The 70,004-nt window shown below is 41.4% G+C and overlaps 3 protein-coding genes across 3 annotated transcripts; all 3 read left to right on the plus strand.

Moving 5' to 3' along the window:
• The first annotated feature begins 5,540 nt into the window (after positions 1 to 5,540).
• Positions 5,541 to 27,181, plus strand: LOC306964740 (ras-related protein Rap-1b). Its single transcript, XM_079558859.1, has 9 exons — positions 5,541 to 5,610; positions 6,965 to 7,068; positions 9,124 to 9,211; positions 10,223 to 10,291; positions 10,371 to 10,427; positions 13,634 to 13,774; positions 22,388 to 22,531; positions 22,622 to 22,730; positions 26,436 to 27,181. The coding sequence occupies exons 3-8, from the start codon at positions 9,155 to 9,157 to the stop codon at positions 22,706 to 22,708; spliced, it is 555 nt and encodes a 184-aa protein (XP_079414985.1). The 5' UTR covers positions 5,541 to 5,610; positions 6,965 to 7,068; positions 9,124 to 9,154; the 3' UTR covers positions 22,709 to 22,730; positions 26,436 to 27,181.
• Positions 27,182 to 28,530: 1,349 nt separating this feature from the next.
• Positions 28,531 to 40,547, plus strand: xkr7a (XK related 7a). The gene is made up of 3 exons (XM_079559242.1): positions 28,531 to 29,151; positions 36,551 to 36,750; positions 39,184 to 40,547. Exons 1-3 carry the CDS (start codon positions 28,613 to 28,615, stop codon positions 40,131 to 40,133), a joined length of 1,689 nt encoding a protein of 562 aa, XP_079415368.1. The 5' UTR covers positions 28,531 to 28,612; the 3' UTR covers positions 40,134 to 40,547.
• A 6,982-nt stretch (positions 40,548 to 47,529) lies between these two features.
• On the plus strand, positions 47,530 to 62,837 carry cables2a (Cdk5 and Abl enzyme substrate 2a; the record flags this gene model as incomplete). Its single annotated transcript, XM_079558361.1, has 9 exons — positions 47,530 to 48,053; positions 49,444 to 49,536; positions 52,464 to 52,541; positions 52,703 to 52,802; positions 56,281 to 56,443; positions 56,526 to 56,620; positions 58,720 to 58,826; positions 58,920 to 59,124; positions 62,694 to 62,837. The coding sequence occupies exons 1-9, from the start codon at positions 47,545 to 47,547 to the stop codon at positions 62,835 to 62,837; spliced, it is 1,494 nt and encodes a 497-aa protein (XP_079414487.1). The 5' UTR covers positions 47,530 to 47,544.
• Between the last annotated feature and the right edge of the window lie 7,167 nt (positions 62,838 to 70,004).

Raw genomic sequence — 70,004 nt, forward strand, 5'->3', positions numbered from 1 at the left:
TTAACCCCTTAACTCCCACCTGAACCGAGCACATTTTCTCCAGTTTGGCTTTACCCCAGTCCAAAATAGCAACAAAACTGGAACAATGATGGAAATGTGACAGAAAAGTGACGGAAAATTGATGAAAAAGTGGCAAAAAAATTACAAAAATGTGATGAAAAATTGACGAAAAAAATACAAAAAATGTGACAAAAATGTGACAAAAAATGACAAAAATGTGACAAAAAATTGACAAAAATGTGACATAAATGTGACAAAAAATTGACAAAAATGTGACATAAATGTGACAAAAATGTGATAAAAAAAATTGACGAAAAAAATACAAAAATGTGACAAAAAATGACAAAAATGTGATAAAAAATTGACGAAAAAATGACTAAAAAATGTGACCAAAAAATTAAGAAAAATGACAAAAATGTGACAAAAAAATGACAAAAAATTGATGAAAAAATAACAAAACGATGACAAAAATGTGATCAAAAATTGACGAAAAAAATACAAAAAATGTGACAAAAAATGACAAAAAATTGAGAAAAAAAATTGACAAAAATGTGACATAAATGTGACAAAAAATTGACAAAATTGTGACATAAATGTGACAAAAATTTGATGAAAAAATGACAAAAAATGACAAAAATGTGATAAAAAATTGACGAAAAAATGACAAAAATGAGTCGAATACCCCCCCAAAAAATTATGAAAAAAAAATCTGATGACGTGAGGAAAAAGATCCTCTTCAGGCGGGAGTTAAGAGGTTAATCTGTCAAAAGTCAGCCCGAATACATGTGTTTGTAACTGAGATTGAAAACATTTAGCCCAGAAACAGATTTCAGCTGAACTGGAAGTGAGTTCCACAACTTGGGCCCTTTTGCAAGATTAATTTATTTACAATAGACCCTTTAAATCTACATTCCTATCTATTTCCACTGTAGCCGTTGTCATAGTAACGATAAACAAATGTCTAAATGTTGTTGGAAATATCAGATAAACCTTTATCGTCTCAAATGTCTTTCCTCTTGTTTTTGCGCCTTAAGCCACAACAGGACCACACTTTTTAGTTGTAGTTTTACACTTATAATCGCAACTGTTAGTGTAATCTTATTTCTCTTGATCACTTCCTGCCTCCAGATGATGTCACTGATGATGTAAGCAGCAAAAGGGTTAGATCCAAATTATGTAAATTGTATTTAAGTGACAAAAAGTTTTTTTATTTTTTTGTTTTTCAATGTAACTCATGGATCGTATTGTGTCTCAGGACTCTTTGTGTTGGCTTAAGGGCTGTGGACCCAAAAAGAGACTCAAAACTGGAGGACAAAAGGTAGGGGATTTATTTAAGTTATTATGCAAAATGGACTTTTTCAAGCTTTCCTTCATGTTATTATGTCATTCCCTCATTAAAAACATGCCTGAAGTGTTGCCTTGGCACATTCCCGTATTTTTGAGTAATCTGTACAAACTCTGATGGCGGCCATTTTAGGGATAGGTTTGCCTGAGTCCTCCTAGGAACGCCCCCACCTCCTGGAGACGCCTCCGAGCTTTCGTCACCAGCCGAGTAACCAACCACTGCTCCTCAGCAGAACCCCCTCCCCACTGATGCCACAGACAGCGTGTGGAGGGGGCGTGTCTGAAAGGCTCAGAGGTTCTTAAAGAGACAGAGGCCTATTTCAAGACATTCACTACAGACATTTTGAGAGAGACATTTTATACAAGGCAGTTATTCTAATTTACTGCATTTACAGACCAACAGAAGGTTTGGTCATCATTGTAGTGTGATATAGACTGGTGCTATGTGACTGAAAAAAGCAGAATACCCCCTCTTTAACAGGGCTGTGGTGTTGGACTTGGTCTGGAGGAGGCGCATGAGACCGGTTTGTTGTTGCAGATCTTCATATGACAGAGAAGGAAAAGCCTGGAGTCTTGGACCGGAGCCACACAGTAAATATGACCTCCTAATACTAAAGCTCCGTCAGCAACTTGTGATGTTTTAGCAGCAGGTTGATATACTATATAACAGACCAGTAGGGAGGGGTGTCCTTTGTTATTGGCCTACTTACCTCACGCATTTACTCTAAAAAATGTCTAATTTTCTGCTCCTAGTGCCAATCCAAATCGCATGGTTTGCCTACCCCACCATATAGGGCTGTGCAATTAATCAAAATTCGATTACGATTTCGATTACAACAGTAAACGATTACAAGATTAGCATAATCGCAAAAAATCGCTTATAATTTCTTTTTTTTCTTTTTTTTTTTCCCCCAAACATTTTTTTAGAATTGTTTTTTTTTTTTTTTGCTAAGCAGACTTGCGTTATTTCAGGCCGCTGGGATTATTTATTATTATTATTTTCCCTTCGCTTTTCACGTGCCATGGCTCATGCTTTTGTCTGACATAAAAACAAACGGCGCTGTGTGATGATGTCATCAGGCCGCGCTGCTCAGTTTGCTTGCGCAGGTGTGAGGGCTGGCCAGCAGGGGGCAGGTGTGAGGGCTGGCCAGCAGGGGGGAAGGTGTGAAACAGGGACCTCTCTTTAATCAAGGCGTACTTGAAATCATTTGTATTTTTATGACTGTCCAGAAAACATAAAGTGTAGTGTAGTGTTTTGATTAATAAATAAATAAAATAAAGATATACTTTTTTTTTTAAAGGCAACAAATAATCGTTTGAATAATCGTGATTTCAATTATGACAAAAATAATCGCGATTATTATTTTTTCAATAATCGAGCAGCCCTACCACCATACTTATCATGGCAAGTGTGCTTTTCATAGTTCTTGTAATAGTCATCACACACAGTTAATACAGTTGTAGTATGTGATATGTGAATTCTCGAGTCACTTTTAGCTCCTGTAGTGACAAAAATACGAGTCTGAGCAACACGTCGCTGGGCGGTGGTGTCACATGGAGACGAGGTGAGAAGGTTTGACTCATATTTTGACATATTTTTAGCACATGATAGAAGAGACTAAACACTGTCCTACTTCCTCAACACCACAGTGAGTTCACATTTTGTTTTCAGGGGTTTTCACTCATTTAGACTTTGTTCCAGGTCGGAGCAAGATTACTTTGCTAAATTGAAAGTAAGAAAGTAATTCTGCAAATGGAGCAAGTGTAACTTTCTTAACACATTGGCAAATACATTTATCAGAAATAATGATAAAATGTATTGAAATGTATTGAAACGAGTCAAAAACATCTCAGAACAAGTGAAATAATTAGCTCGTCTTCATGGAGATTTTGATTAAAGGCAGCCAAACATGCCATTTTAAGGAGCATTATGTAACTTTTAATCCGTAGAAATAAAGGTTGATATTAGTGCCTGTTTGACCTTTCAGTGACCTTTAGATATAACATACAAGAGATCGATGATGAGCCATTCAGCCTCATTCATGTAAAACCTGTGTTTTTACATACTGAGATATGTTCTTACCTGAGCTTAGACGAGTTGATGCGTTCCTGTCTGGTCTTTGTGCGTGCCCTCAGACACGCAAAATGACCAAAGGTGTTGTTAGCATTTGGCCTCTCCCAGCATATTCCTATAGCTCCAAACGGGGTGATGTTGGAAGCGACCAAGCTCTTTTATGGGCACAAAGACCAGACATGAACCCATCAACTCGTCTAAGCTCAGGTAAGAACATATCTATGTATGTAATCATAATTTTAGTTTGTATTGCTTAGTTGTATTTAATTTTTTAAACATTTGCCTTCTATATTCCCTTGATTAAGTTAAAAGACCATGTACATTTCATAGAATGTGGTGTGTGTGTGTGTGTGTGTGTGTGTGCGTATGTGTGTGTGTGTGTGTGTGTGTGTGTTTGTGTCTGTCTGTCTGTCTGTCTGTCTGTCTGTCTGTCTGTCTGTCTGTCTGTCTGTTTTGTTTTTATGCTTTGTCGATATCAATTGTCCTGTCCTGTCATGTATGGTTTTAAGTTGAAATTTAAAAAATAAAGATAAAAAAAAGAACATATCTCAGTATAGAAAAACGGTGGCCTGTTCCTTTAACATGGCTCCTTCGAAGCCTTAAAAGGGCAAAAAGGCTGGAAGTCCCGCCCTCTTGAATGAACCGGCTGCGAGCCTCCACAGAGCTCCAGAGCCTGTCAATCATAGATTCAGGCTTCAACTTTTTTACTGCTGATGTACAAAAAAAACAATGTGCTTAAAAATATGATACCAAGCCCATCGGCGTCACATGGGCTGTAGAATTTTTTAGCAAAAAAGAAATTCTTTGGAGCCATGCTTTTAAAGGGACTAGATGCAAGTTGGCCATTTTATACTCACTACTGCCACCTCAGGTCATACATGTAACTGCACCTTCGATTTTAAGCTCTTGCATGACGGCAATTCTGACCCGAAGTAACAACTTTTTGACAGTGCAGGATTTTAGAGACAGTTGTGGTGAACAGGTCTGGGCTCATTCAACATGAAGGGGGAGGAAAATACTTAGTTTTAACATTTTTGAACTCAATATAGTCCCTTTAAAGGAGGGGTTTTATGCTAAATCGACTTTTTCAAGCTTTACATCATGTTATTATGTCATTCCCTCATTAAAAACATGCCTGAAGTGTTGCCTTGGCACATTCACGTATTTTTGAGTGATCTGTAAAAACTCTGATGGCGGCCATTTTAGGGATAGGTTTGCCTGAGTCCTCCTAGGAACACCCCCACCTCCTGGAGACGCCTCCGAGCTTTCATCACCAGCCGAGTAACCGACCACTGCTCCTCAGCAGAACCCCCTCCCCACTGATGCCACAGACAGCGTGTGGAGGGGGCGTGTCGGAAAGGCTCAGAGGTTCTTAAAGAGACAGAGGCCTATTTCAAGACATTCACTACAGCCATTTTGAGAGAGACATTTTATACAAGGCAGTTATTCTAATTTACTGCATTTACAGACCAACAGAAGGTTTGTCATCATTGTAGTGTGATATAGACTGGTGCTGTGTGATGGTGCTAAGCATAATACCCCCCCTTTAAGCAGTGCAAACGAGGTCCAAACTACATAGGAACCCTGTTTAGCAAGTGTCTTTTGGAGTCTCCCCTGACCACCAGGGGGTGGCATCACGGCAATGTTAGATCCCTGCGCTTTCCTCGCCCATTGCCCAGCGGCTGTATGACTGGTTACATGCAGTGTTTACTTTCCATCACAGAGCTCTTTACGACTCGGACACTCTCGAATCAATTTTTTAAAGGGTTTTTGTCTGGACAGCCACTGGGCCACGGAAAGGTCAAATACACATAACCTTTCCCCCCGCATAGACAGTTACATAATGTACCTTTAAATTAGGAGCTCATCAAAACCCATTCTGTCATTACTCACTGCAAAAAAAATAAAAAATAAAAAAGTATGTGAGGATGTTCTATTGGCAACAGCACAATCCAAAATGTTACGCAGTGTGCCTTTAAAGATAAACCCAAAGTCTATTCATCCATCAGTGGTTTGTTTTCTAACAATCTGCGTTTTCTCCTGTTGCACGTGATGCCTTAAATGTAAAAGTTAGTCCTGCCAGCCCCGCGAGTGCGCGTGAGTGCCCGGCGCGCGGTGGGCGGTGATAGGCTGAGGCCGGTCCAATCACCTACAGCTGTGGCACATCCTCACAGAGCCCACAGCGGAACACGGTGAGTGCCTCCTCTGCTCTACCTGCTCTCAAATTAGCTCGAAAGACACTCGATTAGACATCCAACCCTGCCCTCACTGTCGACGACGTGGCCTCCATATAATGTATCTTAATGAGACGTTGAAATTAGATCTATTTTAATTGTTTTGGAGGCTTCACTCCGCAAGCTAACCCCCCGTACAGCCTGGGATTGCGCAGCTAACAGCTAACTAATAACTGTCCTAGGGCATCACACACCGGTTTACATGAGCTTTAGGGTTATGCTTTGTGTCCTTTAGTAAGAGGGTGGATCGTAAATACACGCTTGCTACAGGTGATTAAAGTTATCGCCCTGTGTGTCCTTTTAAACAGACCGTAACGCTGTGGATGTTTTAGTTTGGCCAAAGCTAGCGGCTAACGTTAGCTTCAACGGTAATGCTAGCTACACAGTGAGCCGCTTTAACTTGTCTCCCGCACTATTAACATTAATTTCTGCTTATTCTGTCACGGATAAAATGTGAAGTCGTTCTGGAAACCTGTTTTTAAAGGATATTTCACAACACGATCACTTAAGGCTCAACTCTTCCCTTGATGCTAACTGTGTGCTAAACATTTGGCTCAATCGTAAACACGCTAACTACTATCATATGCGCGTAACTTGTTAATCTTTGTATTTTATCCAAACGATTGCGCGTGTCACACTACTCGGACATTGTTGCCTGTGTTTTTTTCTTTCTTTAAAACACTGTGGTTAAAGTGAACTCCTGCAGCATTAGGAAACTAATAGCCACACCCTTCCTTTCGAAATCAACCCAACATTAGCCGCAAGTTCATAAATGTCTCTCAAAGTTTGCCTCTGTTCACGCGCTGGTTCGTTGTCAGTAAATACACTCGCATTATCGTGTGTTGTGACAAGTTTCTAGTTTCAACAAAATAATAATTTAGATTTCAGCCTAAAAAGTTACAGATGTCTTTGCCCCCTTCTGGCCCTGTGAAATATTGGCACATCCTCTCTCAACTTTCTGAACTCTAGGCTGGCCCCCATCTGCTTTCCCTATCTCAAAATACAACTCCTTTTTTTTTTTTTTTTTTTTTTTTTTTTATAGTTTGTGTTCAACTCTCTGCGTTACGTCATGGTGTTTAGTAGCAACAAGGTGTTTGGGAAAAAAAAGTTTTATTTGTTTTGGGACATGTGACAGCTTGCCTCCTGACTCTCACAGTGGATGAGCTGGCAAAAGGAAAATGTCGCTAAACCGATAACAGATACATGTTAGCAACCCAATACGTGGTTTTATATGAGAATATGTTGAGCGTTTTATTGTTATAGCTTATTCATAGGTTGTTATGCTCATTTTTTAATCTTTATCTTGCTGCAGATCATTGACCACTTCCCTCAGCGTTTACCTGTTTGCTGGCTTCAGTCGAGCTGAGGATCCAGATGTAGAGGGATTTGTCTTCTGAGGCGCTGTGTACATAAAAGGTAGGTTGTAATGTGTTGTACACTCTATTCGTTGTTGTCATTTTTAAAAATTTAATTGTATGTTTAGTTTTCTGGTTTTGTTGGTAGTACATTTTTTGTAGATGGTCCATTATCAATTAAGTAGTTCTCATTATTCTCTCACTTGGGCTGCACCATGTGCCACCGCACAAGTGACGCAATGTCCGTAATATTTTTTTATTTTATTTATCTTTTATTTATACAGGTTCTTCTCTTAAGACTTAATATCTCATTTATAAGAGAGACCTGTTTTAAACATATAAATTATAAGCGATATAAAAGGTATCGCAATATAAAAATATATAAATATATCGCAATGTCACTGAGGTTTTCCATCTGACGTTTCCATTTTTTTGTTTAGTTACATAAAATGTGCTTAAAGGGACTATACGGAGGTTAAAAATGTTAAAATTATGTGTTTTCTTCCCCTACATGTTCCAGTAATGTCCTAACGTGTAGAATGAGCTCAGAACTGCCTCTAAAATCCTGCACTGTCACGTTGTTACTTCGGGTGGAAGTGCTGTCATACACGAGCTTAATATAGAAGTTGCAGTTACAAGTATGACCTGAGGTGACAGTAGTGAGTGTAAAATGGCTAACTTGCATCTAGCCCCTTTAAGTCCAGTTTTAGTCATGATTTGTGCAGGCCACACCCTATTTAAGGATGGCTTCTCATTCACAAAAAACATTTTGCATGACGAAGGCCACTGGCCGAAACGTTGCATTAATAAAAGAACACTGGTGTTGCAAGTATACAGTGTGCGAGAGATTTTTCCTTTTCTATATTTGGCCTTCATGCCTTCTCTTACGCACCTGTTTAAAACAAAGGAGATGTGCGAAGTAAACCTTCTTTAGTCATGATTTTCCCCCAATTATTTTTTTTCCAAAGACAAAATAAATCTGTTTTCGATTTTTGTATAGAGTTAACTGAATATACAAAGGTTTGCTATTGTAATAATAATAATGTCACGCTTCTGCCTTTTTCTTGCAAACTTCTTGTAAGTTTCTATGAAAGCTGATGGAGAATTCAGCAGATCTTCTGTAAATAAATCGATATTTTAATATTACCCGCTGAAGCAAGTGGAGATTGTGAAATGTAGGGCATGAAAGCTTCCCGAATGATTATTTACTCCATTTCCTTTTTGTGTTCAATCAAAACTAAAGGCTAGCAGCTAGTTTTCATGTTCGTAATACTGCTCCAACCCGTTATTTTATTGACTTCCCATAATATCACCTATTTTTGACACTCTGAAGTATCGGTACCAAAGTATTGCAAAAGGTAGTGCCAGTTCTGGTGTTAAAATGCAATGCTTGCTCAAACATGTTATATACTGAACTAATTTTAAAGGTAAAGGGAAATGTCTGTATAATTTATTCACATGTAACAACCATTTTCATAGGGTGAATAATAATGAAAGCAATAAAAATGAGCTTCATCATGTTTTATTGCACGGATTGGATATTGAGGCCCTGACATGTAGAGCTTTAATTATAAATTGTGTAATAACTGTCCTACACATGAATGGCTGCGTGTTGACGAGTGCTGTGGGGATGCATTGTTTAGATCTGGAGTAGAGGAGGGTCAGCACAGAGGCTCATTGTGGAGTCTTTGTGGGTTTCTGCTGCTTCATACATTGTATTTAGAATTGCAAATGTCAATCGAGGGCGACAGAGTTCTTCTTGTTTTATGTCCCTCCACATCTGACAAGAAGCCGTTCAAAGGCGAGTTTAATCTGGAACACTTGTATCCCACGTGTAGGGCGTATTTGCATTTCATATTAGCCCTCCCGCTTATTCATGTTAATTGAGTGGACGTCAACAGTGTTTACAGTCGGACTTGTATCGTAGGATATGAAACCGAAGGGGATCTTTGTTAGATGTATCTTTACTTTTCCCGTTTGAGTGGCTGAAATTAGAAAATCTGTCTGCAAGGAACTACATTTCTCTTTGAATGTTGTAATAGCAGTGAAACCTGCTATTCTGGGTGTGTAGACTAGATCTTTATTGATATTTTCTACCGTTCTTTCCCCCCCACAGTTTTCCGTGCTGTCCAGTGTCTGTGGTCACGATGCGCGAGTACAAGTTGGTGGTGCTGGGATCTGGAGGAGTGGGGAAATCTGCACTGGTAAGACCCCTCCCTTTTAGTACTGCAAATGATTCTGGACGAAAAGTAGAGGAAAAGTACCATTTTATTATCGTGTGTGCAGATTGAACCAAATTTACTAAACTTTCTGTTTTCTTGGGCATTGATTTATATCTTTGATTACTTGATTTAATCACATCACATCTTTGTAAAAATTAGGGCTGGGTCAAATAGCGGGTCGGACTTGGATCGCAATACTTTGTGCTGCAATACCAAGTATCGATGCTTTTTCAGGTATCGCAATTCTTTCAATACTTGTGTTTGGAGGCATTTTTATCCTGCACTCCTTTGTTTTCCAGTAACAGCACTTTGTTTCATTTTATGTTAATGCACTTTTCGATCTTAAAGCAGTACTAAGTAACGTGTTTACCTTAATAAATCCTTCCCGTAGTCCCTGTGGGGGTAATACAAGTGTTCATGGGATGATTGGAGGGTCTTTCATCTCCCCCTGGTGTCTCTGACCAGAAAACCATGTTTGCAACTTGACTGCCACCGGTGCGGAGAAAGCAATACACACTAATGGAATCACGAAGAAGAAGCTAACAGGCTAACGGGAAAAGCTAACTGCGGGCTAACGTCACTTTAAACAGTATTTACTGCCAGGTTTGAGTGAAAAAAAATATTTCCATTGTATAATTGGATGCACAGTATCCCTCTCTCCCTTCGCCTTTCCTGTCAGCGTAGTATTTACTCTCCAAGACAATTAATAAGTTAAAAAATCGTAACTTGCTACTACACCTGCAGTTGCGCTTATGGCCTCTAGGGGGAAGAGTTACTTAGTACTGCTTTAACACTTAAACTGTCAAATGGCATTGGACACATGACTGTTTTCTTTTTACAATTTTTACATGTTACAAATCATAATTACTTATTGTATCGCAATACGTATCGGATCAGCCCCTGAGTATCGTGATGAGTATCGGATCTTGAAAAAAGTGGATCGTCCCAGCCCTAGTAAAAAAATTTAAATATTTTCTGCCTTTTCACTTTCAGACAGTCCAGTTCGTGCAAGGCATTTTCGTGGAAAAATATGACCCCACAATAGAAGACTCCTACAGAAAGGTACGCTAGAACTCTGTATTTTCCATGTAACTTTTATTCTAACACATGTAATAAACGACTCTCTCATTTATTGAACCAGCAAGTGGAGGTGGACGGGCAGCAGTGCATGCTGGAGATCTTGGACACAGCCGGCACCGTAAGTGCTCTTCAACTTCAAGTGAACAGTGTCTAATAACCGAGGAGCTTGTGTTTACTGAGATGGCAAAGATTAAACAAGGATCAAAACGGTACATTTCAGATGTTTGCAGATGGTTTTTATTTAGACGGGGACAGTGCACAATTTAACATTGACCAAAAGGAAAGATGCATTGTATTGTAATGCTAATTTCCACCTGTAGTCTCAGGGCAGGTTGATTTTACAGTACAAAAACTGATTTTAAATGTAGATGAATGCTTGACCATGGATTTATACATTTTAACATCATTATTAACATACATTTAATTTAAATACATTTGGAACATTTCACATTTCCTAGATGTTAAAACTATGGAGTCTTCAGTTTGACCATGAGAAATCCTTATAGAGACAGAAGTTTTGTTGTTTTAACCTCTTAATCCACATTGAACCGGGCACATTTTGTCCAGCTTTACCCAAATCTAAAAGCTTCTTGAAAAAAAAGTGTATAAAAATGAAACAAAAAAGTGAGAACAAAAGCTCCGAAAGTGACAAACGACACAAGGAAAAAGATTTGTTTAGATCAGTTTGGTAGTTGGTAGGTCTTAGCTTTCAAAAGAGGCTGTTTGCTCCAGTTGAGAAGCTTTTAGTTTTGGGTAAAGTCAAACTGGAGAAAATGCACTTGTTTAAGGTGGGGGTTAAAGAGATTACCTGAATAATAGCAGTTTTGGTTTTATCCCTGATGTTTTCATTTTTAGTGGATGTTTTATATGTATTCGTTCTTCCTCCTGGGGTCTCATTTCAAAAGCTCGCTCTGGACAAAACGAGGCCAAAACTTTGCGCCAAAGGTGGTATTTATAGAAAACGCGAACTACATAGCCGCCGTACGAGGTGCACACTTTTCAGAAACACTGCTGAGATGAGGAGAGGCGAGGGAGGAGCGAGGGGAAGCCAGTTTGAGGAAGTCATGTTTGGTCACTTTGGCATTTCTGTAGAAAATAAAGTTCAAATGAACAAGATTCGGATGAAATGAGCAACTTCGTATGTTTGTGACAGAGCACAGACAGCGTTAGTATATAGCCTCTCCTCCTCTTCTCTATGGCCCCAAACGGAAGTGAAGTCAGAAGCTACCAAGCTCTTCCACGTTTCCCAATTCACTACTTGCACATGACCCATAATGCTTTGCACCTTGGGGGGTAGCTGCGACCTGGAGGCCTTTGAGTGCGAGTGAAGCTACAGCCAAACAATGATGCAAAACAACTTCTGCTGTGCTCGTAATGGCTCCAACAATCAAAAACGTAATCCGGAACTACACAGCTCTGCACACAAGGTTAACGAGAGCTTTTTTCCCCGATCAGTTGATAAAAAGGTACAGATTTTCTTAAAGGGGGGTATTATACGTATTTCTGAGTAATCTGTAAAAACTCTGATCGGCCATTTTAGGGATAGGTTTGCCTGAGTCCTCCTAGGAACGCCCCCACCTCCTGGAGACGCCTCCGAGCTTTCGTCACCAGCCGAGTAACCGACCACTGCTCCTCAGCAGAACCCCCTCCCCACTGATGCCACAGACAGCGTGTGGAGGGGGCGTGTCGGAAAGGGTCAGAGGTTCTTAAAGAGACAGAGGCCTATTTCAAGACATTCACTACAGCCATTTTGAGAGAGCAATTTTATACAAGGCAGTTATTCTAATTTACTGCATTTACAGACCAGCAAAAGGTTTGGTCATCATTGTAGTGTGATATAGACTGGTGCTATGTGACTGAAAAAAGCATAATACCCCCCTTTAAGTTTAGTGGAATTTATATTTGATTGACTGCGGAATTCTTCCGCAGTCAATTATTGGTTTTCATGTTCTTTATTATTATTCCTCTTCCATCTTTTTCCCGATTTTCTCCAGCTTTCAGCACCTTCATGCTTTGTGCAATTTATGCAAGTTATGCATCAAAATGTTCCGCATGTTGAGGAGAAGGGTGCTATTACTTTTGGGACTTCTGCAACTTATGTTTTTTCCGCAATCGGCCGAAATGTCGGAGATTTTTCCCATTGACTTATAATGGGGCTGCCGCAAATCCATGCTTTTCTGCACTTTTTTCTGCATTTTCTGCAATTTCTGCACTTTGTGCATGTTCAGCTTCTGCAACTTGTGGGTTTTGAGAAAAAATTGTCCTTCTGCAGTTTTCCAGTTTTTTTATACAGGAGTTTGAAATTTTTGCATTGGTGTGTATGGGGGAATCCAGCCAATCGGGAGACTCCGCCTTTCAGCCAATTGTGCAGCTTCTGCCAATCAAGCACTTTCAACAGTTTGACCAGTTTATGGAATATAAAAGTTTATGCAATATTAACAATTTATGCAAAGTAACCACTTTATGGGATTTAACCAGTTTATGCAACTTAAGAGTTTATGCCATTTAGGATTTATGAATTTTAAAGAGTTTATGCAATTTACATAATTTATGCAAATGAACCCATTCATGCATTTTACCACTTTATGCAGTTTATACAGTTTATGCAACATGACATTTTATGCATTTTACCAGTTTATGCAAATTTGATCATGCAATTTGAAGAGTTTATGCAATTTCTGCATTCGCTTTCTGCATTTCCGCAGTCAATCGCAATGGCGCAGCCATTGCATTTCTAGTTTTAAGGTATTATTAGTCCTAAGCATGTCGATTTTGTAAGCAGATAAAAAGGGGAACTATATTGCAAGGCGTAGTAATATTACTACGCCTTGCAATATAGTTCCTTTTTATCCATATTTAAATAAAAGCGACCAAGCTCTTTTCCCACACTCTCATTCGGGGCCGTAGAGGAGAGGCCAAATGCTAACGCTGTCTGTGCTCTGTTTACGTGACTGAGCGCACGCATAAGCATCAGACATGTACGCATCAACTCGTCTATAGTAAGAACATATCTGTTTTTTAAAACGGTGGCCTCTTCCTTTAAACGGGAATGATCCAACTCTGCTTTAATTGACTCATCTCTGGACATAAGTCTGACCAGCTGGGTTTAGGTCCAAAGCTCGGGTCACACGCCCTTCAGACACGATGTCGTCTTCACGCCCCGGCTCCGCTGCTCCACGTGAAATCAGTGAAAGAGAGATTGCGTACAGAGTTTTGTGTTACTTTCAAAGTCAGAGTCTCACCCAGGTTTTTAAATGAGAACCCTGGGCTTGTTTGAAGTGCTTACTAAACAACCTGACGTGAGTTTGTTCCTTGTGTCTGCAGGAGCAGTTCACGGCGATGAGGGACCTCTACATGAAAAACGGCCAAGGCTTCGCGCTGGTTTACTCCATCACAGCACAGTCCACGTTCAACGACCTCCAGGACCTGAGGGAACAGATCCTGCGAGTCAAAGATACAGAGGACGTGAGTGGGAGGTTTCAGTGGGTTTGACATAAAGGCTGTAGATTAAATTGTTTCAATACCTTTTTAGACAATTAACCTTATGATCAGTGTTAAGAATCCAGCAAGCAGGGATTCCACAGGGTAGTGAAAAGCAAAAATCAAGCCCTTAAATGTCATTGCATTGGATTCGAAAAGCATTAAATTGGAATTTCACTATCCACTCAATTTGATTGCGCAAGGCAACTTTATTTATACCGTGCATTTCGTACACAAGGCAACTCAATGCGCCTTACAAAAGAATGGTAAATGGTCTCAACTTATATAGCGCTTTTCCACCTACATTAGGCACTCAAAGCGCTTTACAGCAAGGATCCACTCACCCATTCATACTCTCATTCATACACCAATGTACGCAGACACTGGGGGCAATGTGGGTGAACTGTCTTGCCCAAAGACACAACGACAATGTGCACTTTCAGGAGGTGGGATTCGAACCCCCGACCTTCCGATCATGAGACGACCCGCTCTACCATCTGTGCCACTGTCGCCCGCTATGAAAATATAAGAAAGAAAGAAAATATGCGAAATTACAGGTTAAGTTAAGGCAAAGCACTTATATAAAAACATCAAGACATGGGAAACGCACTGTACACCTGGGCAGGCGCTGGAATTTTTTGTTGGGTAGGGGAGGGACGCCCGCCTGTCGACTGGAGGGTGGGGGAGTTAAAAAAGTTGGTGAACACAGACGCAGAGGGATTTGGGGCGTGGTTAGGGAGGGGATGTGTGTGCAGTTATTTCCATAGTCCTTGAAATGAATGTTGTGAGTGAATGTTTGTAAATATAGTCACAGAAGCGTCAGTCTGTATCTGGTTTAGCTCTGTGACTTGTTAAACAATTTTTTTTTACAGCATGCGCTTGTCAAAAGTAGAAAAGCTATGGTCTACAGATAATTCAGCTGCAATTTTGACCGAAATTTAACACAATTCTTTGCCCAAAAGTTGCCTGTCGTGTCCAATTGGGTTTTGAACATCAAAATGTTCCGTTTGATGTATTGTTTACAAATCATATCAAATTATACCAAGAACGTTTGCATAAGAATAGAATAAATTCATATTTTACTCTAGAATTTTTGCAAAGAATATATTTTTCTGGCCAGGGAAAACCCATGTGTGTCGTCAACTCGCTGTTAACATTTTAAAGAACAGTGACCTGTGCATGTTAATGAACACACATGGGTCTCGTGCATGTAAACAGGCCACACCGGATTGTAGCTGTGGGCTAATTTCCATCCGTCGTCCCCCATGTGCACTCTAAACACACTCTCATTCATCCTGGCCTATTGTACATGTTTTTAGTGGTAGGGGAAACCGGAGTGTGTAGGTTTCCTCCCAGTAGCCACGGAGGGAACATGCAAACTCTACACCGGAAGGGAAAGGGGAAAGTTTGGTGCAGCTTGTGAACGAGAAACTCCCCCAATAGTTGTAATTCTGTGAGATTTCTATCCTGCCCTGTCGCCAACTGGTTAAGTTCAACGTAAAGGATCTCCTTGGCGATGACCTTTGCTGCCGTTTACATAATCCTCCAGACCTCGGGCTGATGTCCCTGGTTACAGACGCTCTGTGGGGGGGCAGGAGAGAGAGCACGCGGGGGGGGCGTCTCAGGAACAGGCGGCAAATGTCAATGCTGTTAAGAACCTGCCACTTTCACTCATCAGTCATCTCACCAGAGGAGAGTGTCACAGTCGGATGATAATGTTTCCATTATGGAGACATGACATTTTTATAATTGTCCAAAAGTATTTACCGCACGAATAAAAGACTCAACCTCTTTTTTCATGCAGTTTCAGTACATTATCAGACCTAAACGCTGCTGCTTTCGCCTCGGTGCTAGAAAGGGGATTACCTGTATTCCACACATTATTTTATAGGAATCGTATTACGCAAAAATGGTCTTTTAATTAGAGGTCGACCGATGTGGGGTTTTCTAATGCTGGTGCCGATTTCTGTGGATTTTGATTGGCCAATGCCGATATGCACCGGCCATATTATCCTGCGTATGATGCTTCTAAATGTTTGTGTGAGCGTCGAACTGTGACAGCAGGGGGCGCTTCATTAGGAGCGTAGAGCTGATTTATTCAGGACATTTTTGTTTAGCAGATACTTCAGAGGAAGCTCATTTTATTGAGAGCACCATTAGCTCCTGACTCATTGCAGAAGCTATTCTATTTGAAAGACATGAATCAGTGGATCAGTGGAAGTCTACAACATAAAATATATAATGGTTCATCATGTTTCTCCGCTCCCTGGAGGCCTAAGAAGTTGTGGAAGGATATTTTCAAGCCCTGACTGAGCTCTTTCCAATGCAAAAGAAACTCTTATCGCTTTCGGTTTCAGAGATGGCACCCTTTTAGTGGCATAATGTCGGCCGATATAAATTCCCAAATATCGAATGGGGGATAAATCGGTCGACTTCTGCTTTAAATAATATAATTCCGTTCCCTCGTCAAAGCATCTGACATGATAATAGAATTTCACTTCATTAACGCTGCTTTGAGTGATCATCTTTACTTTGATCATTTCTTCTTCTACTGTTCAACTGCTCCCACTCGTATTTACAGCGGTCGATTCTAGTATCAGAATAGGTTTTATTGCCATTGTTACACTGCAAAAAGTAAGTCTTAAATGACTTGAATTGAGGAAATGTATCTTGTTTTGAGCGTTTTTCGCTAATTTAGACGCTTTTCCTGATCGGACCAAGTTTACTTTGCTTGTTTGAGGACATTTCAGACCAGTTCTAGGGTAAATCTCGCTTGAAATAAGAAAGTAAAATTTCAAATGAGATAAGAACAATTTTCTTACCCCATTGGCAAAGAAAATGACCTGAAATAAGAACAAAATGTATTGAAACGAGTCGGAAACGTCTCAGAACAAGTTAAATAATCTGGGACAAATGCCCAAGAACAATTTACCTAGTCAAAACAACTAAAATTTGGATTATTGTGCTCAAATTGAGATGTTTATACTAATCTAGTTAATTACTTTTTGCAGTAGGAAGTCCTGACCAGCCCAGTCACTCCTTACTTACTGTCCCATACATGAGACATAATAATAATAATAATAATACATAGGTCTTATATAGCGCTTTTCAGGAAACACAAAGACGCTTTACAAGTGAGACAGACAAACAAAGATGGCAGAGCTATTGTTGGTTGAGCTGAAACAGGTGGGTTTTGAGCAGTTTTTTGTAGGTGGCCAGTGAGTCTGAGTTTCTGATGTGGATGGGGAGTGAGTTCCAGAGGGTGGGGGCGGCGATGGCGAAGGCTCGGTCCCCCAGGGTTCGGTGCTTTGATTTGGTGATGGGTTTGAGAAGGTTTAAGTCGGCAGAGCGGAGGCGACGGGATGGGCGGTGGCGTTGTAGGAGGTCTGTGAGGTATGGGGGGGCCAGGTTGTTGAGGGCTTTGTAGGTGATGAGCAGAACTTTGTAGTGGATGCGCTGTTGTACGGGGAGCCAGTGAAGCTGTTGGAGGACGGGGGTGATGTGGTCTCTGGAGCGGGTGTGGGTGAGGAGGCGGGCGGCAGAGTTTTGAACATATTGCAGTTTTTGTAAATCAGAGGAGGGGAGACCGTACAGGAGGCTATTGCAGTAGTCGAGTCTGGATGTAATAAATGCATGGATCAGTGTTTCAGCAGCAGATGTGGAGAGGGTGGGGCGGAGGCGAGCAATGTTACGGAGGTGGAAAAAGGCAGTTTTGGTGATCTGGCGGATGTGGGGCTTGAATGTGAGTGTGGGGTCGAAAATGAAACCAAGATTTCGGATCTGGGGAGAGGTGGTTACTGTGTGGCCATCGATGGAGAGATTGAAGTCTTGGGAGGAGGGGAGGAGTGATTTGGGACCAATGACGATGATTTCAGATTTATTGCAGTTGAGTTTGAGGAAGTTGGTGCTCATCCAGGATTTTATTGCAGAGAGGCAGTTTGTGACGGTGGATACTGTGGCAGGAGTGATGGATCTGGTGCTGAGGTAGAGTTGTGTGTCGTCTGCGTAACTGTGGAATTGTAGTCCATGATTATGAATGATAAGTCCAAGGGGAAGCATGTACAGGATAAACAGAAGGGGACCAAGCACCGAGCCCTGAGGGACTCCATGGTTGACAGATATGGAGTGAGACGTGCAGTTGTTGATGGATATGAATTGAGATCTGTTGGTGAGGTAGGAGGTGAACCAGGAGAGAGCTGAGCCAGTGATGCCGAGGTGTTGTAGGCGTTGGAGAAGGATGGAGTGGTGGATGGTGTCGAAGGCGGCGGAGAGGTCAAGTAGGAGGAGAATGGAGAGGGAACCAGAGTCGGAGGCGAGGAGGAGGTCGTTTGATACTTTGAGTAGTGCAGTTTCTGTTGAGTGATGAGTGCGGAATCCAGACTGAAAGGTTTCGTAGAGCTGATTGGAGAGGAGGTGATGTTTTAGTTGGGAGGCGACCGAACGTTCCAGGATTTTAGACAGAAAGGGAAGGTTGGAGATGGGGCGGAAGTTGTTGGGGTTGTCAGGATCCAGGCCAGGTTTTTTAAGTATTGGTGTGATGGCGGCAACTTTGAAGGAGGAGGGGACTGTTCCAGAGGTGAGAGAGGAGTTGATGATGTCCATGATGAGTGGGCTGAGGCAGGGAAGGCAGAGCTTGACCAGTGCAGATGGGATGGGGTCCAGTGGGCAAGTTGTGAGGTGGATTTTATTGAAGTGGTTAATGAGGTCAGATTCTGTGATGACTGATAGGGAGGAGAGAGTGGAGTGAGATGGAAGGAATGAGTCAGGTTGAGGGTCTGTACTGGGTGAGATGTTCATGGTGAGTTCTTGGTGAATGTTGTCAATTTTGGATTGGAAGTAGTCGATGAAGTTATTGCATTTGTCCGTGGTGAAAGAGTGGGTGATATTGTCAATGGGTTTGAGTAGTTTATTGACTGTGGCAAACAGAGTCCGGGGGTTGGAGGATCCAGAGTGAATGATACCAGAATAAAAAGCTGTGCGGGCAGATGTGAGTGCTGATCTGTAATGATGAGTGTGGTCCTTGTAGGCTTGTAGGTGTACAGTGAGTCCAGTTTTCTTATATCGGCGTTCCAGTTGTCTGCGTTCTTTCTTGAGTTTGTGGAGTTCGGGGGTAAACCAGGGAGCAGAGCGGGAGAATGTGACTTTTGCAGTTTTAACTGGTGCGAGAGTGTTGAGGCTGGATGTGAGTGTGTGATTGTAGTGAGCTACTAGGTCGACGGTGGAGTTTTCGGGGGTGCTGGGTATGGAAACTGTGTTAGCAATTTGGGAGGAGAAAGAGGTGAGACAGAGGGACTTTAGGTTTCGGTAGGATATGGTGCGTGTCTGCTTGAAATGAGGGCTGGGGAGGTTGATGTGAAATGTTATGGCGAGATGATCAGATATGGCCAGGTCTGTGTGTGAGAGAGTGTCAATATTGAGTCCAGTGGAGCAGACCAGGTCCAGGATGTGTCCACGGGTGTGGGTGGGGAAATTGACATGTTGTATGAAGTTAAAACTGTGTATGATGTCCAAGAAGTCCGTGGAGGGTTTGGAGGTGGAGGAGTCGATGTGGATATTGAAGTCACCTACGAGTAGTATGGTTGATGAAGTTGAGCAGAGTTGGGTTATGAATTCTGAGAAATCTGACAGGAAGGAAGGATTGGGTTTGGGAGGGCGATAAATTATTGAAATAGTCAGAGGAGTGGGGCCTAAGAGTTTAAGTGAGAGGTGTTCAAAAGAGGGAGCAGGTGGGATGGAGAGAGGGCGGAGCTTGAGAGTTTGTCTGTGGATGACAGCAATACCCCCGCCCCTGCCTTCAGGACGAGGTTGGTCCATGTATGAAAATCCAGAGGGGGTGGCTTGGTTGAGGGAGAAATAGTCGTGAGGTTTTTGCCAGGTTTCAGTTAAGCAGATCAGGTCTAATTGTGAGTCCAGGATGAATTCGTTGAGTATGGGGCTTTTATTGTTGAGGGATCTTGTGTTCAGTAGTCCAGTTTTGATAGCCTCTTGTTTTGAAGGAGGTGAAGCGGAAATGGGGAGAGACCGGAGGTTGAAGTGGTTCACGTGACGCTGGCACTGATGACGTTGTGCGTTGCTGTAGAGACGCCGGGACGCGGAAGAGAAGCAATGAGGAGGTGTTTTGTCGTGGCTGTTGTTGTTCCCGGTGGATATGTGGATTACATTTCTGCGGGAGCCTCTGTGGATGTAGCGGTGGCGTTGAAGTAGTCCGAAGGTTTTTATTTCAGCGGTGAGCTCCGGAGTAGGCGATGGGTAGCGGTTTAGCTGGAGTAGTTGTTTAGTTGAGTACCGGAAAGCCATGAAGTTGATAGTGGAGTTTTGGAGTTGTGGAAACAGGATGGAGAGCAGCAGAAGAACCAGGACCAGGTACTGCATCGTCCGGGAGGGAAGGTTGAGTCGTCTTGGGCCAGGAGAAGTTAGCGTAGCCGCCCGAAAGCGCGGGTGTTAGCCCGGTCGATCCAGCGGCGTTGCCAACTGTACAGTCCGTAGTCCCAAACGCAGCCGAACCACACGGGTCGGGTCCCTCGGTAGCAGAGACGTGCAGGTGGACAGGTCCAGGTAAGTGCTGAATTTGATGGTTAAATGCGAAGCTTTGATTTGATTGTCCGGAGGGAGAAGCGGCAGCCAAATTGCGCCAGCGTCCTCTCCACATCCGGCACATGATTTCAGATGATTAAATGTCAAATCTCACTGCTGAGGTCCCCAGAAGTCTGCATGTCAGCCACAATTATGTTTGCTGTCATTTTTAAGTTACAATATGTAAATGTGTACCAGGGTGGTTCTTATTTTTTTGACTTTTTTAATCTTAACCTTTCACCCCTTCAATACTACTACTTCTATTTTAGGAAGAACCATTATAGGCCAGACTTGACTGAGACTGGATGAGGTTTAGGGTGCGCTCAATGAAAGAGAATTTTGCCATTCACTAACAAGGACCACGCCACAACAGAAGGTGCGATTAAAGAATTATGAACAGTGAGTGATCTGTGATGGCTGGGGTGAGGCTGTGGGTGGGGGCTCTGTCTCAGGAGTGGACCCAGCTCTTCGGGAACCCCCTCCGGAGCAGAAGAAACGGCGCTGAAGTTAAAAGGGGAGGGAGGGGCAGCGGCTTACTCAGATCACATAAATATACCAGGTTGGTTGGGATAAATGGGGCATCTGGGTAATTAGAGGCGTGGTCAGGTGAAGACAGGTCCTGCTCCTGAACTTAGTCAATAAAATGTTAACTTTATTAACCTCTTACCACCCGCCTTAACCGAGTGACTTTACCCAAATCTTAAAGCTTCTCGACTGGCGCTTACAGCCTATAGGCCAGACTAACACCTCATTTGAAAGCTAAGACCTGCGAAACTGATCTAAATGGATCTTTTTCCTTGAGTCGTTGTCGTCACCTTTTTCACTTTTTTTTTCACCTGATTTTTGCCGCTAATTTTTTTGCGTTTTTGTCACCTTTGTTACTTTTTGTTGTACTTTTGTTGATTTCTTTTGTGTGCCCTTTTTGCTGTGTTTTTGTCACATGTTTGTGTTTTGTTTTTGTTTTTTTGTCACTTTTTTATATATATATATATATATATATATTTTGTGTTTTCACATTTTTGTGTTTTTTTGTGTGTTTTTTTGGTCACTTTTTTATATATATATATTTGTGTGTGTGTTTTTATCACATTTTTGTGTTTTTTGGTCACTTTTTAATTGTTTTTTGTGTGTGTTTTTATCACATTTTTGTGGGGGTTTTTTGTGTTTTTTTTGGTCACTTTTTAATATTTTGTTTATCACATTTTTGTTGAGTTTTCATCCTTGTTCTTTTTTCCTGTTGCTATTTTGACGCTTCTTTCAAGAGGTTTTTAGATTTGGGTAAAGCTGAACTAAAGAAAATGTGCTTGGTTCATGAGGTGTTACGAGGTTTATCCCCACCTGAACTGGGCACATTTTCTGCAGTTTGACTTTGCTCAAATCTAAAAGCTTCTTGAAAAAACTACAGTAACTAAAAATTAGCTGAAAGTAGGTGCAAAAAGTGACAAGAACGGCACAAAAGAGCAACAGAAAAGTGACTGAAACGCAGCAAAAGAGCGACCAGAGAGTGACTGAAAAGTGGCAACAAAGTGACAAAAAAAGAAAAGTAAATGTTTGTAGACCTTAGCTTTCAAATTGGAGAAAAAGCACTTGGTTAAGGCGGGGGTTAAGAGGTGAAATACAGCGCTGATTATTGATCACTTAAAAGCCACAACTGGTTAAAAGCAGAACACTCTAAACGTGCATCCTACTGATTAAAACTAAACTAGGACACTGCTGTTTAAAAAATGTTCAAATTAAGTATTTCCCTCCCCCTACATGTTCCAACAATGTCCTGAGGTGTAGAATGAGCCCAGACATATCCACCTGCCTCTAAAATCACTCAAAAAGGTGTTAATTCGGGTCCAAAGTGCCTTAACATAGAAGGTGCAGTTACACGTATGACCTGAGGTGGCAGTAGTGAGTATAAAATGGCTTTAAATGTGAAATGTATCGACAAAACAAGCCCTGATGTGGACGATCTTCCGACAAAATAGAAATAAGACCCGCCCAAATGTGTAGCTTTAATATGAAATGTGTTTCCTTTAGGTTCCCATGATCCTGGTGGGAAACAAGTGCGACCTGGAGGACGAGCGCGTGGTGGGGAAGGAGCAGGGGCAGAACTTGGCCCGTCAGTGGAGCAACTGTGCCTTTTTAGAGACTTCAGCGAAATCAAAGATCAATGTAAATGAGGTAAGTCGCTGCGCCCCGAAGACGAGACGATCCGCAGCCAAGTTTAAACGGCTTGAAACGCACTCAACGAAAGGGGGTTTTTGTGTCCAGATTTTCTACGACCTGGTGCGGCAGATCAACAGGAAAACGCCGATGGAGAAGAAGACGAAAAAGAAGTCGAATTGCACGTTGCTCTAAAACCTCCAGTGCTTTAGGACAGGTGAGAGGACGGGGATACAAGGGGTTTCTGTGGGGCAGGAGGAGTTATTGTGTCAAAATGATGAGCAGTAAATGTCGATTTAAGAATAATGAAAGTGAAAAGGACAATATTCCTCAATTTCACAAACCCCTTAAGGTCATTAAAAATACTAAGGTCCAAATTACATTCTATAACATTCTGTGACGAACTCCACGTCAAATATAGAAAACTACACACTTGGCTCGAGCGGCTAATGGATACAGATGACATTTCTGGAATCGCCCATATATGGTCATGTTTGAAAACAGTTAAGGGGGAAAACAATTTGGAGAAAAATCTAAACTTTCTCTAATTATTCAAAAACTACTTTAACAAATGCTGAATTATGAATTTAGTTTTCGACTAAATAAAGATGCAAAGACATGGAGAGGAGCAAAGTGGTTCAATAAAATACATACAGTGGGGAAAAAGTTTCACATCACGTATTGGATTTTGGCCAAATACTTTTTTCCCCCACTGTAAATAATGGAGAATGCTAACATGATGCTACATGTTGGCATCATGCTAATGCTGACGCTAGCTACGACTGCCGTTTTTTCCGCTTCTACTGAACAATCTGCTGTGAAATAAAATATCCATAAGGACCCGATTTGGACTTTGCTTTATGTGTGATAAATAAGTTCATATTCCACCAGAAAATGGCTAAAAAGAGTGAAAAATTGTGTTTCCCAAAAGATTCTAAACAAGTCTTTCTGACACATACTGAGATCATTTTTTTTTTCTTCATATTGAAAATCGACCATATTTACAGACTATAAGTCGCACCCGCCGTTTTTGTTTTTTTCATTGCAGTAAGAGTAACCTCCAAGTTTCTCACTCCTTCCTTCCTGCTGCTCGATTACCGTTTTTGGTACATGTGAAATTAGTATTAGTCACAAACCAGTGTTAATTTCGACGACTAAAATATTTAGTGATATTTAAAAATTGGACTAAAACTAAATTGGACATTTTAGTCATAGTTTTAGTCTCATGAGAAACTTTCAGATATTTTAGTCGACTAAAATAAGACTCAATAAAAATGAAAATCATCCAAACTTCTATTGACCGTCTGGCAGAGAATTTACATGATCTGAGGCTCTTTCAAAGGATCAGCTCTGAGCTTTGTTCATGAGGAGCAGCTCCATGAAGCAGAGGAACAAGATTAAATATGATTATAATGAATATTATCAATGCAAAGTCGACTAAATTTGTCTTAAATTTAGTCGACTAAATTTACCTGCAATTTTAGTCGACTAAAACTAGACTAAAATTGAAGATATTTTTTTGACTAAAACTAGACTAAAATCGAATTACATTTTCGTCAAAAGACTAAAACTAAATTAAAATATGTTGTCAAAATGTCGCAAACCCAGCCAAACTGGAAAAAAGTGCGACTTATAGTCCGGAAAATGCGGCTTTCTCTGCTGACATCATCAGTGACATCATCTGGAGGCAGGAAGTGATCGAGTCAAATAAGATTAAACTAAAACTAGTGATTTTAAGTGTAAATATACAACAACGTAATGTGGTGCTGTTGTGGCTTAAGGTGCCAGAACAAGAGGAATGACAAAAGAGACGATAAAATAAGGTTTATCTGATATTCACAACAACAGTTAGACATTTGTTTATCGTTACTATGACAACAGCTACAATGGAAATAGATGGGAATCTAACCTCCCGCCTCCAGCTGAGCCCGGAATGTTTGCAAACAATTAAAGGGTCTTTAGATTTATTGCATTGGCTTTGAAAGTATTGAAACTGGGAATTAAAATTGTGGTAAAAGCATTTTATGGAGGAAGAGTTTGTAGGTGTTACAAAAGTAGCTTTGTTTTATGAACCCAAACATTCGTGACACGGGAAGTTGGACACGGATACAAAGAGGTAGAAGTGATCCAAGTCCAAAACGGAAGTGAAATGTATGGCTTCACAGAAATAAGTATATAGTAGTAAAATCTTGATATAATTGTGTTTACTGTCAGTTCTGCCTATTCTTCTTTCTGCATAAATGTACATGTCTATATAGCAGATACAGTGTGACATGCTCTGGACATGTTCCTGTAGTGGAAAAAGCCACAGCCTGATTTACAGCTTCGTTTTTTTAAAGCAAGGCACTGGTGTAGTGAAGGAGGCAGCGCCATCTGCTGTTCAATACCAAAATGGCCACTTTCTCTATTTTGCCTCGTCTCTAACTTGATGTTAGATGTTAGAGAGAGATTTGTCATGAACCTTATACTTTGATACAGAGAAAGTGAACGTTTCCAATCCAACTTCATTTATATACTGTATTTAATAAGAGTTTAATAATAAGTGCTGCACAGACAAAGATGACTCACGTTTTATAGGCACAGGGAGAACATGCGTCTCACAGAAATTGAAAACTAGTTGTTAAATATTTTGTTTACTTTAGGTGCCAGTGATTTCTTTTTTTTTCCTTATCCCTTAAATGAAATTTCAATTAGGATGACAAATCTCAACTCGATTGAAAAGAAAATAAACAAAAAAAGAAATCAAGAAAGAAAGTGGAATAAAATAATGGAATGAAACTGGAGAGAAAAACAATAAAACAGTAATTATTAATATTATTAACATAATAATAATAATATAATTATATTAATAATGGTGTAAAGAAAGGAAAAACAAAACAACAAAAAACAACGACCATGACATCCCTATGATTATTACTGCTATTCATAGTGCTAAGTGTAACAATCCATTTATTTAAAAAATAATTTTCTTTTACTATTATTATTATTTTTAGGGATGCACCGATACCAGTATCGGGTATCGGGCCGATACCACATGCTTGTACTCATTCATGAGGTCCCAATACCAGAAACCGATATCATTTGAAGTGCGTCCAGCGCAGCTACGAGGCGCAGCTACGAGGCGCACCTACGAGGCGCAGCTCTCAGCTGAGGAGAGAAGAAGCAACAAACTGGAGAATTGTTTAGTGTAAATCCAATAATCCACATAGAGCTGACTTTATTACAGACTGCGCTCTTTAAACCAGAGTCTGAGCTGGATTTAACCAGAGCTTAATGTTGTTAGCGCTGCAGCGTCTGCAGTGTTTACAACATACAGGCTAACGATGCTAACTCGCGGCTAACAGTTTTGGCCATTCTGACGCCGTTTTATGCCCAGGGGTTTATTCATCTGAAAAACTAACCCAGCGACTGAAAAGTCCTCAGAAAATCCAAATTAAAGACATACAGCATGTTTATATTGAGGGAAAATGAGCTGCAGCAGAACAATGAAAACGCTGTAGCTTCTCGCTAAGTTACTACAAACACACGAGAAAATCTACAGGAGCTGAAGTAAAGACGGAAAGAGACCATTTAAGAAACATCTCAATACTATTGTTAAATAAAAATACATAAATGAATAAAGCTCAGGCATTGGGAGCTTTTGGACATGGGCTTTTCTGTCTATGATGGACAGAGCAATAAAAATAAAAAATGTTTTTGAATGAAAATAAAATAAATAAATAAATGGCATCAGAACAATTCCAATATAACTGCTCTTAAATGTGTCGCCTACTTTACTTAAGGAAATGTACATGAGTCAATTTACTAATTACAAAACAATCTGCTGTGAAAAAGTAAGAATGTTGAAGAAAATGCCTCGTACTTAAATGAGCCTAAAGGTTAGTATCGAGGCTGAATTCTGTTTGTTCTTTTTTTCCCCCAGAAACGTGTTGAACTGTTTCCCAGCGGACTGTGCCAGCGTACGCTCTCCAGAACACACATTCGGAAACGGCTGACGGATTAAAAAAAAAAACCACTCGCTCGACGGCAGGAGAAGGGCACACATACGTTCTCTGCTTTTTTTTCTTCTTTTTTTAAAACGGCAAAGAAATTCTCCCACTTTTTGTAACGTCAGCCTTATTGACAACCGTTTCTCCTTCTCTTTCCGAGGTGTCTTGCTTCTGTTGAAATCATTTATGTAAAAAAAAAAAAGAAAGAAAAGAAAATACAAACTATGAGGAGACCGAGGGTTATTAAACAGGAAACGACTCGGATGCTAAAGTGATGATGACCTCTGGCGTATTGTGAAAATGAAAAACCATGTGAATCGTTGGCCTTGTCATACATAACTGCACTAACCGTCTCAAAGGTATCATTATTAGTCGATGTTACTACTTTAAGAAGATGTGCGTCGATAACATCTTTTCCTAAGTGACTTTGTTTTATATTCTGAGCTGCAAGCCTTCCATATTCCCCATAATATATTATTCTTCCTTCCATTTTTTGCATAATAAAGCTGAGACAGATGAGTATTTTATAGATGGGGGGGGGGGGAGCCGGTGTGTGCGATTTTGTCTTAAGCTTAAATATATTGTACTAAACCGATTCTAACGTCGCTTCTTGTGTTTACCCTGTCACAGATGATTTTCCAACTTTTATGAATGATTAAATTTTAGTACATTTTCATTACTTTGTGTCTTTTATTCCTTTTGAGTCTGAAAGAGGAAATCGATGTGTGATGTGAAAAGATTATGTGGGGAAAATGGGGTGTCCGCTTTTGAAGATGTGGGGTTTGTTGAATGCGCTTTTCACCACAATGATGCGAAAAGGGAATACAGCAGTGCCGGATCAGGGGTGGAAAAACAGCCCTGGACTCTGACCAGCCTGGCCCAAATTGGCGTAATTGTGACACTTCCACAAATACATATTTTAACCTCTTACCGCCCGCCTTAACCAAATGCATTCTGTCCTCTTTTGGCTGTGGAACACCTCATTTGAAAGCTAAGACCCACAAAACTGACCTTTTTCCTCGCGCTGGTGCTGTGTTGAGTCACCTTTTGTGACATTTTTGTTGAATTTTTGTCACATTTTTGTCGCATTTTTGTTGAATTTTTGTCACTTTTTTGTTAAATTTTTATCACTTTTTTGTTGAATTTTTGTCGAATTTTTGTCGAATTTTTGTCACATTTTTGTCACATTTTTGTCAAATTTTTGTCAAATTTTTGTCACATTTTTGTTGAATTTTTCTCATATTTTTGTCGAATTTTTGTCGAATTTTTGTCGAATTTTTGTCACATTTTTGTTACATTTTTGTCGCATTTTTGTTACATTTTTGTCACAATTTTGTCACATTTTTGTCGCATTTTTGTCACATTTTTGTCACATTTTTGTCGCATTTTTGTCACATTTTTGTCACATTTTTGTTGAATTTTTGTCGCATTTTTGTCACATTTTTGTCGAATTTTTGTCACATTTTTGTCAATTTTTTGTCGAATTTTTGTCACATTTTTGTCGATTTTTTTGTCGCATTTTTGTCACTCTTTGTTGAATTTTTAATGATTTTTCTGTCATTTTTTGTTGCGTTTTTTTGTCCGTGTTTTTCTCACGTTTTCATCCTCGCTATTTTGATGCTTTTCTTTTTAGCTTTTAGATTTGGGTAAAGCTCGGTTGAGGCGGGACCGGTGGCCCCTCTGTGCTCACCCAGAACGGGCACATGGCCAGTCCGCCCCTGATTTCACCACACTGATGCAAAAGGGAAATACAGCGGTGCCAGATGTGGTTAATGTTTCAGGATCAGGAGGCTTTTTCCATCCCCATCATCCAAACCTCCATCCTGGCCTTTATGTCTGATGTTTATAGAACTAAATGTGCAGAAAAAAACCCTAAAATAGAGCTCCCAGAGGCGTGAGAAAGCATGTGCCCCGCGTGCTTATTACCGCGGCTGATTGATGCAGTGTTGAGTGCCATCTCTCGCATCCACAGCCCCCCCTCCCTCCCCTCTCCATCCCTCCATCCCTCCCTCGCTTCATCCATACAGGCGAGGGCTCGGCTACAGAGCGACCCCCCTCCCCCCTTCCATCATTTTCCCATCTCTTACTCACTCTCTTCCCTACAACAAACATGGCCGCGAAATCTGATGGTGCGCCCGTCCCTGTGCGTAACGAGATCCCGGCCGAGTGCGCTCCCCGGCCGGACGCGCGGCCTCCCCAGCAGCGGCCGGCCGACCAGCGCTACTCCCTGCCGGACTTCTGCTGGACCCTGTGCGCCCTCCTCGTCTTCTTCTCGGACGGGGCCTCAGACCTGTGGCTGGCCGCGGACTACTACCTTAGGAGGGACTACTGGTTCTTCGCGCTGACTCTGGTCTTTGTCATCATCCCGTCCGTCGTGGTGCAGGTGCTGAGCTTCCGATGGTTCGCCTACGACTTCATGGAGACGGTGGAGAGCGGCACGGCGGCGGCGGCCGTGGTCGCCGCGTCGGGAGTGGAGGAGAGCGACCCCAGCCCCAAGGACGGCAGCGAACGGGGCGCTGGCCGCACCGCCGCCGCCGCCGGACTGCTGCCCAGGCCGAGCACCGAGGGAGGAGCCCCGGGCTGCTGCAGGGTGTGCAAGTGGCTCTTCCAAGGCATCATTCACACCTTTCAGCTGGCGCAGGTCTGGAGGTAAGGCTGCTGCGCCCAGGAGGCTTCTTCCCTTTGTACTGTGTGGTTCTGCTCCAGATAACACTGTGTTTTAATCCACACTTTACATCCAAGGAGAAATGGGGATAAAACTGTAATATAACAGTTGATATAACTCCACATATGTTTCCATTGTTTAACATTGTTCCTTATGGCTAAGACTCCACCCACTATTCCTCTGCCCTGATGGGCTTTTAGGTCAATACTCTCCTGGGGAAACAGTCAACTCATCCAAACCAATTACCCTTTGCAGGAAAACTGAAATGTGTGTTTCTGTGCGTTTGTGAGAGCCTGAACATGAGCTCCAGCGCCTCCACACGCCTCACGTTCTGCCCGGGCATCTGTGGACTTCAGTTCTGACTCTTCCCCCCCCCCCCCCCCCCCCCCCCTAAGCGACATCATGAGCATTGACTCAGCCAGACCCCACACTCACCGCTAATGCTCTGCTCTCAGGAGGCAGTGGGTCTGTGGGTCAGCTCCAGTCGCTGACGTGGGGCCACTGCTCCGGCTTACGCTGCTCTGATTAGATTTGACAGGCATGAACTGCTGCCAGCGCGGGCCAGGCACCCAAGTGAACAGGAGAGGCTTTCAAAGAACGCTTTTCATGGGCATCTTATAGGGCTGTTCCCACCAAGGTGTTGGTTCTGGGCTGGTTCTGGTGCCGGGTTGGTTCCACACTGACTTGGTTTCCCACCAAAATGAGAGCTGTGCCTTTTGTCATAGCAACGCTTTGGGAAGTCAACATCAAACATGGATAGAAACATCTTACTACAGCCACTTCTGGTTATAAAACACAGAGAAATAAGTTTATGTTTCAGTCACAGCAGCCGTTAACATTTTGATTTCTTCTTTCTAACTCTTGTTTTAGCTCAAGAGCATAAAGCAAAACAACAGTTTCCTCCACAGAGACTGTTTCTCCAGGAAGTTCTAAGCACAAACTAACTCATATTGATTGTTTTGTTGGAGGATAAAGCCACGCCCCCAGCCGCTGACATCACTGGCGCTCGTTTCTTGGTCCAGCTTTTAATTGGTTCCCAGATTTTGGAACCAAGAGCCAGCGTTTTGTCAGTGGGAAACGAAAGAACCGGTTCCGAAACTGGAACTGGCCCAGAACCAGCACCGGCACCAGCTTGGTGGAAAAGGGCTATACGAGAAAATAGATTAATACCGATTAGTTCTGTGAGGTTTTGGACGGTTATATCTTGGTAAATGCATTATTTCTCCGGCGAGGATTAATGTTTATAATGAAGATCCCATGTCTAGATCGAAGCAGGTTTTATGCCCCCAAAGAAACGAGATATTCTGACCTATAATTACAGCCAGTAACAACATAAAAAGGTCTGATTCATAATCTCTCTGGAGTCTGAACTGTGTCTCTGTGGCCTCCGTCTCTTCCCGCCCCTGTAGACAGTGCTATGTCCATAAACTATTGATTTCTTATTTCCTCTTGGAAACGGCGTGCGTTTATGAGCACACTGTAGTAGGATGCCATTATCGCCCGTGTGCCCTGTGCTCATATCTGCCGCCGCCGCTGCTGCTGCTCTCAGTCGGCCAGGCTCGCCACATTAAGGGGATTACCTGTGTGTGTTTTAGCCTCAGCCTCTAACTTGGGGCTGATCTGTCACCGATACACCGTCGGGCGGCTGAAACGGGATCAATTTTGGGCAGGCTACCAGAATTAAATGTCAGCGCACATGAGACCGGGCTTGTGTTACAAAAGGGGTGCATGACTAGACTGTGCTCCTGTCGCGGAATCCCTGGGCCTCATTAGGGCTGCAGAATTCGTCACAATTCAGCAGTTTTAACAGTTAAATTCAATACAATCCAAATTATTTATAAAGCACCATTAAAGGAAAAAGGTTGACCAATAAAGACGAATGGAGAAATGTAAAACAGTAGCACAAAAAAAGACAATGTTAACGTTGAAAGTGAACTCTCTGAACGAGTTAAACACCAAGGAGAAAAAGTGTGTCTTAACCCCTTAACTTTCACCTGAACCGAGCACATTTTCTCCAGTTTGGCTTTACCCCAGTCCAAAAGCTTCTGGAAAAAAGGTGGGAAAATAGCGACAAAACTGAGACGAAAACAATGATGGAAATGTGACAAAAAAGGGAGAAAACGTTGGCAAAAAAGTGACGGAAAATGGATGAAAAAGTGGCAAAAATGTCACAAGAAATGGACAAAAAATTGACGAATAAATGGCAAAATGTGACAAAATGTGACAAAAAAATGACGAAAAAGTTACAAAAATGAGTTGAATACCCAACAAAAAAATGATGGAAAAAAGTTTGGCTTTACCCTAGTCCAAAATTTTCAGGAAAAAGGTGGGAAAATAGCAACAAAACTGAGACGAAAACAATGATGGAAATGTGACAAAAAAGTGACAAAAAATTGTCGAAAAAATGACAAAAATGTGATAAAAATGTGACAAAAAATGTGACAAAAAATGGTCAAAAAAATGACAAAAAATTACAAAAATGTGGCAAAAATGTGATAAAAATTTGACCAAAAAATGACAAAAAATGTGATAAAAATGTGATAAAAAATGTGATAAAAATTGCGAAAAAATATACCAAAAAAAAAGACAAAAATGTGACAAAAAAATTTACGAAAAAATGACAAAAATGTGACAAAAAATGACGAGTGATGAGTTGAGTTCAATACCCAACAAAAAAATGATGGAAAAAAAATCTGATGACGTGAGGAAAAAGATCCTCTCGGTTCAGGCGGGAGTTAAGAGGTTAAGCGAGAGTCGTAGTTTTCTTTTCTCCCAGTGACCTCACCCTCACACCCGCACTGTTGTATTTTAAAGAAAATTAAAGCCATTTCAAAGAACGGTTTCTCATTAATAAGTAATAGGGCTGAACGATATGGACAAAACTTCATATCTCGATATTGATACGATATAACTATGGGTTATTTGAAAACCAAGCATTTTTCAGAAAAATAAAAAAATAATACAAAAGAGTGCAGTTTTATTGATGAAAATCTATATCGTATACATATATATATCGTTTTGTATGTTCATATCTCGATATCAATACGATAACGATACATCTTTCAGCCCTAATGAGTAATATTAGTCATAATAATACAAAACAATGCAAAATAACCCCTTAACTCCCACCTGAACCGAGCACATTTTCTCCAGCTTTACCCCAATCCAAAAGCTTCTGGAAAAAAGGTGTGAAAATAACAAAACTGAGACGAAAACAAGGATGAAAATGTGGAAAAAATTGACGAACAATTGATAAAAAATTTACAAAAAAATGACAGAAATGGATGAAAATTTGACAAAACAGTGAGAAAAAATGTACAAAAATAGAACAAAAAATGACAAAAATTGACCAAATTTGACAAAAAAGTGACGAAAAAGTGACAAAAAATTGACAAAAAAAGAACAAAAAATTGTCAGAAATTGACAAAAATCTGACAAAAAATTGACGAAAAAAATTACGAAAAAGTGACAAAAAAGTGACAAAAAAAGTGACAAAAAAGAACAAAAAAAGAACAAAAAAATGACAGAAATTGATAAAAATTGGACGAAAAATTGAGGAAAAAATGGACGAAAAAGTGATAAGAATTTGACAAAAAATGCGAAGAATTTGACGAAAAAGTGACAAAAAAGTCACGAACATTCAATGAGATGACTGCCCAACAAAAAAAGTGATGAAAACAAATCTCATGACGTGAGGGAAAAGATCAATTGAGTTTTGTAGGTCTTAGCTTTCAAATGAGGCGTTACACTGGCCTACAGGATGTGGGTAAAGCTGAACTGGAGAAAATGCTCTCGGTTCAGGCGGGAGTTAAGAGGTTAAAAGTGTGAGTTTGAGAGGGGGGCGGGGCTTGTGTGATTGTGCATTAAACATATTACAGAGGTGCTGTTCATTTACTTTCTCTTTAGTATTTTCTCTTGTAAATCGTGACGCTTAAGCCCTTGAACAATAATCAATAAAAACACACTGAAACGCTACACCTTCATTATGATTCTTTATCCCAGTTTGGCCCTTTGTCTTCAGCAGGTCTGGTTGTCGGCTCCAGGGTCAGACCTCAAACAAAAGCAGTTCGTTATTCAGTCTTCTCTCGCCCTGGACATCTTTAAAATGCGCAGTGATCTCCTGGTTTTCTCCCGCTGTACGTCCCAGGGCTTGGTTTTGTGCTGAAGAACTGTAATAAAAGGGTTACTCCAGCTCCTTTGTGGGCTGGCGCTTGTTGACATGGAGCTCCTCTGACCCATCTCCCAAAGGCAATTACTGGAACATTTATTGTGCTCATCCTCCCGGCAACCGTTTCCCGCTGCTTTGAACTTCACTTTAATGCACACATGCCGTATGTTTGTGCACGGATTCCACACATGGAGGCAGATCTTCACAGAGAAAACATCATCTTTTTGACCCGCGAGCTTTATCAGACAGTACAGGGTGAAAGAGGTGGAAGAGCAGGGAGCTGTTGTAGGAAGGAGGAGTCAAACCCACAACGGTGAGGTCGGCATGTGTGCTGTAGTTTTAAACCCTGGGCCTGTGGGTCTGAACCTGTGTTGTGAGCCTTACTCTGGGAGAGCACAGAAGGGCCACTGGCTCCAGGGCCACCGGTCCCGCCTCAACCCGAGCTTTACCCAAATCTAAAAGCTAAAAAGAAAAGCAACAAAATAGCGAGGATGAAACGTGAGAAAAACACGGACAAAAAAACACAACAAAAATTGATGGAAAAAATCATTAAAAATTCAAGAAAGATGTGACAAAAATTCAACAAAAATTTAACAAAAATTCAACAAAAATTCAACAAAAATTCCACAAAAAATCAAGAAAAATGTGACAAAAATGTGACAAAAAATCAACAAAAAATCAACAAAAATGTGACAAAAATTCAACAACAAATCAACAAAAAATCAACAAAAAATCAATAAAAATTCAACAAAAATTCAAGAAAAATGTGACAAAAATTCAACAAAAATTCAACAAAAATTCAACAAAAATTCAACAAAAATTCAACAAAAATTCAACAAAAAATCAAGAAAAATGTGACAAAAATTCAACAAAAAATCAACAAAAAATCAACAAAAAATCAACAAAAATTCAAGAAAAATGTGACAAAAATGTGACAAAAATGTGACAAAAATTCAACAAAAAATCAACAAAAAATCAACAAAAATTCAAGAAAAATGTGACAAAGATTCAAGAAAAATTCAAGAAAAATTCAAGAAAAATGTGACAAAAATGTGACAAAAATGTGACAAAAATGTGACAAAAATTCAACAAAAATTCAACAAAAATGAAAAAAAAAAAAAGAAAGAAAAAAAAACATACAAAAAGTGACACAACACAGCAACAGCGCGAGGATAAAGGTCAGTTTTGTGGGTCTTAGCTTTCAAATGAGGTGTTACACAGCCAAAAGAGGACAGAATGCATTTGGTTTAGGCGGGTGGTAAGAGGTTAAAATATGTATTTGTGGAAGTGTCACATTTACGCTCATTTGGACCCGGCTGGTCAGAGTCCAGGGCTGTGTTTCAGTCCCAGTTCGGCCCTGGTCTTACTTTACCAGTGAATACATCTGTGACCCCGACAGAGCACTGCTGTTGCAGGTCCTACATTAAGAACGAAAGCATTGCTTCCCTTCATCTTTTATCAAGAGCAGGGAGAGACGTTCTGCAAACTTTCAGGGCTGAAACTTGAATCTAAGAAGCTGAGGACAGAGCAGTGTTCGGCCTTCAAATCATCATCAACTATTTTAGAACAGTAATTACAGAAAAACACATAAAGTTGACGAAAAAGTGACAAAAAATGTACAAAAAATGTACAAAAAAATGACAGAAATGGATAAAACTTTGACGATAAATTGAGAAAAAATGGACGAAAAAGTGACAAAAAATTGATAAAAAAGTGATAAGAATTTGACAAAAATGAGACGACTGCCCAACAAAAAAAGTGATGAAAAAAAATCTGATGATGTGAGGAAAAAGATCAATTTAGTTTTGTAGGTCTTAGCTTTCAAATGAGGTGTTACACTGGCCTACAGGATTTGGGTAAAGCTGAACTGGAGAAAATGCTCTCGGTTCAGGCGGGAGTTAAGAGGTTAAAAGGGTGAGTTTGAGAGGGGCGGGGCTTGTGTGATTGTGCATTAAACACATTGCAGAGGTGCTGTTCATCCCTTCATTTCAATTCTTTAACCTCATCCGACCCTCTTTCCCCCAAAGGTCTGGGGACGCCCCGGGAAGCTTTGGGGGCCTGAACCTGGACCCCGATGTCAGGGTTAGGAACCCCTGCTGCTGGATATCTGAGCTCAGTCGTGTTGTTCCCCCAAATACTTCATTCAGAAAATAACACATAAGCTCAGCTTGTTACCAAGACTTTCACACGGTCGACTCTGACTCTTTCTGTTTCCTTCGGCTGCTTTAAAACCGAGCTTTCAGATCCGACCTGAGCAAACGGCTGATGACATAATCACTGTCAGCCTCAAGACTTATTCTTACCATCTTTCTCATTTCACATTTTCTCCAGTTTGGCTTCACACCAGTCCAAAAGCTTCTGGAAAAAGGTGGGAAAATAGCAACAAAACTGAGACAAAAACAATGATGGAAATGTGACAAAAAAGTGACGAAAAATTGATGAAAAAGTGGCAAAAATGTCACAAAAAATGTCACAAGAAATTGACAAAAAATGTCGAAAAAATGACAAAAAATTGACCCAAAAAATGACAAAAAATTACAAAAATGTGACAAAATGTGACAAAAAAATGGATGAAAAAATGGACGAAAAAATGACAAAAATGAGTTGAATACCCAACAAAAAAATGGCTTTACCCCAGTCCAAAAGCTTCTGGAAAAAAAGGTGTGAAAATAGCGACAAAACTGAGACGAAAACAAGGATGAAAATGTGGAAAAAAGTGAGAAAAAGTAACGAAAAATGTGACAAAAATGTGACAAAAATTCAACAAAAAATTCAACAAAAAATCAACAAAAATTCAACAAAAATGTGATAAGAAAGTTACAAAAATGAGTTGAATACCCAACAAAAAAATGATGGAAAAAGGTTTGGCTTTACCCCAGTCCAAAAGCTTCTGGAAAAAAGGTGTGAAAATAGCAACAAAACTGAGATGAAAACAATGATGGAAATGTGGAAAAAAGTGAGAAAAAATTGACGGAAAATTGAGAAAAAATTGACGAAAAATTGACAAAAATGTCACGAAAATTTGACAAAAATAAGACGACTGCCCAACAAAAAAAGTGCTGAAAAAAAAATCTAATGATATGAGGAAAAAGATCAATTCAGTTTTGTCGATCTTGGCTTTCAAATGAGGTTTTAATTGTTAACGTAGGGCCTGTGGCAGCAGATGTTTTATTGAAGGTAACTGAGACGTGTTGTGTCTGTTTCCATGACGACAGGTATGTGCACGCGCTGTACCTGGGAGTGCAGAGCCGCTGGCACACGGACCCCGAGCGCCGGCACTACTACTGGCGCATGATGTTTGAGAGCGCAGACATCAGCATGCTCCGCCTGCTCGAGTCCTTCCTCAAGAGCGCCCCCCAGCTGGTACTGCAGCTCAGCATCATGATCTATGCCAATCAGGTGCTGCCCCTTCAGGGTGAGTAACCACAGCAGGCAATTTCAAACTCACTGTTTATACACGTACACATAAAAACACATCAAATATCATTCTACATCAAGTTTCAAGTTTCAGGTTTAATGGTTTTGTACAGCCCAATATCACAACAGAAGTCGCCTCACAGCTGCACCGAACATAAAGGCAATAAAACAGAGCAATAAATATGACAATTAAAAGTTCAGGTGAATCCAGGCAAATATAATGTCCAATAGGAGGTAGCGACGAGCGGCGTGGGCGTCCCCCATCCTTAGACTCTCCAGCACGGCAAAGGAAAAACTCAAAAACCCGGCAGGAGGAAAGAGAAACATTGGGGAGAACCACAGAAGGAGAGATCCACTCCCATGGACGGACAGGCTATAGAGACCCAGGGACGAAGGATCTCTCAGCAGACGGGCCAAGATCACAGACCGTCCAGTCCTCAGATTCCAGAATGCAGGTTCCTCCGTTCACCCAGGTTCCTCCGTTCGATCTAGACGGGCACTCCCGATGTGAATAGTGATGAACAGACTACAGATAAATTAAATATTGTATCATATTAGAGACAAAGTCTGCAGTAAGAAGAAGAGGAGAGCGCTCAGTGGACCGTACTTCCCACAGCAGTGTTTCTCCTAAGGCAGCTTTACTTCAGGCTGTGGGTCAGAGCTTTACCAAACTGACCTGATTATAAGCTCATTCTCAGAGGTACATTTTGAGCCTAGTCTTAAAGGATCTATATCATGCTATTTTAGCCATTCCAAAGTTAAGTATAGGCATTTATATGATATGTTGTACCTCTACCATTATGGAGCACTAATTTTTGTGATAAATATAAGTGTTTTCTGGAGGTATTTTTCAAACCCGGAAGACACAACGCTTCGATTCAGTTAACCCCCTCTCTCCGCGCATACAACTTTACCGTAATATAAATAAACAACAATAAGTGAAGTCACTTCACGATGCAGTTATACGGAGTTGACATCTGCAACACAGCTTCATAAATGGCTAACACACATGCTAATATGCTAACACACAAGCTACTATGCTAACACGCGTTTGGACTGACTCACCGCTCTGCTCCATCGCTGTTTACATTATGGGACTCGCGTTGGTTATAAAAGTTAATCCACTTTGGTTCTGGCGAAGGTTCCCCAAACATCCATCAGAGACAGTCACAGAAAAACAATATTTTGGTGAAAGTCGCTGAATCACGGAGAAAAAAACAGCTGAGTGGCCTCTTCCTGAAAAAGGTTGAATAAACTCCCGTCCTCGTAGCCAAACGCGCTTCTTTTTCTCCGTGACATGATCGTTAGGTAAGAATAAAGAACAGGTGTGTCCAGTTATAACGAGCTCCATCTTCAGCTGCAGCGCAAACATGACTGATCTGTTCAGACGCTCAGGGGAGGTGTTTGTTTTGGCCACAGCTGACCTGGAAGCACCTCAGGCACATCCTTTTTATTTTTCTTATTATTATTTTTTTTATTTCATTTTTTTCTCTTTGTTTCTCTCTTACGACAGAAATAATGAAAAAGCTGTTTTACAAATTAAAATCAGGGCGTAAGCATAGAATTAAGACATTACATTACAGACGTCGAGCACTTCCGTTCCGTTGTTACGACACAACTGAACACTCAGTCGTTCATGAGGAGAGGGAGGAGCAGCTGCTCAGAGAGCAGGATTCAGGAGGATTACTGAGAGCTGCGCGAATGAAGCCACAAACCACTCTGGGGGAGTTTTTGATAAGGAAATAGCAAAACAACATGGCTAAAAGCTCCATAAAGTCGATTTTGCATGATATAGGACCTTTAAATGTAGGGACTGTGTCTGCTTCTTTAACGTGGGCTGGGAGTTTATTCCATAACACCGGAGCTTGGAGCTAAAAGCTCGGCCTTCTACAGTGATTTTGGAGACTCGAGGAATCACTCGTAGCCCTGAGTTTTGAGAGCGGAGAGTCTCTGGTTGGCTGATATGGAACGACAGCGTCTTGGAGATAGAGCGGAGCCAAACCCTTTAGGGATTTAAATGTGAGGAGCAGGATTTTAAATTTTATTCTAAACTCAACAGGAAGCCAGTGGAGAGACTTTAGCACAGGTGTCATGTGTTCTCTTCTCTTTGTCTTGCAGCTGCATTTTGAACTAATTGAAGACTTTTCAAGGAGCTTTTAGGGCACGCTGCCAGCAGGCTGTTGCAGTAATCCAGCCTTGAAGAGACTAATGCGTGAATACGTTTTTCTGCATCGCTCTTAGTTAGGATATTTCGTATTTTAGCAATGTTGCGCAGGTGAAAGAACGCTATTTTACAAGCCTGGTTCATATGTGTTTTAAAAGAGAGGTGGATCATCCTGCACCCATCACACCTTTGACACATCCTGGTACTGTGTGTTCAATGTGAGATTCTGCCTGTAATTGCTTCCTCCGTCTGCCGGCGCCTCCGCAGGTCTGTCGGCCTCGGCCTCGCTCCTCTCGCTCGCCTGGATGATCGCCTCATACCAGAAAGTGCTGCGGGACAGTCGCGACGACAAGCTGCCCATGTCCTACAAGTCCGTGCTGGTGCAGATCCTGTGGCACCTCTTCACCATCGGCGCGCGCACCCTCGCCTTCGCCCTGTTCGCCTCCGTGTTCCAGCTCTACTTCGGCATCTTCATCGTGGCGCACTGGTGCATCATGACCTTCTGGATCATCCAAGGGGAGACGGACTTCTGCATGTCCAAGTGGGAGGAGATCATCTACAACATGATGGTGGGTATTGTGTACATCTTCTGCTGGTTCAGTGTGAGGGAGGGGCGCACGCGCTGCCGCCTGCTCATCTACAGCCTGACCGTGTTGGTGGAGAACGTGGCGCTCACGACGGCCTGGTTCCTGCACCGCGGCTCCCGTATGTCGGACTTCTACGCCGTGGTCCTGGTGTGCGTGGTGGCCAGCTCCTACGCTCTGGGCACCTTTTTCATGTTTGTTTACTACTGCCTGCTGCACCCTGACGGCCCGGTGTCAGGGTGGACTTACGTCGTGGAGAAGGACATTCCAGTGGAGATGCTGGCCTCCCCCGCCTCCAGTCACCCCCCCGACCTGGTGAGCAGCCCCCCCAGGACTCTGCAGAGGACTAAGGCCTCAGAGCAGGGCTGTGCCGTGGACGGGGACGTGTTTCAGGTGCGGACTCTGCGCAGGGCTCAGGCCGCGCCCCCGCAGCTCTCCCCCAGGACAGAGGGGCCGGTCATACGCATCGACCTGCCCAGGAAAAAGTACCCCGCCTGGGACGCGCACTACATCGACCGGCGGCTGCGGAAAACCATCCTGGTGCTGGAGAGCGCGGCGCCCGTCACGCCCAGGATACAGTACCGCTGCCTGGGCGCCCCGAAGGAGGTGATGGAGTACGAGACGACGGTGTGAGTCTGCGGGCACCGGCAAGCGGAGAGAAAACGCCCTGTCCCGAAACGACAGGCAAGAGGACTCGGCTCCGGGGCTGCTGCTGCTGCTGCTGCTGCTGTGTGAACCGGCCCGAGCCACCCAGACACGGACAGTGAAGGAGCGACGTGTCTTTGTTTGTGATGTTGGTGCATTTTTCGGTTTTCTGTTTAATTTCTCAGGTCAGAGTGTTGTTCAATCAGAGACAACAAGCTTTTTTTTTGATGGAGCTGAGAAAGCACAAGTGGCAGTGTGACTATCAATCAGACGCCCTCTGAACGAAAGGCGCCAGAGCACATTCTTCTTTAGTGTCGAGACAGAGACAGACCTTCAACATGCATGACTATTTATGGCAGCTACGACTCATGCGAAATCTGTGTGTAAAAGTTCAAACCTTACTGTTTTCAATCTACAATAACTGCAGCACAAAATGGCGTACTTTGTTTCCCCCATAGCTACTCACTCATGTTGAAGAGGTCTCTGGAAAGGGAGGTTCAGACGCTACTTTTGGGCTGAATGTAAAAAATAAGTTTGAAACGTGACGACTCGTGAGAAGGTTTCGAGCGTCGTCATGCCGTCGTCGGGACAGTCGACGTTTCTGTGGTATGATATTTGTCAAGAGATGTATTTGTTTACAAACTAGCGGTTTTTGGGGCCATATCATTTTCTTGGGTCTTTGTTCGAAAACATGAGCTGCTTATTTTATTGAACAAGCGTCATTAGTTTGTTTGGTTTTACAGTGGGCTCAGAAAGTTTTCACACCTCTTTAAATTATTATATTTATTTATTTATTATGTATCAGTTACATCATACAGCAAAGTGATACTAGGAACATATACAGTTCTTTTCTTTTGGTAAACATTCCACAACAATGCGTTAAAAAGAGAGAGTAAAAAAAGCCAGAACAATAAGTGAGAAAATAAAAACTGAATCTCATGAACGTTTCCTGTAACGACTCCACTGCTCAAAGTTTGGCTCGGCTTATCTCCTGTTTCTGGAAACATATTCCCTTCATTGGTCTGATACTTTAGGGCAGGGGTGTCCAAAGTGCGGCCCGGGGGCCAAATGCGGCCCTCAGATCAATTTACAGTGGCCCTCGACCTCTTGCTGTATCGGTGCACATCACCAGAGATGGACCTTTTTATTTGAAATGTAATAATTCTACACAATTCTAGCCAAACAACTAGCATTTCGTTGTGAGACTGAGCTGGTGTGAAGGTTTTAAGCTGAAATAGAGGTATGGGGCACAATTTAAACCTCTGCTAGTCGAAGGTTTTGCGGCACTAACTACTGATCGGCCCTTCACCTCGTGTACACTTCAATAAGCGGCCCCCCCATGAAAAAAAGTTTGGACACCCCAGCTTTAGGGAAAAGGCCTGGTCCATCTAATTTATTTATTTATTTAACCTTTATTTAACCAGGTAAAAAAACTCATTGAGATTTATAATCTCTTTTACACGAGTGACCTGGCTGAGAGGCAGCAACACGTCATAAAACAGTTTACATCAAATATAATACAAAATATAAAAAACATCTTAGGTAAAACAACAGCAACCATCACGGCTTTGTACACATTGTTTCAGTTTAGATTTAAAAGAGTTAAGAGAGACCAGCTCTCGAAAACTCTGCTCATTTTGCAGCTGATTCCAATCAGAAGGAGCACAATATTTAAAAGCCTTGTCAGTCCTTACATTAGGAACTGAACGGAGGATTCGATCCTGTGAACAAAGGCTGTAACCCGTGTTTGGTTTGAGAGTGACGTGTGACTGTAAATAAGAAGGAAACGATAAAAAGGTGTTTTATGCAGGAGTGTCCAAAATTTGGCCCCCTTAGACTAATATTTCCTTGGCTTCAGTTTTGTTGCCGAGTTGTCACGTTGTCAGAGATGGTAGATTTTACTGCAAGCTTAATAATTTTACATTAAAGAGGAGGTGTTGTGCTTTTTTCAGTCCCATAGCACCCGTCTATATCACACTACAATGATGACAAACCTTCTGTTGGTCTGTAAATGCAGTAAATTAGAATAACTGCCTTGTATAAAATGTCTCTCTCAAAATGGCTGTAGTGAATGTCTTGAAATAGGCCTCTGTCTCTTTAAGAACCTCTGACCCTTTCCGACACGCCCCCTCCACACGCTGTCTGTGGCATCAGTGGGGAGGGGGTTCTGCTGAGGAGCAGTGGTTGGTTACTCGGCTGGTGACGAAAGCTCGGAGGCGTCTCCAGGAGGTGGGGGCGTTCCTAGGAGGACTCAGGCAAACCTATCCCTAAAATGGCCGCCATCAGAGTTTTTACAGATTACTCAAAAATACGTGAATGTGCCAAGGCAACACTTCAGGCATGTTTTAATGAGGGAATGACATAATAACATGATGTAAAGCTTGGAAAAGTCCATTTTGCAAAATACCCCCCCTTTAAGGATCTCCAATAAGTAGCTCTTTCTACATTTCTTCATCATTTTAAACAGAACCCAAATATGTGGGTTCATAAAGTCAAGTTTAAGGACACTTTTTTTCTCTTAATATAAAATAAAGTAAACATTTTGGGTCCTACCTATCCAGAGGTATCTCCTCCTAAGCCACATCTTTGGAACATAAGAAGCTCCCTGACGTTTTTGTTTCATAACTAACCGGGTGAAAAAAGGTCAGAGAATCCTGTTCTACACGATTATAACCTCAATAACAAACACTTTAGTGTGAGGCAGAGCTGCTCAATGGCAAATATAGATGCAGTGCACTTTTTGGCCACCAGCGACAAATTGGGGGCGCTGTTTCACTCCTTTCGCAAAGTTAAGGAAACACTGTTCTGGTGTCTTGGTATTTGTCAGTCATAGATCGTTGTAGCATCAACTTTCCCATTTTTCTAAATTTTATTGCAAAGGTCGTTGACATCTATGCCTTATAAAAAGAATTTATGCTGAACTGGCACTTTCAAATTGGTCTAATGTGGCATTTTCTTTGACTTAAAGAAATGAATGAGGTTAAGTCACTGTAGGTGGTGTTGTTTGCATTTTGCACTATATTGCTAGAATGATTGATTTTGTTCTACTAAAACTAGGCTTTTGTAGCATGTTATTTGCATAGATAGAATTAAATGCAAATCTATACCAAAAAAAGAAAATAAAGTAAATAGTATTATTTGCAATGTGTCTCACGCTGACATCGCCGTGTTTGACCCGCGACCCACAGGCGCTTTTTTCATTTTGGCTCTCGGAGACAAAAAGTTTGGGCACCTCTGGACTATACAGAGGTTAAAAATGTTAAAACTAAGTATTTTCCTCCCTCTACATGTTCCAGCCATGTCCTAATATATAGAACTCAGACCTGTTCACCACAACTGCCTCTAAAATCCTGCCCTGTCACTCAGAAAGGTGTTAATTCGGGTCCAAAGTGCCGTCATGCACAAGCTTAACATAGAAGGTGCAGTTACACATACGACCTGAGGTGGCAGTAGTGAGTATAAAATGACCAACTTGCATCTAGCCCCTTTAAGGCTCAGAGTCTAAAAAAAAAATGGTTTCACGGTTAAAAGCACCTACATTGAGCACAGTAGCGGGTGTGAAGACTTCCTGAACCCACCGTGTGCATCACTCAACAGTGGTGCTGTATTTCCATAGTGCACAGGCACTTACCTTCTCCATGTAAACTTAACTATACGATATAAAGAATGCAGAGGGACAGTGCTGTTAAAGATGTACTGTATCTGTACTTTGTTGTCTGAAAAATGTAAAGAAAAAAAAAAAACTCTTCAGACTCCTGTCGACAAAGGCTTGGTATTATTGCTAGAGCAGGCACGTGATGCTGACTTTGACATGTTTGTTTTCAATAGAATAGCCACAAAGGAAACAGTGCGTGTGTGTATACCAGCATGTGTACGATATGTGGAGGCGTAATTCTGTCAGATGCATATATAATAATATCAATTTAATATCAACGTTTCTTATGAACACCCTTTTCATTTGCAGATCAAATTGAAGAGAAAAAGTCCTTGGTATGCGCCATCATCTTTCCATTGCAGTAAAGTAAACCGACAGGTGTCATCGTGGTGCTATTTGTTTGAGATGACAGTATGGAAACACCTTTGAAATGTGCTTGTATTTGTTGAGACTGGTGAGAATCGGGTGGAGCAGCTGTACCTCAAACACAAAGCTACGGTAGAAACAAAAGCCTTAAACCGATCACTCCAGACTGCTGCTGTTCAGAGCATCCAGTGAAGCTTCTCGAACTATGTGGAAATAAAGAGCAATGTGTTTACTGGACTGGTGTTGTTCCTTTTATTAAGATAGTGTGAGGAAAATCCCACATCCGCTTTGGATTAGCAGCGTTAATCTCGGCCTTGACACACTCCTGACAGATGTGCTCGCACTTTTAGGGAAACGAGATTAAAATCATCCAGAAGAAGAAGACCAATGAGTTTTTAAACCCACAAAATGAGTGTGTCTGAAGTAAACTGGGCCTGTTATTACTGTGTTACTGTAATATTCAATATTTATTGGTATCAGTGGCTCAGCCTGCGTTAAATATTCTTATACATTAGTGCAGGGGTCGGCAACGTCAGGCCCGGGGGCCAAATCTGGCCCTCCAGCACAAAACCTCCGGCCCCCAATATGATTTTGAGAAATATTATTATGCAAATAAGGATCAAACACCTGTTGAAGTACTCAAGAAATAGTGTCTTTTTATGGTGTATGTTTTAAATGTCTTTGCAGAACATCCCACTTGGTCATATATGCACTACAAAAAGTAAATATCAAGTATTGCCTTAAATGACTGGAATTGAGGGAATTTATCTTGTTTTGAGCGGTTTTCACTCATTTAGACACTTTTCCTGATCGGACCAAGTTTGCTTTGCTTGTTTGAGGACATTTCAGACCAGTTCTAGCGTAAATCTCGCTTGAAATAAGAAAGTAAAATTGCCAATGAGATAAGACCAATTTTCTTACCCCATTGGCAAAGAAAATGACCTGAAATAAGGACGAAATGTATCGAAACGAGTCGGAAACATCTCAGAACAAGTGAAATAATCTGGGACAAATGCCCAAGAACTTCTTAACTCGTCAAAACAACTAAAATTTGGATCATTATGCTCAAATTGAGATGTTTATACTGATCTAGTTAATTACTTTTTGCAGTGTAATGTAAAACAGTGATTCTCAACTGGTGGGTCGGGGACTCAAAGTGGGTCGCGAGCCTGCAGGGAACTTTTTTTTCAATATTTTCCATCTGAAACTACATGGAAACACACTGGAGTCTGTTAACGTTAATATTATTGGATTGTTTTGATCATAATTTCAGTCTTATAAGCAAATCTACGGCTTGTTCAATAAAAACATGTGGCAAATAAAATAGTTTATGAGATATATGACAAATTACGGTTTTATTTGGGTCACAGCTTGTCATTAAGGTAATGGCGGGTCTCGGAGCCGGACCACTTTAGAACCACCAGGGGCGGACTGGCCGTATATGTCCATTCTGGAAGAGCACAGAAGGGCCACTGGCTCTAGAGTCCCCCATCTGGCCCCTCAATTTTCTCCTTAAAGTGATAGTCTGGAAGTCTAAATGTTGTACAAATTTTATAAAATGTGCAAAATTGACTACATCAGGGGTCACCAACGTGGTGCCCGTGGGCACCTAGGGGCCCTTTGGGGCATGTCCAGTAGCCCTTGGGACTTTTTCTAAAGTGTAAAACACTTCATTTTCTTGAATCTAATTCTTAAATTTACAGTTATTTCGGTTCTTGTGACTCAGTATGAGTTTAAAATAAAGCTATTTTAATATAATATGGGGTCAATATCCTATAAGTGAACAGTGTACGTTTAAGTCTTTAGGATTTGTTTTTAACTGGTAGCCCTCGAACAACTTAATGCTCTTAAAGTAGCCCTCAGCTGAAATAAGGTTGGTGACCCCTGGACTACATGGTCCTGCATTTTGAAGTAAAGTTTGGCGCAGTGGCTTGTGGGATGGCACATAGCTCCTAATCGCCGGTTAGTTAGCACCAGAGGTCCCTATGCTAAAGTGGCTATGATAGTTAGCATCAGAGGTCCCTATGCTAAAGTGGCTATGATAGTTAGCATCAGAGGTCCCTATGCTAAAGTGGCTATGATAGTTAGCATCAGAGGTCCCTATGCTAAAGTGGCTATGATAGTTAGCATCAGAGGTCCCTATGCTAAAGTGGCCATGATAGTTAGCATCAGAGGTCCCTATGCTAAAGTGGCCATGATAGTTAGCATCAGAGGTCCCTATGCTAAAGTGGCTATGATAGTTAGCATCAGAGGTCCCTATGCTAAAGTGGCTATGATAGTTAGCATCAGAGGTCCCTATGCTAAAGTGGCTATGATAGTTAGCATCAGAGGTCCCTATGCTAAAGTGGCTATGATAGTTAGCATCAGAGGTCCCTATGCTAAAGTGGCTATGATAGTTAGCATCAGAGGTCCCTATGCTAAAGTGGCCATGATAGTTAGCATCAGAGGTCCCTATGCTAAAGTGGCTATGATAGTTAGCATCAGAGGTCCCTATGCTAAAGTGGCTATGATAGTTAGCATCAGAGGTCCCTATGCTAAAGTGGCCATGATAGTTAGCATCAGAGGTCCCTATGCTAAAGTGGCTATGATAGTTAGCATCAGAGGTCCCTATGCTAAAGTGGCTATGATAGTTAGCATCAAGGCTCCTTTTCCTAACTACTTCCTAACTGACAGACCAATTCGGAAGCAACTTGCCATGGCGGACGCTGACGCACATCCGGTTTGGCGTAACAGCTCTTACCAATCTGATGGTTTCGGAAGGAGCCAAGTAATAATATACAAATTACTTTGTGTAAAGTCCCTTCTTCCTGAATCTCAGCAGCTAATCAGAGTTTAGTCTCCTCCCGCGTTAACCAATGAGACGAGCTTTTCCTGTGAACCAGCCTGTCAGGCCAATCAGGAGGGAGGGGGAGGAGCTTGATTTTGCAAACTAAGAAGGGCTCCTCCTCACTCTGCAAACTTACACTATCACTTTAATTTACTCTAATTTGGGCCAGAGTCCAGGGCCGTTTTTCAGTCCCAGTCCGCCCCTGAGAACCACTGATGTTGGTTCTTAACTTAAGGCTACATTGTGAGGTTCGGCCCTGGGTGTTTTGGCCGTGATGATAATGGGCCTTCATGACACAGACTTGCCTAAAGCCTCCCCTGCTTTAGTTTCAGATTCTGCACTGAAGCATTTTAGATCCACATTAAATTAAACAGTGTTTTTGTTATAGTCTCATTCGGCCAATCACGGTGCGCGATGCCGCATATTTAAGGCTCCTCCAATCAGGTGTCAGTAGTAACACGTTTCCATGTGTCTGGGCCAATAGCAGCGCGGGGGCGGGGCTTACGCTGTACCGGCTCAGTGTCGCTGCCGCCTCGGCCACAGAGGCATCAATGGCGGCCGCGGTGTGCGGTCTGCAGTCCAGCAAAACAGCCAAGACCCTCGAGCAGAGGCGGAAAGCCAAGGACTCCCGGAGGAGGCAGGCGGCGCTGTCGTTCCTCACGAACATCTCTCTCGATGGACGGACTCAGCGGGAGCTCGGCAGTGGAAACGTCGGGCACACAGCCGCCGAGGAGGCGCGACAGCGGGACACAGACAGCGGACAGTCCGGGAGCACCGGGGCTCAGCTGACCGAGCCATGCGCCACCGGCAGCGGGTCCTCCTCCAGTGTGTCCGGCCTGGTCACTCCTGTCCGGCCCTCACTGGTCACATCTCCCGGACCCGCGGGGCCAAACGCCGTTGGGGCTAACGACGTGTTTTTGGAGGGCGGTAGTGCGGCCGAGCTTCTGCTTCCTGATGTTCCCGTGTCCCCCGTGTCTGTGGGACAGCCGCCCTGCGCGCGAGTCAAGTCCGCCCCGGCCCTGAGCCCGGCCCCCAGCGCGGCCCAGGACCTCCAGAAAAGGTGAGTGTAGAGCGCACCCTGCTGTGTTTATATTTCACTCATCCTGGACAAACCAAACATCCCCACCTGTGTTAATTTAGACAACATATTTTAATTTAGTTTTAGTCTTTTGACGAAAATGTAATTCGATTTTAGTCTAGTTTTAGTCGACTAAAATTGCAAGTAAATTTAGTCGACTAAATTTAAGACAAATTCAGTCGACTTTGCATTGATAATATTCATTATAATCATATTTAATAAAGCTCTTCTGCTTTATGGAGCTGCTCCACATGAACAAAGCTCAGAGCTGATCCTTTAGCAGAGAATTTACATGATCTGAGGCTCTTTCAGACGCTCAATAGAAATTTGGATGATTTTAGTCTCTCCTTTTCATTTTTATTTAGTCTTATTTTAGTCGACTAAAATATCTGGACATTTTAGTTAGGGCTGCTCGATTATTGAAAAAAATAATAATCATGATTAGTTTTGTCATAATTGAAATCACGATTATTCAAACGATTATTTGTTGCCTTTAAAAAAATCCATCAAAAAAATACAAAAATCCAGTAAAAAAGTGACAAAAATCCAACAAAAAAGTGAAAAATCCATCAAAAAAGTGACAAAAATCCATCAAAAAAGTGACAAAAATCCATCAAAAAAGTGACAAAAATCCAACAAAAAAGTGACAAAAATCCATCAAAAAAGTGACAAAAATCCATCAAAAAAGTGACAAAAATCCATCAAAAAAGTGACAAAAATCCAGCAAAAAAGTGAAAAATCCAACAAAAAAGTGACAAAAATCCAGCAAAAAAGTGACAAAAATCCAGCAAAAAAGTGAAAAATCCATCAAAAAAGTGACAAAAATCCAACAAAAAAGTGAAAAATCCATCAAAAAAGTGACAAAAATCCATCAAAAAAGTGACAAAAATCCATCAAAAAAGTGACAAAAATCCAACAAAAAAGTGACAAAAATCCATCAAAAAAGTGACAAAAATCCAGCAAAAAAGTGACAAAAATCCAGCAAAAAAGTGACAAAAATCCAACAGAAAAAAGACAAAAATCCAGCAGAAAAGTGACAAAAATCCAAAAATTAAAATTAGGAAAAAAATAAAAATAAAAAAATAGAATTGAAAACAAAAAAACAATGATAATCGATTTTTTGCGATTATGCTAATTTTGTAATCGTTTACTGTTGTAATCGAAATCGTAATCGAATTTCGATTAATTGTACAGCCCTAATTTTAGTCATAGTTTTAGTCTCATGAGAAACTTTTAATTTACTTTTAGTCCAATTTTAGTCGTCAAAAATAAAAACTGGTCACCACCTGTGTAAGAGTAAATACAGGATCATCCCATTTACACAGAACCCTCCATCATCACTGAGGAACATCATGCTTTTGCTTCTTTTCAGATCCAGGAATGTGTCTGGCTCTCCTGGTCCCAAAGTGCCAAAGAAGGTCCATTTCATCAGGAGTATCAGACAGTACGACACCAGAGGCTGTAGGTGAGTATTCATACTTTTTAATACATTCCTCTTAAGTTTCATGTAGAAACCCTGACTCCCCGAACAGCGTCCCATTCGTTCTGCTGCGATTGTAATAAGCTGCTTACCCTCAGAGTTTGGCCATGGAGCACTATCAGAGGCACAGCTGCTGGGCGCCGATTGCTCCAGTCAATTTAATCACCCTCGGAGGCTTAGCACGTGCCGAAAACGGTGCTGTGTGGAAATCTCACACCATATTGCAGCGACAGTGAAGAAACAGCGCAGACAAACCGGACTGAAACATCACGGGAGCACGTTGGCTGGTGTGTTCCCATCTGCCACTAGGGCTGCTCGATTATTGAAAAAATAATAATCACGATTATTTTTGTCATAATTGAAATCACGATTATTCAAACGATTAGTTGTTGCCTTTAAAATAATCCATCAAAAAAGTTACAAAAATCCATCAAAAAAGGACAAAAATCCATCAAAAAAGTGACAAAAATCCATCAAAAAAATTACAAAAATTCATCAAAAAAGTGACAAAAATCCATCAAAAAAGTGACAAAAATCCATTAAAAAAAAGCCAAAAATCCATAAAAAAAAGACAAAAATCCATCAAAAAAATTACAAAAATCCAGCAAAAAAGTGACAAAAATCCATTAAAAAAAAGCCAAAAATCCATCAAAAAAGACAAAAATCCATAAAAAAAAGACAAAAATCCATCAAAAAAATTACAAAAATCCAGCAAAAAAGTGACAAAAATCCATAAAAAAGTGACAAAAATCCAGCAAAAAAGTGACAAAAATCCATAAAAAAGTGACAAAAATCCATCAAAAAAGTGACAAAAATCCAGCAAAAAAGTGACAAAAATCCAGCAAAAAAGTGACAAAAATCCAGCAAAAAAGTGACAAAAATTTATCAAAAAAGTGACAAAAATCCATCAAAAAAGTGACAAAAATCCATCAAAAAAAATTACAAAAATCCAGCAGAAAAGTGACAAAAATCCCAAAATAAAAAAAAATAAAAATGTGGAAAAAAAAATTTGACAAAAAATTGAAAAAAAAAAATTATAAGCGATTTTTTGCGATTATGCCACTCTGTATTTTACTGATAAATGAATAATGCTTTATGAGGCAATATTGGAACGAACGAATGACTAAATCTGCACTACTTTCTGTTCGACGCCATTTCACCTCATTCCCTGTGAAGCACCTCCAGTAGGCGACAGATGCGTAAGAGAGGAGGAGGATCCTGAACCTGGAAAGTAAAGAAAAGCTCCAACGCTTTTTTTTCCTCCTACCCTTTTATTGCTACGTTTCACCCTGACCTTCATCGGGGGCTGGTGAAGGTCAGTGTGACACGGGGTGAGACTGTGCGCCGGACCTTTTCTTTATCTTTCTAGTTAACCATTCGCCAAGACTGCAATATCTTTTGCGAGAAACGAAAGGGGTATTATGCAAAATTTACTTTATCGAGCTTTCCATCCTGTTATTATGTCATTCCCTCATTAAAAACATGCCTGAAGTGTTGCCTTGGCACATTCACGTATTTCTGAGTCATCTGTAAAAACTCTGATGGCGGCCATTTTAGGGATAGGTTTGCCTGAGTCCTCCTAGGAACGCCCCCACCTCCTGGAGACGCCTCCGAGCTTTCGTCACCAGCCGAGTAACCAACCACTGCTCCTCAGCAGAACCCCCTCCCCACTGATGCCACAGACAGCGTGTGGAAGGGGCGTGTCGGAAAGGCTCAGAGGTTCTTAAAGAGACAGAGGCCTATTTCAAGACATTCACTACAGCCATTTTGAGAGAACAATTTTATACAAGGCAGTTATTCTAATTGACTGCATTTACAGACCAACAGAAGGTTTGGTCATCATTGTAGTGTGATATAGACTGGTGCTGTGTGAGTGAAAAAAGCATAATACCCCCTCTTTAATAAACCTGCTAATCCTGGAGTTTAGTCTTTTACAAACATTGTGCTGAAATGCATGTGATTCTCAGTGTTTTGCTCATGTTTAGTCTCAAATGTTAATGCTCCTGAATGTGGTCTTTCTTTTTACAGGATAGTTAAAGGAATAGGCCACCGTTTTTTACATGCTGAGATATGTTCTTACCTAACCTTAGACGTGTTAATATATCCCCGTCTGGTCTTTGTCCGTGCGCTCTGTCAGGCAAACGGAGCACATACGCAGCCTCTCCCACATGTCATATAGCTCCAAAAAAGCTCACAATAGAAGCTACCAAGCTCTTCCACGTGTTCCCTATTTAAATAAAGTTACGTGAAGTGTTTTCATGCGAAGTATATTTACACAGAGCACAACGTCCGCGCAGTAACTCCTAAAGACTTCCCCCCCGCTCACTTCCGTCAATAACCTTTAGGAGTTACTGTGCGGACGTTGTGCTCTGTGTAAATATACTTCGCATGAAAACACTTCACGTAACTTTATTTAAATAGGGAACACGTGGAAGAGCTTGGTAGCTTCTATCGTGAGCTTTTTTGGAGCTGTATGACATGTGGGAGAGGCTGCGTATGTGCTCCGTTTGCCTGACAGAGCGCACGGACAAAGACCAGACGGGGATATATTAACACGTCTAAGGTTAGGTAAGAACATATCTCAGCATGTAAAAAACGGTGGCCTATTCCTTTAAGGGAGGTTGGATTCTGCAGCAGCTTAGGCAGAAAAACATCCGCTTTGAGCCCTACTCTTTGTTACCCTTTCAGAAAAACTGGCACATCACAAAGTCACCATCTCCTCACAGTCGTTCAGCTTCCTTCATCTCATAAAACTCACCTGTAGGATTGTGGTTTTCTGTGTATCATTATAACTGTGTGTAGTGACCAGGGGGCGGCGGCTGCAGATGTAGTAAATGTCCGTCTGCTTAGGCCACATGTTGTTCGTAGACTGACACACCATCTGTTCTGTCTGCCCGTGCTGCTGTGCCCAGGATCATGCTGATTTGTGCCAAGAGGTCGCTCTATGCCGCTTTCTCAGTGCTGCCGTATGGAGAGAGCGCTCACCTCAGGTACAAAAGAGCCCCATCCCATCCCCCCCACCCCCCCATCACCACCCCGTTCTCCATCTCTGTCCCGTGTCACTCATCATCACTGTTTCCGGAAGGGTGAGGGGTTTGTGAGCTGCGTGTCGGCGCGTGGAGTGACTTTAGTTGTGCTTGTGTCTGGACAGTGACGTGAAGATGGACGCTCACAGGCAGAGGCTGTCGTCCGTCGTCACCGCTGACCTGCTGCCGTCTCTGGAAGGGATGGAGCCTGATGCTTCTGGAAAGGTACAAAGCATCATCAGTGTGAAGCGCTTTGGGCCGGATAAAGATAGGAAAGCGCTATATAAGTTCAGTCCATTTACCATCTGATGCTCCAGTTATTCACCTTATTCCCCACGTTTGCCTCTTTTTGCCACGGGATCTGATGTTAGAGGGATGTTTCGGGATTTTTGACATAGGGCCTCATTTCCTCGTTATCCAGAGTGTTGCTGATTTCTGGAGATATTTTTTTTTTAATTTTAAGCAGTTCTTATGTTTGAAGAGCTACGTGGTGCTAGGCTAGTGCAAGGCTAGTGCATGTCTATGGTATCAGCTAGCCTGCATTTAAAACAGTGTGACCCGCTCCACAGAGCACCTGAGGCAAATCACTTATAACCCCAGACTAACCATATAAATGTCTGTGTCGATGGTGTAATTTTACCCATTTTGCATTTAAAATAACTTATATTTGAGCAGCATTAGCTTCGTGGTTGTATAAGCTACGCAGCGGCGGAGTGATCTGCTAGAAAATAGTCCCTCAAAATGCGATCATTCAGGTGATGCAGGTCAGTTATATTCCACACATTATTCTATGGACATTTATATCAATCAATCAAAATGTATTTGTGTAGCGCCCAACAACAACCAGAAGGTGCCCAGAGCGCTTTCCAGGATTAAAACAAGAATCACAGTAGACAACAATAAATATAAAAACACATAAAAACAGCAGTCGAGTCGGTGGCTATGAATCGAAAGCTTTTCTGAAAAGATGTGTCTTCAACTATGATTTAAAAACACTCAGCTCTGTGATGTTTCGAAGCTGGACCGGAAGTGCGTTCCACAGCTTAGGGCGTTGCGCGGCAAATGACCGGCCTCCAAACTTTTTGTATTTGAACTTGGGAGTGACGAGGCAGGTGTGATCAGAGGAGCGCAGAGTTCTGGCTGGTTCGTAGACCGTTACTAATTCGACGAGGTCGGCCGGGGCCAGACCATTGATGGCCTTGAACACAAACATCAGGACCTTAAAGTCCGCCCTAAACGCCACCGGGAGCCAGTGGAGAGAGCGGAGGACTGGCGTGATGTGTGAGCGTCTGGAGGTGTTGGAGAGGAGACGAGCTGCTGCGTTTTGTACCAGTTGAAGCCGATTGAGGAGTGATATGGTTAGTCTGGTGTTATAAATGATTTGCCTCAGGTGCTCTGTGGAGCGGGTCAGACTGTTTTTGCTGCAGTGTAGCCGATAGCATAGAGATGCATTAGCCTAGCACCATGTAACTCTTCAAATATAAGAACTGCATGAATTACAAAATAAAATATCTCCAGAAATCAGCAACACTCTGGACAACTAGGAAATGAGGCCTATGTCAAAAATCCTGAAATATATATCGTTTCCCTCTTCGAAAACGTTTCATCCCCGTGCGTCCTGGTCCGCTGACAGGTCCCCGCATGTTTCTGTTTTGCCCATTAGACGAGTTCAAAATCACCAGGTTCTCTCCTTGTTGCCGCATGTGCCATCCTGTGCTTCCTGTTTGTTTGGGCCGAGTGTTTCCCTGGGATTGCCCTGACAGGCACTGCAGCATTGCATCGTACATATTTTTTTCCAGAATGCGACAGGACTGGACAATTCTCCTGTTGATTAAAATCGCACCACGCACCATCTGTGGGACTTATCTGGTTTAATAAAGGTCATTTAATTATATAAAAATAAAATAGTGGTATGTTTTAGGACTAAGCACTTTCGAGACAAAACTTTACTGTCATTTTTAAGCTTTTTTTTTTAGTTTCTATAGATACAGACGGCATCTCGTCATAGAAGGGGGCGTGGCTTCGTCGAGGGGGAAAATAGAATCTTTAGAAACACAATTTTTCACTCTTTTTAACCATTTTCTGGTGGAATATCAATTTATTTATCACATAAATAAAGTCAAGTGTAAATCTGGTCCATATGGATATTTTCTAACAGCAGATTGTTCAGTAGAAGCGAAAAAACTGCAGTTGTAGCAAGAGCTAGCTAACTTTTAGCATTAGCCCGATGCTAACATGTAGCATCCTGTTAGCATTCTCCGTTATTCATGTATTTATGAGCTGTGGAACCACTTTGCTCCTCCCCATGTCGTTGTTTATTTATTTAGTATAAACTATATTAATAATTTAGCATTTGTTACAGTAGTTTTTGAATAACAATTTTTCTAAATTGTTTTCCACCTGTTACCCCCTGTTTCAAAATGACCATATATGGGCGATTCCAGAGATGCCGTCTGTATCTGTGGCATTAAAATATAGAGTTTCGTGGCTCCGTATGTCGAACTTAAAACTCTGTTGTCGTGACAGGCCTGAAATATGAATCACTTTTTTTTTTTTTGTTGATCAATCTTGATTTTTCGATCAGATTTAATAATAGAAATGGAAACATGCAGCTGATTCATGAACTCGGACAGATCTTTTATACAAACACTTTCTTCCAGTTTCATTTAAGGCGAGACACGGCAGGTGAAAGTATTGATTTTTCACGCAGTGGTCGAAGTGGAGATTTTTATCTATTTTCCTCCCTTTACATCTTAGTTTTCATGTCAGATATAAAAATGATGATGTTTATTTTATGATGTTTTGTCTGCGAGGTGGGGGCAACCCGGAAGTAGCTGCTGCGCCGCGTAGAAAGGCCGTCTTTCCCGCGGGTTTTCATTCATAAATATTGACAGATTTTACATCCACGTGTCCTGCTAAGGGGCCCCGTGATGACGCTTTCACCCAAATATGGTGTTTTTCCTCCTACGAGACGCTGGAGCGGAAAAGTGGAAGAACGGGCCGAGCATGAGCACTCGCTACAAAACTTCAGGGCTGGTTTTCTCTGAATGAGAGAAGCCGCACTCGGGCAGAGCCTGAGCCCTTATAGAAGCTCCCACAGACTCCAAACTTTACAGTCTGAGACCTAACAAGATTTTGAAGGTTTGTTCAGAGGGATTTTTTAATATCTAATTCCTAGCCTGATTTATTCAGCTTTGAAACCAAAAAAACAGGCGAAATTTGAGTTTTTACAGATGATTAGTTTATTGAAAAACTAAACAAAATATCCAAAATCCCCTCTGAAAAAATCTTACTAATATGTCAATAAAATAAAACCATAAAATTTAATCTGGCTCAATTCATTATTTTGATTTCATTGCCCAATATATAGGCAATTTTAATGCTCAAAATGCCTTATTTTTTTTGTGAAAACATAAAATGACATGAATACATGTTTTTCTCATAATTATATCTGTAATGTTCAGTTTCAAATCGACGTCTCTACATTTTTTTGTTTTCCCTATTCACCTGCAGTGTCTCGCCTTAAACACATAAAAATCTTCCATTGTCTCGTCCAAACTCCAAACCGAGGATCTGTTTCTGCCAAAGAACCGGCTGCAAACCCGACGATCATAAACTCCCACGACGATTATTGAGCTCGATCAAAGTGTGAGCAGCTGATTCAATAGAGATATAACCTGTGAAGTTGTGTTTCTTCCCTCAGACTGTGTCCTACGCCCAGTTCCTGTATCCGACCAATGCCCTGGTGCGACAGAAGAACGTCCCCGACGCCTCCACCGCCCAGACTCCACAGACGCGCTTCCGCGGCAACAATCAGAAGAACTACACCCCCCGAGTAAACTCCACCACAGGCCCGCAGGACACGAGTGCGTGACGCCGTCTGTGAACCTGAGTGAAGAGAAGTTATGATGTCATGAGGTGACGGCAGGTTTGTGTGTGTGTTTGCAGACCCAGAGGAGACGGAATACGACCCCAACGTGCTCAGTGACCCCCAGTGGCCCTGTGGGAGACACAAGCGGGTGCTCATCTTTGCATCGTATGTGGTGAGTGCGAACTGTGACGGACTCCATGTCAAATCTATGAAATAACGCGCTTGGCTGGAGTGGCCGATATATGAACGTTTGATTCTGGTTAGGGATTCAGGACACTGAATTGTAGCTTCAATGAACATTTACTTCAGATTGACTTGGATTTGTACAGATTATATGTGGGTTTGTGTGTGTGGTCTGAAAGGAAACAGAGAAAAGGGAAGGAAAATTATCAACAGTTAAAAGACTAACTGAAATCCCGCTAAGTGGAGATGGATACAGACGGCATCTCTGGATTCACCCATATATGGTCATGTTTGAAAACAGTTAAAGCAGTACTAAGTAACTTATTTACCTTAATAAATCCTTCCCGTAGTCCCTGTGGGGGTAATAAAAGTGTTTATGGGATGACTGGAGGGTCTTTCATCGCCCCCTGGTGTCTCTGGCCAGAAAACCATGTTTGCAACTTGACTGTCACCGGTGCGGAGAAAGCAATACACACTAATGAAATCACGAAGAAGAAGCTAACATGCTATCGGGCAAAGCTAACTGCGGGCTAACGTCACTTTAAACAGTATTTACAGCAAAGTTTGAGTGAAAAAAAATATTTCCATTGTATAATTGGATGTACAATATCCCTCTGTCCCTTCGCCTTTCCTGTCAGCGTAGTATTTACTTTGTGGTCACACCGCCTTTGCTCTGCCCAATCCCGTCAGACCTTGGAAGCTCAGCAGGGAAGGGCCTGGTCGGTACTTGGATGGGAGACCGTTTGGTAACACCAGGAAGCCTAGCAAATGTAGTGAGTGAGTGAGTGGTTGGTGGTGGTCGGAGGGGCCGATGGCGCAGACTGGTTGCCTCGCTTCCGTCAGTCGACCCCAGGGCATCTGTGGCTACAATAGTAGCTTACCACCACCGAGTATGGAGTGAACGAATAGTGCAATGTAAAGCGTCTTTGAGTGTCCAGAAAAGCGCTATATAAAACCAATGCATTATTATTATTACTCTCCAAGACAATTAATAAATAAAAAAATCGTAACTTGCTACAACACCTGCAGTTGCGCTTATGGCCTCTAGGGGGAAGAGTTACTTAGTACTGCTTTAGGGGGAAAACAATTGAGAAAAATTTAACTTTCTCTAATTATTCAAAAATTACTTTAACAAACTCTGAATTACAGATACAAAGATACAAAGACATGCAGAGGAGCAAAGTGGTTCAACAGCCCATGAATACATAAAAAAAATGGAGAATGCAAACATAATAGTCTAGTTATACAGATGCAGATAGACTGAGACTGTTTTACAGATCTACATTTGTGGAAAGTAAAGTCTAGCTTAGTGTCTTTGTAACTTTTTACTGAAATAAATCGAAATACTGGAGGAAATGTGCTCAGTTAAAGGTGGGGGTTAAGAGGTTAAGGCTCCACCTTTAACTGAGCATATTTTCTCGAGTTATCCAGAGTGTTGCTGATTTGTGGAGATATTTTTTTGTAGTTCATGCAGTTCTTTTATTTGAAGAGTTTCGTGGCGCTAGGCTAGTGCATTTCTACAGCATCAGCTAGCCTGCATTAAAAACAGTGTGACCCGTTCCACAGAGCACCTGAGGCAAATCACTTACAAAGCCAGGCTAATCATATAAATGTCTGTGTCGATAGAATAATTTTAACCATTTGCATTTAAAAGACCTTATATTTGAGCAGCATATGCTTCGTGTTTGTATAAGTTACGCAGCGGCGGAGTGATCTGCTAGAAAATAGTCCCTCAAAATGCTCATTCATGTGATGCAAGGTCGGTTATATTCCAAGAAATATTCTCGCATCGACACAGGTATTGTAAATAAATGAGGCCCTATGTCAAAAATCCTGAAATATCCCTTTAAGGCGGGGGCTAAGAGGTTAAATCTCTGATTAGAATCAATGAATAATTCGGTTTATTCTGACTTGGCTTCTACAAAATAAAATGCAGCCTTTATGTTGCGTCCTCATGATCTCTCGCTCCAGGACGCTCCAGTGTAAATCACATGACACAAATACACGAATACGAAGACAAGTTTCAGCTCTTTTCATTTCATAATGAAGCTCAAACTAAAAATGCTTTCTGTTCACCTGTTTTTGCAGACGACCGTTATTGATTATGTGAAACCATCCGACCTGAAGAAGGACATGAATGAGATGTTCAAAGAAAAGTTTCCCTACATCAAACTCACGTTCAGCAAAATAAGAAGGTAATGACGTCTTAGTGACACTTCTTAAAGCCACTCTGTTTATCCGGCTGGCGTCAGTATCTAACCTGTGTGTTTGCGTTTCCTGTGCTCCAGTCTGAAGCGGGAGATGCGTGCGGTGAGCGAGGAGTGCGGTCTGCAGCCCGTCACCATAGCGATGGCGTTTGTTTACTTCGAGAAGCTGGTGCTGCAGGGGCGGCTGAACAAGCAGAACAGGAAGCTGGTGGCTGCGGCCTGCGTGCTCCTCGCCGCGAAGATCAGCAGCGATCTGAGGAAACCAGAAGTCAAGCAGCTCATCGACGTGAGTGACACAAACAGGAAGTGATTCCAGCACATGAAGCACTCACATGACAGAGAAACAACTTTAAAGGGACTATACAGAGTTTACAAATGTTATAATTAAGTATTTTCCTCCACCTACATGTTCCAGCCATGTCCTTATGTGTAGAATGAGCTCAGACCTGTTCACCACAACTGCCTCTAAAGTCCTGCACTGTCACTCAGAAAGTTGTTACTTCGGGTCTGAAGTGCCGTCATGCACGAGCTTAACCTCTTAACTCCCGCCTGAACCGAGAGGATCTTTTTCCTCACGTCATCAGATTTTTTTTCCATCATTTTTTTGTTGGGTATTCAACTCATTTTTGTAACTTTTTTGTCATTTTTTTGTCATTTTTTATCACATTTTTGTATTTTTTTTGTCACATTTTGTCACCTTTTTTTGTCAATTTTTTGTCACATTTTTTCGTCATTTTTTTTAATCAATTTTTTGTCAGTTATTTGTGACATTTTTTCCACTTTTTCATAAATTTTTCGTCACTTTTTTGTCACATTTCCATCATTGTTTTCGTCTCAGTTTTGTCGCTATTTTCTCACCTTTTTTCCAGAAGCTTTTGGACTGGGGTAAAGCCAAACTGGAGAAAATGTGCTCGGTTCAGGTGGGAGTTAAGGGGTTAATATAGAAGCTGCAGTTACACATATGACCTGAGGTGGCAGTAGTGAGTATAAAATGGTGAACTTGCATCGAGCTCCTTTAAAGAAGAAGCTAATTGAAATTTAATGGTCTGCAATTATCTGTGTAATATTTTTAGTTTCCTCGGCTACGCAATATCTCATTTAAGTCGACTGTGTGAATTTTAGACCTTTTTTAAACCTGGTTTTATCTCCATCTTGGCCCGGTGGTACGTGGAAGGTCAAATATTTTGTGAGGTGGTCGTAGTAGCAAATTTTGAGTTCCCAACCTCTTGTGTCCCACGTACCCCTTGAGGCATTACTTTACACCAGGGGTCACCAACGTGGTGCCCGCGGGCACCCAGGGGCCCTTTGGGGCATGTCCAGTAGCCCTTGGGACTTTTTCTAATGTGTAAAACACTTCATTTTCTTGAATCTAATTCTTAAAATTACAGTTATTTTGGTTCTTGTGACTCGGTATGAGTTTAAAATAAAGCTATTTTAATATAATGTGGGGTCAATATCCTATAAGTGAACAGTGTACGTTTAAGTCTTTAGGATTTGTTTTTAACTGGTAGCCCTCGAACAACTTAATGCTCTTAAAGTAGCCCTCAGCTGAAATAAGGTTGGTGACCCCTGAATTACACTATACTTATACCCCCAACTCAAGAGTCCTGCCAAAATGTTAAACAAACAAGCAACTAAACATAGATTATCCAGTATTAGTAAAGTGCTACGTTCCAAATATAGATAAAATATTCCCAAAGTGAAACTTTTTAGTGAAAACATCATTAAAGGTCCCCGTACCACTGGTTGGGAAACACAATATTACGCTCCTGGAAGGGCATGTGCTCTGCCAACAGAAAGAAAATATAAATGTATTAACCAACTTAACTAAATTAACTAAATAATTGTATTTATTTATTTATTTAGCACTTTAGCATAACTAGTTAAAAAGAAAAAAAAGAACATAAAAAGCATCCATTTGTATGTATGAATATACAACAAAATAATGAATAATAATAACAGCATGTGCATGGGAGAGGTAGAACAACACCACTCCCAAGTAAACAATTAAATAAGAATCAGAGTAATGTAAACCCACGCTAAGTTACTACGTAGTACAAAAATACAGAGTCAAATACAAATACTCATACAATCATTTCCTTTGAGTCTCTGCTCTGTACTCAGCACAAATACTCAGCCAATAATTTATGTTTTAGTTTGTTAGGTAACGACTAAATAATTGTAATTATATAATATACAGTGGGGCATAAAAGTATTAGGTCAGTTCCCCATAAACTTCCTAGTGGATTTCGGCCCCGCTGTATTTACCCCTCGAGTCAGGCTTATGTGAACTAACACGAGGGGCGGGAACCTCTCACGATTCGATACACGATACATGGCTTACGATAACGATTATCTCACGATACGCCGATACTGGGATAATCAATATAAAATAATTTACGATGCATCACAATAATTAAAAAAAACATGGAACTTTTAACCTTTATTTTAACATACTACGTATTATTCATCATTTACATTTCTTTTCATGTGCTTTGTACCACTTTTATAAATGATCCCTGACTTACACACTGAAAATGGGTCATAGATCTGTCAGTGACTTTATTTACAGTTAAATACACAAGTCCTGTTTAAAAAGTAATAAATAAACCACAAATTAATCTTCTTTATAAATATAATTAAAAGTTAAAAAGTTATTTATTTGTGTGACAGTGTTTGGTCTAAGTGCTTAAAGCTGCAGTGCTGCCCCCTGCTGTCCTGACTCATGAACATTGTTGGCCTCAATTGACGGTGAAAAAAAAAAAAATACGATCAATATCGTATCGTATCGTCCCGCAAAATATCGTGATATATCAAAAAATCGATATATTGCCTCTAGGGCTGAAATGACTAATTGATTAATCGACGACTAATCGATTATTGAAATAGTCGACAACTATTTTAGTAATCGATTAGTCGTTTTCTGGTTCACACAGACTCAAATACAGCAAAAATGACATGAAAATGTAGTATTTTTGATGAAAACCTTTGTTTTTCATAGTTAGGGTCTGTAATGTTTTGTACATTTTAAATTTCATAAATATCCGTCTGTCTCGTTCAATCAGAAGCAGAATTAGCGCCAAGAGCCTCCAACAAACATTCACTTTAAAGGAACAGGCCACCGTTTTTACATACTGAGATATGTTCTTACCTGAGCTTTGACGAGTTCTTTAGGACCTGTCTGATCTTCACCCGTGCCTTCAGTCACGTAAACACAGCGCAGACGGCGTTAGCATTTAGCCTCTCCCTCTCTCCTCTACGTACACTATGGCGTAATAATACCAGGAGTAATTTGGCATCAGTAAAGTGAAGATTACTGCACGGATTTCGAACTACTCCTGGTATTATGACGCCTTACAATATAGTCCCCCCTTTTATCCACTTAGAAAATCCACATTGTTTAATTTTGTGTAATTATACTTTGTAGTGGAACACTTCACGTAACCATATTTAAATAGGGAAAACGTGGAAGAGCTTGGTAGCTTCTATCTTGACCTGTTTTGGAGCTACAGAGGAGAGAGGGAGAGGCTAAATGCTAACGCCGTCTGCGCTGTGTTTACGTGACTGAAGGCACGGGGGAAGATCAGACAGGTCCTAAAGAACTCGTCAAAGCTAAGGTAAGAACATATCTCAGTATGTAAAAACGGTGGCCTGTTCCTTTAAGTTTCCTCCTTCAACACGTCCTCAAGCGGCGCCACTTTAGCTTTATGTGATTAATTAAATTTAAAAATCCAATATTCCTACACCATTCATCGTACAAATATTCGATAGTTAGGAGTGAGACATTTAGGGCTGCAACTAACGATTATTTTGTCATCGATTAATCTAACGCCCTGTATTTTCCTTCATGAGCAGAAGCTGGAGGAGCGTTTCCGGATCAACAGGCGGGAGCTGATTCCCCTGGAGTTCCCGGTGCTCGTGGCTTTGGAGATGGGACTTTACCTCCACGAGAGCAAAGTCATGCCCCACTACCGCAAACTGGTGCAGCAGCAGGGGTAACTACCGGTGCAGCAGCAGGGGTAACTACCGGTGCAGCAGCAGGGGTAACTACCGGTGCAGCAGCAGGGGTAACTACCGGTGCAGCAGCAGAGGTAACTACCGGTGCAGCAGCAGGGGTAACTACCGCTGCAGCAGCAGGGGTAACTACCGGTGCAGCAGCAGGGGTAACTACTGGTGCAGCAGCAGGGGTAACTACCGCTGCAGCAGGGGTGACTACCGGTGCAGCAGCAGGGGTAACTACCGCAGACAGGTCCCGGGTCTGTCCTGAGAGGAGATTGACCAGCCCTGTCCGTTACCGGGACACTCACAGTTGTTCAAACACAGTGGTTTTAACACAAATACCGGAGTCTGTTTTCTGCTCCGTCAGAGTCCGGCCGGATCCTGGTCCACGTCCGGATTTTCTGAGTAAATTCCTGACTGACTTAAAGCTGGGATTCCTGATTTTTTGGTGTTGTAAAATACATTTATTTTTGCCGCCTCAGATAGGGCTTTTCCACCAAGGTGCTGGTTCAGAGCTGGTTCTGGTGCCGGGTTGGTTCCAAACTGACATGGTTTTCCACCAAAATGAGAGCTGTGCCTATTGTCATAGCAACGCTTTGGGAAGTCAACATCAAACATGGATAGAAACATCTTACTACAGCCACTTCTGGTTATAAAATACAGAAAAATAAGTTTATGTTCCAGTCACAGCAGCCGTTAACACACTCTCATACATCCTGGCCTATTGTACATGTTTTTAGTGGTAGGGGAAACCGGAGTACCCGGAGGAAACCTACGCAGACACGGGGAGAACATGCAAACTCCACACAGAAAGGCCCGTCCTTGGTGGGAATCGAACCCGGACCTTCTAGCTGTGAAGCACAAGCACTAACCGCTGTGCTACCGTGCCGCCCGGAGGAGAAAGGAGGAGGAGAAAGCCACGCCCCCAGCCGCTGACATCACTGGTGCTCGTTTCTTGGTCCAGCTTTTAATTGGTTCCCAACCGGCACCAGATTTTGGAACCAAGAGCCAGCGTTTTTTCAGTGGAAAACGAAAGAACCGGTTCTGAAACTGGAACTGGCCCAGAACCAGCATCGGCACCAGCTTGGTGAAAAAGGGCTAAGAGTAAGTTGTAAACACAGGAAAAATCAGGTGCCCCAGCTTTAATTTCAACAAAAATATTATTGTTTTACACAATTTAACCTCAACAATTTCCCTCTTTTGGGTGTTTAGTTTCACTTTAGGCCAGTGGTTCTCAACTGGTGGGTCGGGGCCCAAAAGTGTGCGGTGGAACTGCTGTCAGTGGGTTTCGAGCCGCTTTATTCAGCATATATTTACAGAGAAAGTGCCAGCATCTGTCAAAGTGATCACGATTTTAGCTTTTTAGGCTTATTTAATACTAAAGATGCACTATTTTGCAATATATATATAAAAAATTCAATTCCCAGGTTTTGTGGGTCCCGAGGTCAAACCTGTTGAGAAACTGCTTTAGGCCACCGGAGCAGGAGAAAATAAACGTTTTCAGCCTGCTTCTAAATGATTAGTTATTTATATTTTATTAGGAGTGTTGTTTTGCGCCTGCTCTCCTCGAGCTCCTCCGGGATCTGCAGACGGACTGAAAGCACATGCAGCAGCCGTTCATTCAGAGGCTGGAGCGCGGCTGAGCAGACATAGTGGAATAGACTTAGACCTGTTTAAAGCCTGGTTTACTCCCGGTTTAGACCCTAAGTAGAAATACCTGGCTGGTTTCGACCTGATTTAAGTTTAGTCCTGGTGGAGAGCTGGTCACTAAGCCCTGGTTCTTCGTCTCGACACAGATCTGTCCTTGTGATGGACCTGGTTTGGACTGGGCTTAAAGGGATGTTTCAGGATTTTTGACATAGGGCCTCATTTCCTAGTTATCCAGAGTGTTGCGGATTTCTCGAGATATTTTTTTCTTTTTTAAATCCATGCAGTTCTTATATTTGAAGAGTTACGTGGTGCTAGGCTAGTGCATGTCTATGGTATCAGCTAGCCTGCATTAAAAACAGTCTGACCCGCTCCACAGAGCACCTGAGGCAAATCCCTTATAACGCCAGACTAACCATATAAATGTTTGTGTTGAGTTTATTTGTAGAGCACAATTCATACACAAGGCAATTCAAAGTGCTTCACAGTTGCATAAATACAAGAAAACAAATACAATCAATAAAAACATCAACATAAAATGAATCAATTACAGTAAAAGGCAAGAGTTCAGATAAAATACATTCAGTCATATTCACGGGCAAAAAGAGCTGTTTTCAGCCTGGATTTGAACATTGTCAGAGTTGAGGCCTGTCTCACATCCTCGTGAAGACTGATCCAGATTTTAGCTGCACGAAACTGAAACACAGCCTCACCGTGTTTAGTCCTGACTCTGGGAACCACCAGGAGACCCCTCCCTGAGATGGTTCATACGGCTCTAACATGTCAGAGATGGACTTTGGTGTTAAACCATGAAAAGACTTGTAACAAGCGGAGCTGTTTTAAAGTCTATTCTCTGAGTGAAGAGAGATAGAATAATGTTTGGAATAAAACTGACCTGCACCACATGAATGATCGTATTTTGAGGGACTATTTTCTAGCAGATCACTCCGCCGCTGCGTAGCTTTGACAACCACGAAGCTGATGCTGCTCAAATATGAGTTCTTTTAACCCCTTAATTCCCACCTGAACCGAGCACATTTTCTCCAGTTTGGCTTTACCCCAGTCCAAAAGCTTCTGGAAAAAAGGTGTGAAAATAGCAACAAAACTGTCAAAATGTGACAGAAAATGTGATTAAAATTTGACAAAAAATACAAAAGTTTGACGGAAAAAAAGACAAGTTTGACAAAAAAGTGACGAAAAATGGATGAAAAAGTGGCAAAAATGTCACAAGAATGACAAAAAAAATGACAAAAAAGTGACAAAAATTTGATAAATTTACCAAAAAATGACAAAAAAGTGACTAAAAAGTGGCAAAAAGTGACAAAAATTAGACAAAAAAAGTGACAAAAAATGACACAAATTTGATAAAAAAATTGACCAAAAAATGACAAAAATTAGACAAAGAAAATTAGTTACAAAAGTGAGTTGAATACCCAACAAAAAAATGATGGAAAAAAATCTGATAACGTGAGGAAAAAAATCCTCTCGGTTCAGGCGGAAGTTACGAGGTTAAATGCAAAATGGTTAAAATTATTCTATCGACACAGACATTTATATGGTTAGTCTGGTGTTATAAGTGATTTGCCTCAGGTGCTCTGTGGAGCGGGTCAGACTGTTTTTAATGCAGGCTAGCTGATACCATAGACATGCACTAGCCTTGCACTAGCCTAGCGCCACGAAACTCTCCAAACATAAGAACTGCATGAATCACAAATCTGCAAATGAGGCCCTATGTGAAAAATCCTGAAACATCCCTTTAATCCCGGTTTAGAGCTGCTTCAGTCCTGGTCCAGTCCAGACTCACATTGACCGTAATCACACCACACAAACCCGCGTCCATCTGTGAGGTGAACGTTTCTTTTCGCCCCTCGGGACTCGCGGTCTCGAACCGTCCTCCTCTGCGTCGGTGATGTCGTTGAGCTCTATGTTAGAGATGTTTACCGAGCACGTTACTTGTGCTTTTATTTAAATATCTTTTCCACACAATGTATTTTTGGTACGACTGACATCTTCATACGATTCTCTGACTACTTCAAAGATGTGTATTCTTGGATATTTCTTTGTCATCCGCACCTTTCTAGCGATCGCACAGAAGAGTATTTATTTGTAAACTTCGACGATACAGATCCATACTGTAGATTTTGTATATTCAAGCCACTGTGAGACCTTTTTTTCACTGAGCGTCGTACGGTAGTGTTTTCTAGATGAAGTGACCTTTTCAATGTTATTTACCGTGAGCATTAGGGTGTCCCAAAAAATCTTTTTTTGGATAATGCCAGTGCAGTCCCCCTAAAAACTTTCACTATGACACCATGAAACCACTTAAAAATTTCAGCTCATTTAGATAATATTTAGAGGTCCCCCAAAGTCACTGAAGTTTTACCATTATGACATATAGGTGACACTGCAGGCGTTTTTCAAAACAGTCTTGTATTATTGTTATTGCTAATGTAACAACATGTTTGTGTTCACAGCAATATTTTGCAAAGCTCTCAGTACTTTTACTCTGCTCACAAGCCTCACAATAAACCCAATAGTCCACTTAAGCTGAACTACATGTCCGCAAGATCGTGACGGTTACACTTTAGAAAGTAGCTGAAGCTTTTCCTAAATAACTATTAACTTCTTAACCCCCACTTGAACCAAGCACATTTTCTCTCGTTTGGCTTTACCCACATCTTAAAGCTTCTTGAAAGACAAGCGTCAAAACAGCAAAGCAACAAAAGAGCAACAAAAACGTGCTGGAAAAGCAACTAGAGCACAATAAAAAAAGCACAAAGAAATACAAAAATAAAAGGGCAATGAAGAAAGGCCCCACTCGGACAGCGGGCGAGCACAACAGACTTTCAAACTTTCCAGTCTTGGACTTAACAATATTTTGAAGGATTTTTCAGAGGGATTTTTTAACATCTAATTCCAAGCCTGATTTATTCAGCTTTGAACCCAAAAAAAAAAGGCGGAATTTGAGTTTTTATAGATCTTTTCACTTGTGATTAGTTCATTGAAACAGTAAAACAGTAACAGTAAATCCAAAATCCCCTCTGAGAAAATCTTAGTTACTAATATGTCAATAAAATAAAACCATACATTTTAATCTGGCTCAATCCATTATTTAGATTTTGTTGCCCAAAAATCGCCAATTTGACCATTTCACCTACATGTCCCAAAGGTAAAACTCCAATGACCTTGGGGGACCTCAAATGTTGCCCAAATGAGCTAAAATTTGGTGTGTTGTTTCATGGAGTCAGAGTGAAACTTTATGGGGGGACTGCATTGCAATATTACATTTTTTTTTTTAATTTCACTGTATAGCCTGGGACACCCTAGTGAGCGTAGACCACTGTGGTGTGTTGAAATCAGATCTAATGTGTTTTAATATAATCGTTGTCTGTGATGGTGTTCACACGATGCACTGAAACGTCTTTGTGTTCTCTGTCTGTGCCATATTTTTCTTTTCTCAGGAATTTTTGCTTTTGAATGACACTTAGGAGAATCCAAAGAAATTATTTTTATTATTTAAATGTGTTAGTGTCCTGTGCTTTTGTCGGACGTGTCCCTCTTTACGGTGAAGTGAAAGAGCGGCACGAACGAGATGTGATTCTATTGTAATGAAGTGATGAAGGAGATGTTTTGTGCTTCATTCTAGCTTTTAAAAAATAATTTTGACACCTTTGCCTTGTTGTTGTTGTTGTTATTATTAATGTAGCATCCCAGCTGAATGATTGAAGCGTACAAGTGGTACATTTCCATGTCAATGTTTATTTCCATTCCTTATGACCACCGTAAGAGCTAAAAGGTTAAACACAAGCAAATTACACTCATGAAACACTCTTAAGCATGAGCATAAACATAAAATAGACAATCACCTTTTTTCTCCCTTTAGCCAGGAGCCAGAAGTAAATCAGTGAACCGCAAGGCATTTTACACATTCTCCCGCCATGATGATAAAAACATTTAAGCACTTCCTACAATACCGGAAACTACGTAATTTGTACAGGAAGTACTTCAAAATAAACCATACTCCGCTACACTCCCGCCAATCACGAGTTAGGATAAATGAGTGATTAACAAATAAACATTTACAATATCTTACAAAATTTTGGAGCAAATAACACTAGACACATATGCATAATGAAACCTTCTATTAATGAATGATCAAAGAGTCATTACTTCCAAAGTGCATGTTATGTAGCGCAGTGGGGTGTCTACCCTTACATAGGTTACATTTTGATCGACACATACAATCTCCCACTCCATGTCCCGTTTCTAAACATCCATAACACAAAGAGTTGTCCCTTACAAAGGCCCGTCGTTGTAAAAGTGGTAAATCCATAAATTTGGCACACATGGTCAACTGATGAAAATAATTCCTGCAGAAGGGACAAGGATGTCTCTGCTTTACAGATGCTGAATCCCTACTTTTCATAGATGTAGCAGTAGTTAGAGTACTTTCTGATGGAGTCCATTTATCTGAAGAGCGAAGAGCATGGAGTGATGTGACTGGATTACAGGCTATATCGGCTTCGAGTGTCAGAAATGAAACAAAATCCTTAAAACAGGGAAAAACATCAACTTCCAACAGGCTTTGAGTGACTTGTCGATTCCATCTTAGAACAACCCAGTCTGGAAGTTTTGAAATCAATTTTTGGTTTTCGTCGCAGTCATTCAATATTTCCAGACCTTTAACATGTGGCATTGCTTCAAGACAAGTATTCAAAAAATCTGAATACAGTCTGAGACCTTCTGCATCCTGTCCGTTGATTTTAGGCCAAGTATGTATCTTTTGCCGAAATGCCCTTTGAATAGTAAAAGGTTGGCCAAAACGTTCGTTTAGACTTTTCCATGCATCTTTATAAGCTTCATTATCACTCCTGAAAAATGCTCCCTCTAACATTTGATGCACAGGGCCACCAACATATTTTTTAAGATAGTACAATTTTTCTTGAGGTTCAACAGTTCTTTTGTCAATGAGTGCAGTGAATGCTGCCTTCCATTCGATAAAATCAATAGGATCACCCATGAAAATAACTGGTTCAGGAATGGGTAGCCTATTTAAAATAATATGATCCTGAACAACTTTTACCAGAGAGGAAATATCAGAGTCTATTACAGATGTGGTGGGAGGGGGTACAGAAACAACTGGCACAGGTGTAGTTGTAGCAGAGCTAACAGGATGAGCACAAGTGAATGATGGCTTTATATGTCCACTGGACTGCGGGACACTCGACTGTGCTGCAATCGTGGCCTTTACCGCTTCCCCATTTGCCACTGCATAGCCTGTAGTGGGCTGAGCTATTAAGAAGTCTGAGGTACAATTTTCGTGAGTCAGTTCTTCATCAAGGACTCGCAATCTTGCCTCCGCCACACGAATCTCCCTTGCCGCTTGTAGTCTGATCAATTCATGCCCTTTTTCTTCCATTTCTCTTTTATGCTGTTCCGCCATTTGACTTATTGACTGTTTTATCAGTTCTTCTTCCAGGATCAGTTCATAATTCGCCCTTTTTGCAGCCAGCTCAGCAG

The sequence above is a fragment of the Gobius niger genome, assembly GCF_951799975.1.
Source record: "Gobius niger genome assembly, chromosome: 6".
NCBI classification, from domain to species: domain Eukaryota; kingdom Metazoa; phylum Chordata; class Actinopteri; order Gobiiformes; family Gobiidae; genus Gobius; species Gobius niger.

What these genes read in the sequence shown, in the direction of transcription:
- LOC306964740 (XM_079558859.1), top strand. Translation starts at nt 9,155, where the DNA reads ATGCGCGAGTACAAGTTGGTGGTGCTGGGATCTGGAGGAGTGGGGAAA. An exon ending in GAGTCAAAGATACAGAGGAC is followed by an intron (nt 13,775 to 22,387) that starts GTGAGTGGGAGG and finishes TGTTTCCTTTAG; the next exon opens with GTTCCCATGATCCTGGTGGG. An exon ending in CAAAGATCAATGTAAATGAG is followed by an intron (nt 22,532 to 22,621) that starts GTAAGTCGCTGC and finishes TTTTGTGTCCAG; the next exon opens with ATTTTCTACGACCTGGTGCG.
- xkr7a (XM_079559242.1), top strand. Translation starts at nt 28,613, where the DNA reads ATGGCCGCGAAATCTGATGGTGCGCCCGTCCCTGTGCGTAACGAGATC. An exon ending in CAGCTGGCGCAGGTCTGGAG is followed by an intron (nt 29,152 to 36,550) that starts GTAAGGCTGCTG and finishes CCATGACGACAG; the next exon opens with GTATGTGCACGCGCTGTACC. An exon ending in TCAGGTGCTGCCCCTTCAGG is followed by an intron (nt 36,751 to 39,183) that starts GTGAGTAACCAC and finishes GCGCCTCCGCAG; the next exon opens with GTCTGTCGGCCTCGGCCTCG.